The sequence below is a fragment of the Lemur catta genome, chromosome 9 (assembly GCF_020740605.2).
Source record: "Lemur catta isolate mLemCat1 chromosome 9, mLemCat1.pri, whole genome shotgun sequence".
NCBI classification, from domain to species: Eukaryota; Metazoa; Chordata; class Mammalia; order Primates; family Lemuridae; genus Lemur; species Lemur catta.
This window is the reverse complement of record NC_059136.1, coordinates 72,790,478-72,852,125: the sequence shown is the minus strand read 5'-3', so window position 1 is coordinate 72,852,125 and position 61,648 is coordinate 72,790,478. Positions and strand designations below refer to the sequence as shown.

The window sequence follows — 61,648 nt, the reverse complement described above, 5'->3', positions numbered from 1 at the left end:
CCTAATACTATGGGTAAGAGAGTGAATAACCCTGATAGGCTCCATACACAGTTATGAGATTGGTATATCAGGGTTGAAAGTTAAAACTCTGATAAAATAACAATATCAGCTAACACTGTGTGCTTACTATGTGTCAGATATTCTTCTAAGCACGTTACATGTATGATTTCCTATATTCCTAGGACGGTCTGATGGAGGTGACACCATTATCTCTATTTCTGAAATGAATAAACTGGACTGTAAGGAGATTAAAGAATTTGCCTATAAGTATGAAGCTAGTAAACAGAAGAAGGAAAATTTTTTAGAGTTATAGTTCCTATTCTTGATGCCTACATTTTCTTTGTAGAAGAGTGTAGATTGGAACCATATACTAAAAATTTCCATTGAAAATTCAAAAGTGGTATAAAAAATACATACTATTCATTTGGGCCCTAGTCTGTGCTTCAACCCTGTATTTGAATAAACACATAGAAAACATTGTGCTAGACATGATGGAAAGTATCAGAACAAATAAACATAATTTTTATGCTCAAGGATTTATAGCAACATTGGAATTATACAACAGGAACAAAAACAGCTATAAGAGAGGCCAAGTTGTCTGGCATGAACAAGGGCCATCATGACCCCCACGTATACCAAGCTGTTTATTCTTTGTTTGATTGTAGCAAAGACTGTGTGTAAAGAAGAGAAAGAGGAGATAAAACTGGGAAGGTAGATTAAGGTCAGAGAGTAGAGTGTAATAAATGCCTCACTAGGGAATACAAACCTTATTTGAAAGGCCAAAGGGCTTCATTGCAGGGAAATTACATGGTCAAAGTTAGATTTCAGGAAGATTAGTCTGGCAGTGACTAGAGGGTTGACAGAGAGGCCAGAAGCCAGTTTAGAAAGATTTAGGGAAGAAGTGATATATTGCAGAACAAAACAAATAGCAGGGAATGGAGAGGAGACTGATTAAAAGATACCATATGGCATTTTCCACTGGAAATAGGTCGACTATAAAAAAAAATTGACAGAAGAAAGAAGAAGAGGGAGAGGAGCTGACCTGTGTTTCAGGGTAAAGGGTAATGCCTTTGGTGGGAGATGTGGAAGGTGGGAGAAAGTGCAGCTCTGAAAACAGAGATGTGACATATACTCTAAGACAGATTTTGATGAGCCAGTGAGAGAACTCATAGGAATTTATATATTCATTGACTAAGTGATCATTTACCAAATGTCTACTATGTGTATATCCCTTCCTTAAATATTTAGGATATATCATAATCACTACAGGAGGAATTTTCTAGTGCTTTTCTCATTTAACAGACAGGAATAAAGTATCATATAACACTCTATAAAACACTCCCAAACCAACACAATTGAAAAATTATCTGCTTCCTCAATAGTCCTGTGTAGTATTTTACTGTCTGTGCCACTCGTTAGGTAATTAGCACATATGATTATATATTCTTTCCTCCCTGCCCCGAGTTTCAAATTTTAACCAGATCACAAGTGGCTTATGAGCAGGTATTATTTTAGATATTCTTTGAATCTCCCACAGTGCCTCTCCCAGAGTAAGAATTCAGTCATGCTTTATTAGAGTAGGAAATTGTTTTTTCTTTTATCTTCTGCAATAAATCTCTTAGCCTTGTAGACCAGAAGGATCAGCAACATTTCACATCCAGAACACATGGCTACTGTAAAAGGAGCCACAGAGGCTAACTCTGCCTTGGACTGTGAAAAAGAGAGCTGAATGATGGCGAGGGCTAAGAAACTATTTAATATCCCACTTTCAATAGCAACCGTTTTACAAACAGGAAGAGGCAGCATACAAACTTTAGCAAAAGAGTACCCAAACAACAAACCCATAGCAGGAACTAAGAGACCCAACAGAAGCACCCCTGGGTTAACTGTTCGTAGAAACATTAATCCCACTCTGAAAGTCAAATAAATCCCTATAAACATTAAAATAAAACTCAGAGGTCTAGTTATTCTCTCTAAGAAGATTGCGTTTTCAGGTGTTCTACGCTTGATGACTATTCCAACTGATATTGGTATAAGTATGAAAAGGAGGGTGGACACAATTTTAGAAACAGGAATATGAAATGTACCCGATAACCCTAACATCTTACTGTATATGTAAGAATTGACAGGCATCATTATCAGAGCCAGTAATGTTGATGTGCAAGTCATCAAAATGGCCAAAGTGACATCTCCTTCTAGAAGCAGAGCAAAGAGATAGCCCCCACCCCCTCCTGGGCATGTGCAGGTCATTACAAATCCAAAAGCTTGTGCCTCAGGCAATGCCAAAATCTGAGACAAAAGAAATCCACAAAATGGCATAAGAAAAAACTGTGTAGCTGCTACAAGAATTATTGGCAAAGGTCTCTTCCATACTGTTGGAAATATCTGTAATTCAATCTTGCAACCAAATGCACATTTATTTAACAATATCACTGGTAAAATAAGCATTAGGATATTTCTATCAATATCCACTGATGCCTGGAAAAGACTGTCTTTTGTTTGTTTGAGCACTTTGACTCTGACATTCTTTATTTCTTCAATGAGTCTTTCTTGCCTACCTTCAGAATCCCAGAGCTGAATGGTCAAATTCGTTTCTCCTTCTTCATCTGTCACTAGCTTTATGCTAAAGTTTGTAACATCTGATGAGGTCTTGGTCACATTCACCACCTGTAGCATTTTAGGATCTTCTAATTGCACGATGAGGTAGCTGGAATTAGGCCGTTTATCTTTGTAGCTTGACCTTACAGTGAGAATTTCTTCAGTCTTTGTGAAAAATAGTATTTCATTTTTCTCTATATTCAGAAAACTTTGTAATGACTTCCTTGCTTCTCCGAGAGACACAAACAACAAAAGTAGGACAATAAAAAGTTTTCTAACCATTTTGAAAGCTTACATAAATCATATGTGCTAACCGATTTTTAAAAACTGAAGAACATTCTTCACACAGTTGTTCCTGTGATGGTCTGAGGCTGAGTTAAGTAACAGCTATTTTTGCTGGATCAAAGTCCAGTAGGAGGGACTGCTGTACTTTTCAAACAAATAAAAAGCTGTCTAGTGAGTTACACAACCTGTTTAACTTGCAGGTAAGAAAATTTAAAAGCCATGGCATTTATCAGATTCAATTTATTACAACAGAAACCTAATCCCTTTCCTCCTGACTGCCTCATTTCCTCTAATGAAAAAATCAGCCTCTTATTTACGGTAATTTAAAGCCTTGGTGCCATTTTTTAGTTCTCTTTCTTGCTATGAAAAATTTACACTAAAAGCAGTCAGGATCCAAAAATCCATAAGATATTGGGGAGGACTGGAGGTCAGTGTTACTATTTTGTTCATTCAAGTTAAAATCAAATATGAATAGATATTCATTAAACATCTATTTGCCTGAGGCACTGCGCTGGTGGCTGGCTATACCATAGTGCTTAAGCCAGATGCAGTCTCTGCTCTCCTGGAGCTTCGTCTGGTGGCCTGTTATCAATAGTTAGAAAACTGCAGAGCCCATAAGCTAGCCTTGGCAGAATCCTTAGGTTGCTAATAATTTTTCTACAACTCTAAAGGGTGAACATATCTGTCAGGCAAAAAATGAAACTGTTTTTGGTGTTCTTAAGCAGGAAAATAATTTCCTGAATTGTTACCAGATAACTTGTGAAAATAGAGAAAGTAGGTGGTTATTACCATGATCAAAGTTACACCCTGGTTAAGAGGCCACTGCTACTGGACACTCAAACCCTGACACAATGGGGTCATCGAAAGACACTGCATTAATTCTAACCTCTTATTCTTTCTTTGTAACACTACTTCCTATTCACAGTGATGGGCAAGAACATTCAATTGACTCAACTTAGGTCATATCCCTTGGTTGGCAGGGATAAGGAAAAGCATTAGGCTTTTTGGACTTCAACCCACTGACTCACCCAATTGTGTATTTCCAAACAAGGAGAGGGTGTTCTGATGCTAAGCAGAAAACAGACAAATATACAAAAAAAAATAAACACAGCTATCTACTATTAGGCAGCTCATGCCTATAATCCTAGCCCTTTGGGAGACCGAGGTGAGAGGATTGCTTGAGGTCAGGAGTTCCAGATTAGCTTGAGCAAGACCCCGTTTCTACAAAAAATAGAAAAAGTAGCCAGGCATGGTGGCATGGTACTGTAGCCCCAGCTCACCAGCTACTTGGGAGGCTGAGGCAGGAGGATCACTTGAGCCCAGGAGTCTGAGGTTGCAGTAAGCTATGATGACTCCATTGTACTCTAGCCAGTGTGACAGAGTGAGACTGTCTCAAAAACAAAACAAAAAATCACAAACAAAAAAACCCTATATACTATATTCTATTGAGCATACAGATCTAGCATTCTCCGAACACATGACCATTTCAGCAGATTTTCATATAATCACTATGCAACTGGTATTAAATGCAACAACAGTTTCTATTAAGTATTTTAGATCATATTTGCTCCTCAAAAATTGTCAAAGCCATTTTTATCAGACATTTTAACAAATTTTTAAAAATTCTGTTTTTTATGTAGGTTAATTGTTTTAATGCAATATACTTTAGATATTATAAATTTTATTTCCAGGTACCACATTAAGAAAAACAAGACACATTGTACTAATGGTGAGAATAGGGAATAAAACTAAACTGTTCGGTGATTTTTTTTTTTTAGTTAAATTGCCAAAGAACTTCCTTATTTTAAAATCACAAAAAGAAAACAAACATGAAATAAAAACTTCATAAAACCAAAATTACATTTATAATTATGTGATCAAATATCTTGATTCATAACTTTTATTGCCTGAGTCAAAAATATGAAATATGTCACTATTTTACCTTCAAATTCCTCTATCTGTAAACTTTTTTCTTCTTCAGATTCTCCAAACCCTTTCCTTACCTGAAAACTGTAAAGAATAAAACTTGAAAAATCTAGGGAAAAAATCTGATAATCTGTCATTCACATGTACACAGGTTCTCCAAAAATTTCATTGAAAATGCATATTATGAAAAAAATATGCATGGATTTTAAAATTTTTTTCAGCCAAATAAACACATACTAATTTGACATAACATGTCTGTTCTGGATGTAGTTTGAGGCACTAAGAAGGATAAGACATCAGTTTGAAAAGAGACCCTTTATCAGAGCAACATGAATTTGCTAAAATTGAAGCAAGAACAAACATCATATTTATGGTGAAGCTTGGATGAAAAAACAGTGAAATCATTGATGCTTTACAAAAAGTTTATGAAGACAGTGCCCCAAAGAAATCAGCAGTTTACACATGAATAAGTCATTTCAATAAACTTACATAATTCTGACTGAAAAAAATATAGTTGAGCAAGTTTTCCAATTGATGGGTGCCAAAACTGTTGCATCCTGATCAGCTGCAGACAAGAGCAAAGCTTTCAATGGAAATTTTAACAAGTGGGATCAAGATCTCGAAGAATTTCTTCAAAGAATTGTACTAGGAGCTGAAACAAGGCTTTGGCAGTATGATCCTGAAGACAGAGAACAATCAAAGCAATGGCTACCAAGAGGTGGCAGTGGTCCAGACAGAACATAGGTGGACTGGTCAAGAGCAAAGGTCATGGCAACAGTTTTCTGGGATGTTCAAGGTATTTTGTTGTTGACTTTCTACACAGCCAAAGAATGATAGTATCTGCTTATCATGACAGAGTTTTGAGAATGTCAGCCAAAGCTTTCACAGAAAAATTACCAGGCAAACTTCACCAGAGAATTCTTCTTTGTATGACAATATTCCTGTTCATTCCTCTCATCAAAGGCAATTGTGCAAGAGTTTCAGTGGGAAATCATTAGGCATTTACCTTACAGTCCTGATTTGGCTCCTTCTGCCTTGTTTTTATTTCCTAATCTTAAAAATTCTATAAAGGATACCCATTTTTCTTCAGTTAATAATGTCAAAAAGACTGCATTGACATGGTTAAATTCCCAGGATGCTCAGTTGTTTAGGGATGGATTAAATGGCTGGTCTTATCGCTTATAAAAGTGTCTTAAACTTTTTGGAGCTTATGCTGAGAAATAAAGCTTATATTTTCTATTTTGATCTTTTTATTTTTTTAACAAACTTGACATTCCCTTATATTTGCTGCCTGATTATTTAAACTGAAACTCATTTGTATCATAGTTTTATTTTTACTACTTATCTGAATTTTAAACCTTTTATTCCCCCTTTCTGGGTTTTCTACTTAAAATTTTAGTTGTCTGCAAGCAGGTGGTAAGATACTAGAGTAGGGTAGGAACAGTAAGTCCCTAAAATTTCATGAATTATCTTAACTGGAAGCTCCCAAAGAAAGCCTAAGATGTCTGATTTCAGAGTAATATGGAAATAAGGAGCTCAAGGACTGATAATCTCTCTCCTACACCTTGTTTTCTTTAAGAAACTACTCATGTTGGAGCTGCTAGTCCCTAGTACTGAGGATGCTATTACCTGTGTCTCTTCCAGACTAGTTTGCTCCACCACCTGGGACCTGACCCAACTTACCACCAGTAAGCCCATAATATAAGTCCTACCCTCTAGGCTGCTTTGTCTCTTTTCTGTCCAATTATTAATATGACCTCTTCTTTCTCCCTTGGTCTAACTTGATCCCTGCCATCCTTACTTCCCATCTTCTCAATACCCATAGTTTTTTTTCTGGCATAGTTTTAGTTCAAATCATGAGACATGGGTGATCATCTGTGTGCAAATAATTATGACTAATATTAAGGTATTAGTTTGTTTTGGAATTTTCTGGTATCTGGGAATATATATAAGGACATCTACCTCTAATTTTATAGTTTCCAATAAAAGCTATTGAAACACAGCTATACCTACTATCTACTAATTTGGCACTTGCTGCACTTCTTTGTATTACAAGTATAGGCACACTATGTTTTATGGCACTTTATTGAACTTTACAGATACTGCATTTTTAATAAATTGAAGGTTTGTGGTATTGAGCAAGTTAATTGGTGCCATTTTTCCAATGGCACGTGCTTGCCTTGTGTGTCTGTGTCACACTCTGGTGATCTTCTCAATATTTCAACTTTTTCATCATGATATCTGTTATTGTGATCTGTAATTAGTAATCTTTTATGTTACTATTATAATTGTAGATATAGTGGAAATAGCGAAACAACAAGAAATAGAAGTACAGCCTGAAGATGTGACTGAATTGTTGCAATCTCATAACAAAACTTGATGAAGAGTTGCTTCTTATGGAAGAGCAAAGTGGTTTCTTGAGATGGAATTTACTCCTGGTGCAGATGCTATGAACATTGTTGAAATGACAACAGAAGATTTACAATACTCCACAAAATTAATTGATAAAGCAGGGTTTGAGAGGATCAACTCCAATTTTGAAAGACGTTCTACTGGTGATAAAATGCTGTCAAACAGCCTTGCAGGTTCCAGAGCAATCTTCCATGAAATGAAGAGTTAATAGATGAGGAAAACTTCATCATTTGTTGTCTTATTTTAAGAAACTGTCACAGCCAGCCAACCTTCTGCAACCACCACCCTGATCAGTGAGCAGCTATCAATATCGAAGCCAGACTCTCCACAGGAAAGATTGCCACTTGCTGAAGGCTCAGATGATTGGTTGCATTTTTTAGCAATAAAGTTTTTTTTAATTAACATATGTATATTGGTTTTTAGACATAATGATACTGCATGTTTAATAGACTAAAGTATAATGTAAACATACATTCTAATACATTGGGAGACCAAAAAATGTGTTACTCAATTTATTGTGATATTTACTTTGTTATGATGTCTGGAACAGAATCTGCAGTATCTCAAGGTATGTGTGTATGTATACGCCTCTTCACTGTATCCATTATGGCAATTAGAAATAGATCTTTATATTTAGTAGATGCTCAAATAACTATGTTAATGAATGAATGATAAGCAGGTGATAAAAGTCAGAAATTGTTAATATCTCCATTCCTCACATGAAAATAATATGAAGAAAGAATTAGAAAGAAAATAGGCCAAATGAGCATTCCGAGTTTATTCCTTTAATTAAACCTAAAGCTACTACACATGTTCATGACAATTATGATAGAAAAGGGGAAAAGAATAAATAGAAACAATTTATATTCCCTCCATATAGTGGTACTTTGTTGGGTACAGATGGAAGACATCATTTAGGAGCATTCATTTGAATTTGTGGGTAAAAAATTGGCATGTGTTTTTCTTGGTATCTATAGAGAGAGAGTAATGAAGTTGAAATAACCTATTTTTCTTTGTATTTATAATATACTCATACTAACAAAAAAAAAGATGAATCCTACTGGAGGGGGGTCTTTAATCAGAAATATGCCCCAATGCAGTTAAATGACACCTAGAAAATCATTTTCTCTTCCTAGGCCTGACATTCCTCATCTAAAAACTTAGAAGATTGAATGAGATGATCTCTAAATTTCTACAATTCATGAACACACAACAATGGATACATCATAATTTAAGTAGATAGTTAAACCTACACTTTCTGGCTCCATGATGCTAGGCTTAGCCATAAGACTTGCTTAAAGTAAAAATGATGCATGTATTATCTGAGAGAGGGCTGAAATTTCTGTCATCTCTTCTCCCTCTGCTATAAGAATGGCAAAGTGTCCAAAGAAGGGCACTCCTTCAGCTTCAATCCTGGAATAAAGATGACGTGGAACAGTGCTACAGCCAATCAACAGGTGACGTTAACCCACCAGGAGATACAACTTTGTTTTTACTACTACAGCATAACCTAATAAAAGCTAATTAAATATAAGAATTTGCTAATAATTGAGTTTCAGTTCATAGTTAAAGTTTAAAACACAAAAAATCAAATGTAATAGAAAACCGATAATATAAAATATGATAAAATGGAAATAAGCAAAAAGACAACTTTTAAAAATAACAGTATTTATAGTAAAATAAATTGACTTAAAAATATACATAGAAGTTGCCTTGTGATTTCTGGCTTGTATCACTGAATGACTATTCTAAGTAAGAATCAACATTTTTTAAAAATAGTTCTTCATCATTAAGATACTCCAAGATAATATTTCCACCATTATATAAAGGACAATCCTCCTTAGTAATCCAGGTTTCCAAAGTATGATCCAAGGGTAAGGCTTCTCCTGAAGTAATGTGACATAACCTCAATTTCTGTGAAGGGAGAAATAAATCATACTGTAATAAACACACATGCTTGTATAGAACTTCTAGATCCTAAAACTTTTAGGGAAAAATTATTATAACTAAATGTTACCTTAGCTGTTAATTTGTTATTGTCATTTTTAAGACTGGCTAGAGAAGCTGCAAAGTCTATGACCTTCCCAATACTCCATCGGTGGCAAAAGAACATTGCTTTGCTCTTCTCTTTGCTGCCCTTAGGCAAGAAAACCTGAAAGTAAATTCTTTCTGTCTGTAAAATAAAAAGTTAAAATATAGATTATATATATGTAAAATAGACATCTCTGTTTTTAGCTGGTGTCATCCCTTCCTCTCTTCTTCTGGTCAGAGAAGAATTACCCTCTAACAATGCAACTCTTAGTTGGAAACTGATCATAGTAACCCAGCATCCACCTAAATGCATGGGCATACGACCACGACCCTGGCCAGCGTGATCTGTGCAAAGACAGGCATGTGTCCTAAGTTAGGCCATTCAGGGTCTGTTCCTGGGATTTTATGTTCAAAAGCTGAGGGAAGGGAAAGCTCTTTTTTTCCTGAGCTTTTAAAGTCTTACTGAATTAAACCTGGAGTGGCCTGAAGCTAAACCCCTCACCCCACAGCCATCCCAAGTTAGTTTGGAAAAAGTCTCCTTAAATAGGAAAAAATGAGGCCAGTACAGAAAGAGAAAAGACAAGAAAACAGAAGGATTCTTTTAACATAATTTGAGTGCCGGAATTTGGTTGTCTCCTAAGACCAGATCAATCTGTCATTCACCATTATATGAGGAAGAAAAGTTGTTTTGATTGTGCTCGTTGGAATTGAGTTTCTGACATTTGGCATTGAAAGATTCCCAATATATATAACATTTCTTTTTGTGTGAAAGATCTCATTACATACTTGGAGACAGTAGAACTTTGGAGAAAAAAAGAAACTTAGAAATCAAAAACAAAAAACCCTAAACCATATATAAGTACCTTATCAACAAAAGAGAGGAACTTGGAGATGGTTTGTCTAGTATTCTATACATTATCTGCCTCCTCATAGTGTGTTTTCTTGCCTAATTAGCAAATGCAGGAAGGTAAGTATAGGAACAGAGGTGCTTGGCCTCTAATCTTCCTTGCTTCCTAAAAACTACTTTAAAAATGTGCTAGCTTTACAGATCAATTCCTCCTACATCACAAATTTTGGCATAACCGGAGCATATCTAAGTTGCGTGGGAAAGATCATAGTTATTTTAAAAATAATAGATTCTACACAATTCCCATCTCAGCACTAAGGAACTGAGATTTGTTGAAGACCCAGGAGAGTGTCATTATTTCAGATTACAAGCATTAAAGGAGAAAACAAGAAATCATTGGAAATTTAAGCTTTGAGCCAACTCTATAACCAAACCATCCTTGCTCCAAAAACAAAGAAGCAAGAACATAAATATGGAAAGAGAAAATTTAAAAAATATAGCCTCATGTAAAAAAAAAAAAAAGAGAGAGAGAGATTAATGTATCTGAGAATCAAAAATGAAACAGAAATGCACAATGACAGGCGGGCTGAGACACTGGCATTCAGGGCTCCAGAAGAGGAAGAGGTACTTAGGAGTGTAGCTTGTGGGCAAATGGGAAATAAGAGCTCCACAGGGGTATAAAGATAAAGTCCTCTGCTTGGAAGCAGAGGGTAGTGTGGGACCTGTGCTCTAGGAAAGGAGGCTAAAGAAGTTACAGCTGAACATTGACTTAGGATATTGCTTATATAAATCGATAGGGAGGCAGAAAAGCACAGATATAACCTCCTGACAGTGAACAAAGACCAGGTCTTCTAGCTCAGTAAATGCATCTGTCATAACCTGAAAATCTCTGTAGGACAGAAGCACATACTGCCAATCTCAAACTTGGATTTGGAATGGCAGTCCTGGATGGGGGGTCGGGGGGAAGAAAATGCAAAATTGCTAGCTAGGAATTGGCAAGCAAGAGGAGACAGAGATATATAAAGAACCTCCTACTTAAGATGAACATATAGAGTCAGTAAACAAATTTCAAAACAAACTGCAGGTTAACTCACTATGGGCAAATGCAGATAACTGAACTTTAAAAAGACATTAAAATAAGTTATTTTGGGTGCACAATGAGATAAAAAGCAGTAAGCAGTCATGAAACCAAAATAGGTAGAAATGAAAGAAAAAATATGAAGATACAATTTGAAATATAAAAATTAAAACATACAGTTTCTGGAATAAGAAACTTAAACAGGATAAAGTTCTATAATCCTCAATAAAAAGGCTTAATTTGAGGAAGTCACTGAGAATGTAGCAGAAAGACACACAAAGAAAAAGATTATATTACTATATCCCCAAAATATGTCAAGAAGAGTTTCACAAGAGAAGAAACAGTGAAGAAGCAATAATATTCAGAGAAAATATGACTACAATTTTCCAAAAATTAAATATGTACCATCAATGTCAAGCTGAATAATTAAAATAAATCCACACCTAGAAACATTGCATTGCAATTGGAGAATATCAAAAGTAAAAATTTTAAACGCTACCAAAAAAAGATAGATTAACCATAAAGCGACAAAAATAAGACCAACAACAGATGTCTTCACAATGGATGACAGAGTATATTAAAAGAGTTGAGCAAGTCTAACAGACAATCCGGCTAAAGGTGAGGCCATGTTCAAATAAAAAAGACTGATAGAGTTTATGACCAAAGACCCTTATTGAATGAACGACTAAAGAATGTCTTTCAGCAAAAATATAAGTGAGTTTTAAGAAGGGAGAAACTGAAAAAATATGTATACGTATGTTGGTAAATTTAAATAGCTATTAAAAATAATTTTTATGTTTTAACGAAGATGATAGGATAGGAGATATTCAACTGGATAAAACACATCAAGCTCTTTACCTTATGCAGGAGGCAATAATAGCAAGTAACTTTAGACTTTTAGAAAAAAATAATTATATACGTTAAAATTTTAAGTACATACCTATTATCACCATTATTGTAAGACATTGAACATGATAAATAACATATTACAAAAAAAACCCGGTATAATTATTGAAAAACAAAAATTAAAGCTATCCTTACTTGTTAATGGGGTATGACTATATAACTAAGAAACTGAAAACACTAGTAGGAAAAGAAACTTCTATAATTAATAAAGAAGCTGGTGATGTAGCTGAATAAGGTGAATATACAGGACTCAAGATTTTTTTTTTTTAATTTATGAGTGGTAAGTGTCTGAAAATAGAAGTAGAGGCAAATATTCTGTTCACAATGGAAGCAAAAACGATAACATAAATAGCAATGAAAATAAGGAATATGACTTACAAGAAGAAAAATATAAAATATCACAGAAGGCAATAAAACATCTGAATAAACAGAAAGAAATATGAAGGTACTTATAGGAAGACAATGTCATAAAAATGTCATTTCTCCCACAATTCATGTATATCATATAATACAAATCCAATATGAATCCTTCAGGAATAGATATAAGTCAGGCCCAAAACCTGATTTATTTAATAATCAGTGATGGTAAATAAATAAAATGAAGACAATTTAATAATCAGTGATGGTAAAACTAGCTAAACAACTGGAAGAAAATAAAATTAAGCCATTAGTTCTTAAGTTCATATCATATCCAAAAAAAATCCAGATGGATTAAAGACAAAAAAAAGGAAATAAAACAAAAACCCTAAGGAAAACCAAAACAGGAATGAAAAACAGACCTTAGAAAAAATGAAAATATTGATATATCAACAAGAAACATAAGTGAAATCAATATATTTGACAGATTTTGAAAAAACAATTTATAAAGCAGATTATTATTTTTTTTTTTTTGATACAGAGTCTCATTCTGTCACCCTGAGCAGGGTGCAGTGGCATTATAGTAGCTCACTGCAACCTCAAACTCCTGGGCTCAAGCGATCCTCTTGCCTCGGCCTCTGGAGTAGCTGGGACTATAGGCATGCACCACCACGCTCAGCTAATTTTTCTATTTTTAGTAGAGATGGATCTCGCTCTTGCTCAGGCTGGTCTTGAAATCCTGAACTCAAGCAATCCTCCCACCTCAGCCTCCCACAGTGCAAGGATTACAGGTGTGAGCCACAGTGGCCCAGATTGATTGTTTATAAAGGCTAAATACCTATTATAGTCTAAGAGCTTCCATAAGTTGACTAAACAAAATAGAAAGACAACCTATAAGAGAAATAATCAAATGATGTGCGTGGACAATTCAGAGAAGAGCAATTCCAAATGACTAGAAAACATGTGAAAAGATGCTCAGACTGAATAGTAGTCATGGAAATGCAAATTAAAGCAATTATAGGATATCTTTTTATAGCCGTGAGACTGGACTTAAAAATTGAGTGCTAACAGCTACTGGAAACCATGGGAGGAAAAGGGTACTCTCATGTCTGGCCACACGAGGCAGTATATCAAACTGGTTAGGATGGTAGGCTCTTACCACGCGAGTGATCTTAAGCAATACTTAACTCCAGATTATTTATCTGTGAAATGAGAGTAAATATGTCAGAGAAAGAGTGATAAGTACTAAAGTACATACCCTTTGACACAGCAAACACACTCTTGGGAATTTATCCCACAAGAAATAAAAGTATCAGACTGAGGCTACTTAGCACTGTAGCCAAAACTGGAAACAAAATCAATGCTCATCATTAGCAAAATGGCAAAATAAGTCACAGTACACTTACACACAGAATATGATGCAGCTTTTAAAGAAAATAATTTAGAGCCATTTGTTCACTGAGGGAATTTCTACCAGGCATTAACGAGAAAAGGATATATATAGAGAAAGATATATAATCCACTCAAAATCATCTTTATTTTCATTTTTAGCCCTAATCACTATATGACATATTGTATATTTTATACATGTCTCACCCCAGTGGAATATAAATTCCTTAAGGTCAGGGACTCTCTATCATTCACTGCTGTATCCCCAGGGCCTGGTATATAAAAAGTATTCAAAAAAATGTGTGGACTAAATGAATGATGCAATTTTTACAAAATGATGACTGAAAGACACTCCTTATGCCTTTCATACATATATTAATACAAGTAGAATACATATCCATTTATTTAAAGTTATACACATGTACACACACATACACATATACATGGATGTATACATGTATATATGCAGATATATGTGGGTACATGTGTTTATATGTATATTATATATGAAAGTATGTATGAATAAAGACACACACACATCTCTCTATTATATCTACACCTCCAAATACACATACACAAACATTTATGATAAGGGGAAAAACTTAGGTCTAAAAACTTGTGGAGTGCTCTATGATGTATTATTACATGTGTGAAGAACACTGTCTCTGAAGCCTGACTGCCTGGTTTCAATTCACAGTTCTCCACTCAGTAGCTAGTTACTAGCAAGCTACCTTGCTTTTTGGGGTAAGAGTTAAGAGTGCATACCTCATAAGCTAGCTAAGGAATGAAACATGTTAGAAGAGTGCCTGGAACAAAGTAAGTGCCATAGATGTTTTTATTATTATATTTTCAGTAACAAAAAATTACAAAATAATGTGAATAATATTATTGGGTACTTCAGAGCAGGTCTTCTCAACTTTGTCAGTGTTAACATTTTAAACCAGAAAACTCTCTGTTGTGGGCCATGTCCTGTACACCCGTAGGATGTTTAACAGTATCTCTGGCCTCTACCCACTAGATACCAGTAGCACCCCATCCCCAACTGTAACAACCAATAATGTCTCCAGACATTGCCAAATGTCTCCTAAGGGACAAAATCACCTTCAACTGAGAACTAATGTTTTAGGGGGATGGAAATGGATGAAGGACATAGGAGGGTGTCTTGGTTTTTTTCCGATTTATAGCTCTTAATGGTTATACTTGATAAAAGCAGGTACTACCTTTGCTATTTAAAAATGTTCAATAAATAAAATTTGAAACAAGAAAAATATTAAGGATAATCATCAAAATAAAAAACTATCATCAATGGTTTGTAAACCAGCAGAATAAATTCAAGCGATGCAAAAGATGACAGCAAAGAGAAAGAAAGATTCAAAGAATAAGGATGATGAGCAGAAAACATAAGATGGAAGAAATACGTTCAAATGCACCAGTGATCACAATAAATATAAAAGGATTCGACTCACCTATAAAAGAGAGATACTATCAAACTGAATTAAAAAAACAAAGTCCAGCTATATGCTGCTTACAAGAGACACCCTAAAACAAAACATATAGAAAAGTTGAATAAAAGGGATGAAAAAAAAAGATGTAATAATTAAATATTTACCAGAAGAAAGTGATTCTCCTGCCTCAGCCACCTGAGTAGCTGGGACTACAGGTGCACGTCACCACATCTGGTTAATTTTTCTATTTTTTTGTAGAGCTCTTGCTCAGGCTGGTGAGGAATTACTGACCTCAAGTGATCTTCCTGTCTTGTCCTCCCAAAGTGCTAGGATGACAGATGTGAGCCACTGTGCCTGGCCCATAGTGGGAGATTTTAACACATCTGCGAGACTAATACATCAAGTAGACCAAAAATTAGTAAGTACACACACACACAGCACACACACATACATATGTGCACATATATGGACAGAAAGATAATACAAATGATAAAGCAAACAAGGCAAAATGTAAACAATTGGTGCATTTGAGTAAAGGATATGGAAAAGTTCTTTGCACTATGGTTGCAACTTGTGTGTGTTTGAGATAATATAAGAGCAGAAATCAGTGAAAGAACAAAGAAATACAGTTCAATAAAACCAAAACATGGTTCTTTGAAAAGACTAAGAAAAAATAAAGATAAACCTTTAGCTACTCTGTTTAAACAGGAAAGAAAGAAAAGTACAAAGGAAAAATATTAAGAATGAAGTGGTATGACTAAAGACACAACAGAGATTTTGAATCATAAGAGAAAACCTTGAACAACTTTATAACAATAAATCGAAAAATCTACATCAAATAGGAATTTTTTAGAAAAATACTATTTAACAAAATTGACTTCATAAGAAATATATTACCCAAATAAACTAAGATTTAACACATTGCAACAGTATTCAAAATTCTCCCTTCAAAAAAAAGAAAACAGCTCTATCCAGGATAATTGTTTTTTGTGGCTGAGTAGAACTCCATGGTATACATATACCACATTTTATTAATCCACTCATGTATTGATGGGCACTTGGGTTGTTTCCACATCTTTGCAATTGTGAATTACACTGCTATAAACATTCAAGTGCAGATGTCTTTGGAACCCATTCTACTAAGTGAAGTATCCCAAGAATGGAAAAACAAGCACCACATGTACTCACCAGCAAACTGGTATTAACTGATCAACACTTAAGTGCATATATAGTAATAACATTCATCGGGTGTTGGGCAGATGGGAGGGGAGAAGGGAGGACGGGTATATACACATGTAATGGGTGCAATGCGCACCATCTCTGGGATGGACATGCTTCAAGCTCTGACTCAGGTGGGGCAAGGGCAATATACATAACCTAAACATTTGTACCCCCATAATATGCTTGAAATAAAAATAAATAAATAAATAAATTCCTAAGCAATGGAATAAATCACAAAGGAAAATAAAAAAACAAAAAGAAAGAAAACAGATCCAAAGGTCCTAAGAGAGTGTTACCGAAACTTCAATAACAAACAATCCCCACCCTTGACAAATATCTCAAAGAATAAAAAAAAGCCACTCAATTTGAGTATAATCTTGCTAGTAATGTCACTAAAAAACACTAAATAATATATTAGCAAATCAATTTAGCAGTATATTTTAAAAGAATTATATACCAGTCAAGTAGTTTATCCTGGAATATTTGGTGACTTAACAGAAATCAACCAATATAATTTATCACATTGATAAGGAAAAAACAAAAGATCTTACTAGATGTAAGAAAAAAACCTATAGTACAGTTTAATACCCATTCCTGGTATCAATTCCTAGCAAATTAGGAGTAGAAAGGAATACTGCTATCCTGTAAAGGCTACTATCAAAAATCTACTGCAAATATAATACTCGATGAAACTTTAGAAGCATTTCCATTAAAGTCTGAAACATGATGAGTATGCCTGCTATTACCCATGTTATTCAACATTATTCTGAATATCTCAGCAGTAAGACAAATGACAATGAAAAGAAGGAGTAAGAGAAAAGAAAATTGAGGGAGGGACAACTCCACAAAAACTGGCATTTGCTAAAGATATGACAGTACAGAAAATATCCCAGAAAATCTACAAAGTATGGGAACTATTAGGAATTTATTTGCTAGACAGAAGGGCAACATGTACCAACTGGCAATAACCAATTAGGGAAATGTAGTTTTTATTTACAATGACAGCAAAAATTATAAAGAATCTAAGAATAAACCTAAGAAAAGATATATAGATATTTATGATAAGCATTACAGAGTGTTACTTCTATAATTACATATAAAAGAAGACCTAAAGAAAAGTTAGAAAGACAAACCACAGACACTGATGGGAAGAGTCAAAATTCTAAAGACGTCAACTGTGTCTGATATAAAGTTCAGCACAATTCCTATCAAAATCACAATTTCACAGAACAGGATAAAGTGATAGTAAAATTTTTATGAAAGGGTAAATGGCCAAGAATAGATAGCACTGAAAGAGACAAATCAGTACAACCCTGGCAATAATAAGTTGACAATATCTAGTAAAGCTAAAGATGGGCAAATCTCATAACTCAGTTTTTCTATTTCTAGGTATATTCCCTAAAGTAGCATCTTTTAATCTGGTGGTTCTAATCCATCAGGGGTTGGAACATCAACCTGGTAGGTTCTGACCAACATCCTTTAAAACAAAATAAAATAGAATACAAAACATAAAAGTATATAATACACATTAAGGCTGAGTATCACTTAATGAAACTGTGTTAGGGTATGCAAGTATGTACACACATACTGGGCTGTTAGAGAAAATAATTGATATTGTGAAGTTTTAAAGGTACAGTCCTAGGGAAACACTTCTATACATACTCAAGGATGTTCATCGTAGAACAGTTTATAATAGCAAAAAATTGGAAAAATCTGAATTTTGCTTATTAAGAGAATAAACACAGATATATTTACACTATGGAATAATGTAGAGCTGTCAAAATGAATGAACTAGACAGAATGTTTCAGCATGGATAAATGTTAAAATCATGATGCCAAGTGGGAAAAAAAAAAAAAACAAGTTGAAGAAGGGTACATGGGGTTCAGTGTCTTTTTTTTTTTTTTCTGTATAGAGACAGGGTCTCACTATGTTGCGCAGGCTGGTCTTGAACTCCTAGTCTCAAGTAGATCCTTCTGCCTCAGCCTCCCACAGTGCTAGGATTACAGGTGTGAGCCACCGCTCCTGGCCTCTACTGTTTCCATAAAGGGAAAAAAACTCACAAAACTATGTATTATTTTTGCAGACATATACCATATAATTTTAGGAATGATACATATCAGGTTCAGGTTAGTTGTTACTTGATGGGAGGGAGAAAAAAAAGAGGACTTCAATCATATGTGGAATTTTTTTGTTTTTAAAAATCTCTAAGACCAACCTGAGGCAATGACTTATCCCCATCAGCATGCATCTTCAGTTTCATCAACGCAACCTTTGCAGCTGTTTCACTACTTTTGGCTCCTTTCCGTCGTTTACTTGTTGTCTCTCCTGTCTTGGAATCTAAGAGATTAAGTGCAAGCATGTAAGCACATAAGAACTTTTACATCGGATTTTTTGGAGTTTTATTATAAAGCATTTATTAACTATGGCCCTGAAATGTACACAAATTACACACAGTAGAAATATAGAGAGAACATATTCATTGTATAGATATTATATTTATATGATGAATGGAAAATATCATTGAGGTTGACCTAAGCAATCTCCACATCAAAAAATTCACTGTTAACGTGCTTCTTTCCAACTTAAGCCTATTTAAACTAAAGCAGCCACTAATGCTTCTACAGAGAACCTTAAGATTTGGTTATAGAGGATTTCAATAAAGGAACTATCCTTAATACAGGATGAAAATTATGAACTAACATATTGGCTGAGAGATTGATCTAAGTCACAGATACACTCTTTCCTAGTATCTCATACTATCAGTAGGAAAGCTGACTAGAGTTCAATCATTACAGAAAGCAATTGGGTACTTCAGTCTAATGAATACCATTTCTAGCCACAATGGTTAACTAGCTGATCTAAGTGACCCAGCCAAAAAGACCCTGGTGGGGGTACTTCCAAACAATTTCCAAATTTTCATTGGTCAGGCAGACCTTGTGAGAAATAACGTCACAAGAATGTCATCAAAATGCAAGTTATGACCATCAAGGCTGTTAACTGGTAAGAGGACATAAGACGCAGGAGCTCTGGAACTAAGAGTATATAGCAGTAAGGAAAGCAACAAAATAAGCTTTTTAAATACTTACCAATAATGTCTTTAACAAGTTTCTGAGTGGCAGCCATTCGAGGCTTTGGGATTTCCAGTTTTTCACACTCATGATCTGATTGATGACGGTGTCTATGAGCAAGAAAAGAGTGACACTAGCTCATGTATTTGTATGTAACTAAACAGATACACAAAGCATGAATAGTTTAAGTGATCACCTTAGGCAGAAGTTTTTCTCACAATAAGGACATATAACTGCCACAAGTTCTCTTTCAGCACAGTCCTTAAATGAGCATGGGTAAGATTTATGTTTATCTGTCTTCAGTCTTTCATTGATTACAGTCACCTGAAAATATACAAAGGGGGAAATGGCATTATATTTCACATTTAAAGCAAATCAACAAGTCTACGTTAGAAGACAGCATCCACATCATTTTTGTTTAAACTTATTAGAGCAAGTTACATACTCTCACATAAAGATTATAATGAATGCTTATGTGAGAAATGATTACTGTGCTGACTGTTCTACATTTTAATATATTTCCTACTGTGGTATATTTATTGTGTTTAAGTAAATTAAAATGACTATTCAGTTACTCTCTACAATTTTAATCTACTTTGTAACAGTCCCACACAAAGATGCCCCCATAATAATATGCTCAAGTGATCTTCCTGCCTCAGCCTCCCAAGTAGCTGGACTACAGGCACGCACCATCACGCCCAGCTAATTTTTAAATTTTTTTTTTTTAATTTTTAGTTGCCTGGCTAATTTTTTTCTATTTTTAGTAGAGATGGGGTCTCCCTCTTTGCTCCGACTGGTCTCAAACTCCTGACCTCAAGCGATCCTCCTGACTCAGCCTAGCAGAATGCTAGGATTACTGGCGTGACCCACCATGCCCGGCCTATGTCAACCCTCAAATGGAAGTCACATCTACTTTCTATACTGATTTTAGGGGATTAAACATTAACTCAGGGAATAAAACACTTACAAATTATATATCTGTCCATGAGATAAAGAGTTAAAGACAGTTTTCAAAATCACATATCTTTCTCTATGCTCTGTTTCATATTTCATTACCAGCAAATATTCCATCCCAGGAAGAGAAGATTTTATAGGATTAAAAAAAAATTTAGATCAGCCAGCCTATTCTGGGCATTAATTAACTAGTTGAATAAACTTAGAGAAATAATTGCTTGAAAACTCTAACCAAAAGGCATTCCTTTATATAAATGATAGTTACATCTTGTTAGAATTAACTTAAGTATCCTTCCAAATTTGTTGCAATGGCCTAATGGTGTTTCAGTATTTTATTAATGAGACGTAATAATCTAAGAGACATTCATAGAAATCAAATGATACTATAAGAAAAAAGAAAGCACAGGACAGATTTCTAAGCTATAAGAAACATCAGTAAGTTTTACTATACAACTCTGAGTATTTTCTTCTAATTAATCTTGCATAAAACCAACATATTAGGTAATTTTAATTTTCCTCAAATAGATCACATAAACTTCAAAGGGCCAGATTTGGACTGATAACTTACACTTGAAAGGGTTAGATTTCAACTGAAGCTCATGTAACCTTAATTTTCAATAAATGAGAGAACAGATGTGAAAATTCTTGGCAGAGTGCGTGGTAAATGGTGGGCAGGAATAAATATCCACTGAAAAGTTTTAGAAGCAAATCCTTCTTTCCCACTGGAGTGAATTCAGCTTAACTCCCTGCCTCTCTCTGCCCCAGGAGAGGTGGAACAACTTATTTCGTTGCTAAATTTAAGAAAATAACATTAGGCATGGAGTGCTCCACTTTCTTTTTCCTCCTGGAATTGAACTGCTTTCAGGCAGAAAGCCTAACCTGGTCAGTACTGCTGTGACTGGTGGGCAAGTCTACCCAATCCCGAATTTCCTTTGCGGACCCATTTGGCTCCACACTAAGCCTCATCATTCAACTTATTCTTTATCAGTAATAGGGTGATATTTTGGCTTCTATGTGCCAGGCTGTTCTTAATCTATGATTTATTCAGAATTAGGGTGGGAATTTTGTCAGACTACAGGTTTGTTCCTGGTGATCTAAGGATGACTAAACCAGAATGATTTACTACCACAGATCCTATCACCAGGCACCAGTGAAAATGAATTCAACAGTGAACTGGAGGAAGTATATAGTGAGGACATTAACTCCGATGTATATTTATAAATATATAGCCTGCTGCAAATAGGCCACCTAAATAGAAATGTTATAAAAAAATTTAAATACCAAGTAGATAATTTTTTCTTTAAGACAGCGAAAAATAATATAAATGAAGCAAAAGCCTCTTTATATTAACAGTTTAGCATGCCAAACTTTAATCTCTGGTGCCCTGACTGGCTTTCAATCTAATCAAATTCTGTATGAAAGGACATGAATACAACTATGTTTTATCAGATTGAAAAATATTAACATACCTCAGGACAACCATGAGACTCCCTGCTTCTGTGTTCAAGGCTTAAATAATTTAAAAAAATAGCATTCATTTACATGCAATCAAATAACATACTTAAAAATAACTGTAGTATTTTGAGGTATTTTAATGTTTAGTATTCTTAAGATACATTACACTCACAATACATTAATAACTTTGCATAGATGAAAAAACTGAAATGTCAGACAAGGACGGAGCATCTAGTCTCAAAAGTTTTAAAACAAATGTTCAATTTCAATATGAGTAAAAGCAATTCACCATGCTAATTTACCTTTATGAAAATACAAACAAATCTTTGCATTTCTTTTATTTCTAAAAGATCATCAGTAGTAAAATGTGAAAGGAGTGCTTTAATTCTGAATGATTTAGAAATATGCATTACTTTTAATTAAAATAAAGAGCAATAATCATAGCTGGGCTTTGAAAATCATATTCTTTATATTGTGGATATTATCTTCTCCTTGTAATTAAAAATATAACTTTTACATAAATTTACACACATAATCACATTTCTAGAAGCTTAAAGATTAGTCACTTATGTGAATTAAGTTATCAGAGCCTATGGCTAATCGGTTTCTTTTTTGCCCCAAGTAATTGCTATACTGAATACCAAATATCAATGGCTAAAGTAACAACTATTTTAAATTATTTTACTTTTAGAAATAAACCCCGTATTACAAACACCAAAATTACTCCCAAATCCTGTGTAAAACCTTAACTTACCAAAATATTCCTGAACAACCATCACAAATAAATGGAAGAAAATCTAAAATTGAGGAAAAATGTATGTACCAGTCAGTATCTGATTTTGATTTAGTTTTTTTAAGCAAAAATAATCTTAAAGTATTGGACCACAGGAGAACTTCCCTTTTTGACTAATATCCTAGCATAGCAAGTCACTATATAACCACTGTTAAACAAAAGTCACCACCACCTCAATAACGCTGAAAGTAATTAGATCACCAGGACATAGATGTTACTTGTATTTGTATTGCTAACTCAGAAAAAAAGAAGTTCTGGCATTTTTCTGCTCCTTTTTTGTTTTATTTCCCAGATTTATTAGGTGTTGTTTTTGATATCTGTATACTGCAAAAATTCTGCATTTGGAGTTAAAAACCTGGGTTTCAATTCCACTGTTTACTAATCTAGCAATGCTAGGTAAGTTACTTAATAGCAAAGCTTTGGATATATATATTTGATATAGTATATAGTGTATGTCTTTATATATGTATATAAATATACATATATAAAACCAAAACTCTATTATTAGGTAATAAAAACAGAAAGATATAGACAGGTAGATATAGAGATAAATATATACATGCAGAAACTTAGATAGATATAAGCATATGGTTTCTGTGTATATATGTCCAAATGCATGTGTGAATAGACCTATATCTGTATCTATGCTGTATGACACACCTACCTGACAGGGTAACTGTAAAAAACAAGTGATATCTATATCTATATCTATATCTATATATATATATGAGATCAGAATAGTAAGATAGTAACTATAATTAATAAAAATAATACAGCAATTAACTTCTTTTGAGTATGCTCAACTCAGACAAATACTGCAGTGTCGGGGTAGAGATACTTTCAAAGAGATTCCAGAAATTAAATAAATGGATTGATTTTTGAAAATTAATTGCTGAATTTTTTTTTTCCTTGCTGGTGAGGAATACCTGAGTTAGGACCAAGTAACTAAGTAACAACTAAGTTAAGAACTGAACTTTTGAAAAGCACATAAAAGTATCTATTCTTAGATGTGGCAACCCACTATTGCTCACTACATACAATCAATCATTCTCTAAGCTGTTTTCAATACACCTCATTTTAAATTATAGTATACAGCCAAGAGAAGCTGGAAATACCCAATTACACTACTTTTACAAAATGAAAAGCAGAGAGTACTGTTCAGTCCCACTTTAGAGAAATCTACAACTGCCTCAGAAAGATCTCATTTCACAAGTATCTTAATCCAAACAGAGAGAGGAGGTCCTATTGTAACCAAAAGGGACCTCTGGATAATTATGCCTGTGGAATAAGAGGGCAAGAACAGTTCCTTCATCATCTGAAAAGTTGCTTGATGAACTGTCACTGCTATTACCAAAGCATGATACTATGAGCTTCTTTCATACCAAGAAATTATGGATAGAGTTGTTACCAAGTGAAAAGAAACTGAAGCATACAATACTGTATTCTGCAAAATTTTTGTCATTTTTTAATATGGAAAAAATGTACATCTTTGCTGTTTTGAGACTTTTGGTAACCAAGTAAGTACTGTATGCAAACCAGGAGGACCCAGGGGGAAGAGTTAAGATCAAGATAATTTCCTGGCACCTGATACCATCCTTCTATCTGTCCAGAAGGTAGATGAAATTTAAGATACCCACTTAACATACTATAAATCTTAACTCCTTCCCACTATTCTGAAAGAGATAGGCCTTTGCCTCATCTCAGTTACTGACACTAAAGGTACGTTAAGTTGGAAAGGATGATGAACTATGTCACAGAGAGTATATGTGTACTGGATTCACTAGGGAGAATCCGGCACACCAGACACACATAACTTACAGTCAAAACCCAGATAACTAAGCTTTCACATGAAAAGGCTGCACACTAACAGGTTCTTACCTGCTGAGCGGCTGGTGATCACAGCCAGTGGTGAAAGACACATATACAGAGTGCTACAAGTAACAAGGACCTAGCAAGGATTGTTGCCTGTCCTTGCCCACAGCAGACATCACTAATCAACATGGCACTCCACTGAAACTGAGTTAAACCTCAGAGTTCTTATCAACGCAGTGATTCAGGCACTTACTACTAATGACTGAAGCTGCAGTGGAAGATGAAATCTGTTTGCCACCTTATGTAGTATGTGCCAAATGTGACGGCACATATTTGGCATGAAACCCAGGTACCAAAGACTGAGCAGTCTGTGTGGCTCTAATGCTTCAAAAACTTGCCTGTTCTAGGTGTATGTCATCCGGAAGCCTGTGCCACATTACAACATTACTTCAGGCTATGTTTATTTCAAGGTCTCTCAGTTTAATGGAAAGAGACCATCACCTATTATTATTGATGCTCTCTAAAATGCAGCTCACTAGTCTGAAAGGTCTTCTGTGTAAAACACTGTAGTTTATACCTTTATGTGGGTCCAGCACCAAAATCAATGATATGTAAATGTTTATTCAAACAATGATAATCAGAATCACAGAATGACCGAGCTGGGAGAGCATAACGATCACCTAATGGAACAGACTGAGGATCAGGATCCCTTTGAGAATCTGACCACGGCTAAAGGGCCTTCTCATAGACGCTCATCTACTGAGAAGCCCGTGAACACCAGGTTAAAAATGGATCTCGCCCAACTCCTTCGTCTCACAGATAAGAAGCAAACAGGTAAACAAAAAGTCTGGGTTAGTGGCTTTCCCAAGGTAGCAGTGGCAAAGCCACGAGGGAACTCTCCCAGACCTAAGCGTCCTCCTTCCCTGTGCCCATCAGAAAGGAGTGGGCTCCGTGCACTGCCACCGCGCCACGCGCTCCAAAATCAAAGTGAACATCTTCACAAGTCTCTTCAAAGACTCGGGGGCAACAGAAAAAGCACCAACCATCTCACTGCAGACCCAAAAGAAATGCACCCGCCACGCTCCTCAGACCCCTCACCCGCCGCCACCATCCGCTGAGTCAAAGCGGGGCCCGAGTCTCCCGCGGCCGGGCGTGGGGACTCCCCGATCACCTCGCTGCCGACAGTGCTCCACCTGGCAGTGCTGCCCAACGTCCAACTCCGCCATCTCTCCGGCGCCGCAAGGGGCGGGACCGAAGCTTGGGGGGCGGGGCAATGGCGCGCGCGCAGAGCCTGCTGGGAGCGTGGCGGACCCAGGGGCGGAACCTGCAGGTGGGGACGGAGACCGGAAGCTGGGTGTGCGCGGAGTCCTGAACGCCGGAGAAGCGATGTGGGAGCCGGCTTCCCGGCCCAAAGAAAGGCCTCTCGCCGCATCCTTAAAGAAATACCCAACTGCCTTTCTGGAAGATTGGATGCCGCGGTCCGTGCGTGCAGCCACGAAAGTTGGCAATGGCCTCACAAGGATTGTTTTTTTGTTTTTTGTTTTTTAACTAATATAACCCCAGGAATCATCACAGTGCCTGGCACAAAGTATTGCAAGAATCAAATGAAAGAGACAAACATTGGTTATTCAAGTCCTGATGCATCCCAAACCAGTGTTACTTGATTATATAGTTTAAAGTAAATGCCTGTTGCAAGGGAATCATTAGGCTTTTTAAAAAGTAAAGGTTTCGTTTTCTTCTTCTTGTCTTTTTCTTTTTTGTTAGGAAAAAAGAAATCTGATTCTTGAGGTCTCCACCGTGTGCTGAACCACATAGGGTTCTCCAGCTAGAGAGCCCAGACTCATTTAACACATCTACCTGGAGAAAGCTTGTGGGGATTGCACTGGGATGTAAAGGAGTATCACGTGCTTGGTGAGCCACTTCGAAGGTGCTGAAGGAGAGGCTTTTCTAGGTGGAGTACAGATGGATGCCATTCCACTGATGTGAAGCCAGACACCAGTCGGAGTGGATGAGTAACAATCGGCTGTACTCAGGACAGGAACAGGAAAAATATATAACTTTAGAGATTCTTAAATCAGTATTTATTGAAGAAAGGGGAAGGGTGGGACTGGGAAGCAGGAATTATTACTTCAGGATTTTCTCTTGAGTAAATCTATTTAAGATTTCCATCTCAGAATTGCATGGTTCTCTGGAGAAACTTAAGATTTTGAACTGGAAGCAACCTAAGTAAGATGTCATCTAGGTATTCTACCCTGCTTAGCTTTTATTTTTTTAAGATGAGAACTTACATCTTTTTTTAAGACAGAATTTAAATGATTACCCCAGATGAAGAGCCAGGACAAAAATCTATGTACCAAAGACTTCTGGTATTCTTGAATGTAAGGATCAATGGCCTATCTGGATTTTGTGTTTATTTTAGCTGAGCAGATCAATCAATAGCAGTTTTTCTAGAATTTTACTAGGTGCTCTGTTAATACATAGGTGGCAAATATATATTTTATCAGTTTAATCATCATGGAATTGTTTTTATTTTTTCAGTTCTTGGAGACCTCATGGAACATCAGATGATTAGAGTAGCCAAGATTACTATTGCTATAGCTTCCCCATCTCTATTTAGTATCCTTTGCTGATTTCTCCTCTACGTGCTACTTAAACGCATCCATTTCCCATCAGTTTACATCCTCATACAAGTAAAATTCCTATGGCTTCAACATCAAAGCCTCCTATACCCATATTCTTAGCCCTGAGGACATTCTCCCAAATATGAGGTCTCTATTTCAAACTATCTGATAGATGTATCCAAATGGTGTCATTTGTCATGTGAAACTTAAGTGCAAAAGGAAATGCGTTCTTACCATATCACCCCCCACCAACCTCCCAGGACGGGCAGTCTGCCACAGACTTGCTTCATTCAGCTAATCAACCTTGGATTTATTCTCTACTTCTTGTCTCATGGAAGTAGCCATTAAGCGATCAGTTCTACCTCAGAAATTGTACTCTTCAATTTCTCTGGTTATCTTTCCCCCAAAAAACTCACTTTCTGACCTAAGTGTTTTCCCCATTTTTCACAAGATTCCTTAGCTTGCTCAATAAAGCTTTTCACAATTGGGCCTCAATCCCTCTCTCTAGCCTCAGCAATAACCACTTTCCCACAAACTCCCTACTCTCCAACCATTTCCGGACTATATCTTCTGGTTCTTTAACGTGTCCGTACCTTTGCACATGTCTTTCCTTTTCCATAGGATGTTTTCTATACCAGAGTTTCTCAAATGTTCTTGAAAGTAAGAACCAGGTGGATTGCTTGTTAGTGAATACAGCTGCCCATACTATTCCCCCAGTCTGATTTAGAGGATCTGGGATGATCCTGGGAAGCTATATTTTTAACAAAGACCCTCACATTCACTCTTATCATCAAATATGTTTTAAGAAATACTTTTCTCTCTTACTGTACCTTCAGAATGTAATTTTTTTACCCTCTTCATCTGGGAAGGCTTTCTGAATGCACAGGCAAAATTCAGTCCTCCAGGACATCACACATCTGCTCTAGAAGCACTTGCTACACTTCTTACTAACTAGGTCATATTTTAATTTACCTGACACCCCGCCCAAAGTTTTCAGTGACTTCTGTTAGCTACAAAATAAAATCTGCACTCAAGTCAATTCAGCAAATTTTTTGAGCATCTACTACACATCAGATACTATGCTATGTCCTCTACAGAGTTGAAGAAGACATGATACCTAACCTCAAGGAGTTCACATAGTCTAGGAAGGAATGTCTCTACATTTAAGGTCTTTCAAATCTTGACCCAACGTACCTTTCTCTTACTCACTATCTCGTAAAAGCCTTTTTACACTCTGTGTTCCTTACATTGAATAATGAATGAAAAAACAATTCTTAATTTTCTTAGGTACTGGACAACTTGAATTATTAAATTATAGTATATTAACTTAATATTATTATATACATGTCCCTGGCTGCCTTACCTCTATCTTTTTGCTAATCTCTCTGCCATGGAATGCCCTTTTAGCCATCTATACAAATCAAATTCCTACCCATCCTTGAGAGCAAACTTCAAATTGATGTCCTCTCCAAGGCTTTCCTTCATTCCTCCCACTATAAAGGAGTCATTCCCTCTTTTGGACTCCTGTTGTATTTTATATGTACCTTTCTACTGAACTTAGTTATTTCCAAATTTTATTATAATTATTCTTATGAATATTTCTCCCTTACTAGGCTATAACCACTTTGATGGTTGGATTGATGTTGTATTCATCACTATAATCCCTTCAACCTGCTATAATACCATTAGGCTTCATAATAAACATTTGATATAAATCTGTGAAATAAGTGAAATTTAGATTTTTGCTTCATATTTGATGGAGACAGAGTAATTTTTCCCAAGTTTTAGAATGGAAAAGCGATCACAAGCTAACCACCTGAAAGAGTAAAGTTGCTATATACTAGAAGACATATGAAAATAGGAGAGCTATACCAGAACGCTCAGAGCAGCATTATTTGTTATGGCCCAAACTAAAAATAAACTGAATGCTTACTAATAGTAAAAGGTAAACAAAACATGGTATAGTCAACCAATGTCGTATTTTACTGTAATGAAAATGAATTAACTAAAACTGTACACAAGAACATTGATGAAACTTAAAAATATAATAGTGTGTGGAAAAACAAAATCTAAAAGAATGCATACTATGTTATTCTATTTATATAAATTTCAAAAGAAGTATTACTAAATTATATTGTTTAGGGATTGATCCATAGTGGTGTATCTGTAAAGAAAAACCAAGAAAGCAGTTACCGTGAAATACAGAAGTGTGAGTACCTGTGGCAGTGATGAAGGAGGCTTTGATCAGGAAGCGATCCATGGGACAGTAGTAGGTGCCCTATTTTGTGACCTAGGTTGTGGTTATATAGATGTTCATGCTATAACTTTGTTATTCTGCCTCTATATGCTTTTACACTTTTCTACATATTTGTTGTGTTTCGCAATAAAAATGTTGTTTTAAAGGTAATATTCTAGACAATGGGAAACTATTCTAATTAAAGGTTTCACACTTAGGCAAAGTAGTAGGGAATTATATGTGACTCCACTTAATGTTATAAGGATGTTAAAAGATCACTTATGACATATGCTTGGAGTAACAATGTTTTATTTTTTATTTGATTATAATAGAAATGAACTCTGGTGTGATTTTTCTGGCAATACCAAAAGATATGATTAAGTACATAAATGTAGTACCTGTAATTATCCTCAGTAATCTTTAAAAAAGAAATTGTGATTGATTAAAAAAAACTTTTTAATTTTTAAATTGAGTGAAAAATGCCTAATCTATTGTCATACATTTGAAAAGAATACAAAGACATTTATTTTTGTCATCCCATATTATATAGAGATTATTTACTATGTATTGTTATTATTAATATATGTAGATTTTAAATCCCTCATATTCAAAATTTCTGCTAAATACAATATTAATAAACATGGATAAAATAGAACATATCAGTTGTTAATTGAGGTTATTATTCCTTAACTGAAAATTTTCAATTTGTTACGAACTAGCAGGTGTGACAGTTTGAATTATTGTTCAGAAGATATTCAGTCCCCTTTCCTCCCATTGAGGACTTTATTATCTCATTGATGTTGCGCATGGCCATGCAACTTGACTTGGCCTCTAGAACATTGGCAGATTTGACCTTACATGTGCTTCTGCAGTTTGGCTTAGTCCTTGTGCTCTAGTGCTCTATCATAAGAAGAACATGAGCAAGGTAGCTACTGCTCTTTAATCTGGGCCCCCAAATGTATACATGTGGAAGAGCCCTGAACCGAATCCACAACCTAGAGGCAAGTTCAGTCAACCCAGAGCCTGAAGAAGAGCTACCCAGCTAAGCCTTTTCTAGCCCAGCTAAATCTCAATAGACCTTCAGGACTGTGGGAGTGAGTATAAATGCTTATTGTTGTATCCTGAAGTTTTGAGGTATTTTCTTATACAGCATCATCATGGCAATAGCTGACTAATATATAGGCAATAAATAAAACAAAAAGTGAGATATTACATAATTCACATGACAAAATCATTTATCCTCTCTGAATATAAGTTTATTTTGCATACCACGTTCAAGATCAAATCTTGAATAGTCTAAATTCAAACTTTAATAATAACAGTTGAAATTCTTTGGTTACTTACTATGTACCAGGCAGTTAAATGAATTAATTCATTTAGTCTTTACAAAAACACTTGTAGATACCTTTATTATCTTCATTTTATAGAATGGTGTATAGAAATGACTCAACTCCTGTCCCCATCTCTCTAGCATTTAAAACTACTCTCCTCCTTCATGTCCACACTGACCTCTTAATTATTTGTACTTACCAGTTATCCTCCTACCCAACCTCATGGACTAGTCCCTTAGTCTGGAATGCTGCTTCTTCCTTTTCCCAAATTTTCCTGGTTATCTCCTCATCATCTTTCAGCTCTCAGAAGAGGCTTCTAGAACATGCCCCGGATTGGATCTGGTCCTTTGTTCCACGTACTGGTTTCCTATCGTTGCTTTAACAAATTAGTACCAATCTAGTGGCTTAAAACAACACAAATTTATTATCTTACAGTTCTAGAGGTCAGAAATCCTAAAATCAATGTATTGCCAGGGCTACATTTCTTCTGAAAGCTCTGGGAGAGGACCCAATACCTTGTGTTTTCCAGCTGCTAAAGGTTGCCTCCACTGCTTAGCTCATGGCCACTTCCTCCATCTTCAAGGCCAGGAAAGTGGCATCCTCAAATCTCTTTCTCTTCTACAAACACCTCCTATCTCTCCTGCCACATCTCCTTTTCTGGCTCTTCTGCAGTCCTCTTTTAAGGACCTTTGTGATTGTATTGGGCTCACCTGGATATTTCAAGCTAATCTCCTCATCTCCTGATCCTTAGTTTAATCACCCCTGCAAAGTCCTTTGTGCCACATAAGGTAATATAGTCACAGGTTTCAGGGATTAGGATGTGGACAACTTTGAGGGCCATTGTTTTAACTACCCCAATATAAATTCTCAAACTTCTTACAATATTTTCATATGTTGTTTCATAACATTTATCACAGTTTCCAAGTTTATATTTGCACGATTATTGATTAATATATCTCCCCTTTGTCACTTGAGGACAAAGACTGTGTCTTGTTCATTATATCTCCAGCTTATTGCTCAATGCTTAGCAAATGGTAAGACCTCAGAAAAAATATCTGTTCACTTAATCAATGAATGAACAAGTCAACATTGACACACAGCTTCCTTGAAAGCTTCTATACTCTTAAGAAGTATTAATAAAAATATGTAATCTTCAGAACAAGGAACATGAACATGGTAGTTTGTTTTACACTCATTGGCTGGCCACAGGGTAAAACACCTGGAATATTTTTCTTGGTTCTGAGTACCACACTTCAAGCATTAACGAGCAAACTGGGGCATGTTTAAAGAGGGCAACATATAGTGAAGGAACCAAAAATTTAGGTAAAACTCAGAGAATTTATAATGTTTAGGGCTTAATCAGTGGAGATGAGGAAGGGTGTGAAGAAAAGAAAAACCCATCATCAAAATTACCATCACCAATAAATATCATCACAGCAGTTTTGTATGTGTTTGTGTGTGTGCATGTGCACACTGCACATGTATTTTGAAAAGCATCATTTTTAGTAGTAGTTTGCCCCAGAAGGTAATTTTATAATATTTTCTCAGGTAATTATTCTTATTATTTAAATTATTTTTTATTCATTTATTTTATTTCAGAGTATTATGGGGGTACAAACGATTTGGTTACATAAATTGCTTTTGTACTATGCCCATCCCTCAGATAGTGTGCATTGTACCCGTTAGGTGTGATTTTACCCATTCCCTACTCCCTCACCACCTGCTTGATTTCTGATGAATGTTATTTCCATATGTGCACATAGGTATGTTGATCAATTAGTTCCAAGTTAATGGTGAGTACATGTGGAGTTTGTTCTTCCATTCTTGTGATACTTCACTTAGAAGAATGGTCTCCAGCTCCATCCAGGTTAATACAAAAGGTATTAGTTCACCATTGTTTTTTATGGCTGAGTAGTACTCCATGGTATACATATACCACATTTTATTAATCCACTCATGGATTGATGAGCACTTGGGTTGTTTCCACATCTTTGCAATTGTGTATTGTGCTGCTATAAACATTAGAGTGCAGATGTCTTTTTTACAGAATGTCCTTATTTCAGATATTATTCTTTAGAGAGAGAATTTCTGTAGTCCTGATAAGTATACATAAAATTATTTTAAAATGATGGCTAAAATTGCATTTTGGCATAAAGTAAATATTCAAGTAAAATTAATCCAACTAGCCATAGGAAAAATTTTTGATGGTGCAATAAAAGCTACTATTAACTTTACTCCTTGAAATTCTCACCAATGAAAAGAAAACAAACATTTAAAATATGAATTTGTTTCTACCAGGTATATTTTTAATAGAAAGTGATTACCTCCTTCTCTAATGCTAGGTGCTATATCTGTTCAAAGTTTTTTACTTTGCCCAAATTAAGACAGGCCAGACATTTTGTGGAAACCCTTATATACTGGTCTCAGAGATTTGATGCTAAGAACTATAGGTGTCTCTTCTGTATCATCAGAATGATTATACAGATTCTTGGATTCAGGAAATACATTTCCAAATAGTCTTATACACTGTACCATCATTTGGGTATTCTATAATCTATGTTACATGTTTTTATTCATTCCTTTGTTCAACAAATATTGATAGAGTGCCTACAATGTGCCAGGCTCCATTCTAGGACCTTGGAATACACTGGTGAAAACAAACCAAACAAAGATCCCTGCTCTCGTGGGGAGCATTCTGGGGGGTGAGGAGGAGATGAAAAAAAAAAAAAAAAAAAGTAGCATATGACAGATGGTAGTAAGTACTACTGAGAAAAATAAAGATGAACAAGAGGATAGGGGTTCTTTGAGGGCAAGGGGGTGAGAGGAAGGGGTTGCAATTTTAAATATGGTAGGATAAGAAGGTGATAAAGACCTTCAGAAGGTGAAAGAGTGAACAAAATGGACGTCTGGAACACGTTTCTAGGCAGCGGAGCAGCCATGCTAAGGTTCTGCAGGGAGACCGTGTGTGGTGTATTCCAGGCAAAGTGAGGAGGCCGGTGTGGCTAGAGCAGAGTGGGCTGGGCGGATTATAGGAGGTTTGGACAGGGAGGTCCTGGTGAAATAGGATGAGGGTCAGTATTATTTCATGTAGGGGCTTGAGGACATTTGTGAAGAACTTGGCTTTTAATTGGAGTGACCCAGTCTCACTCTGGGTGCTGTGTAGGAAGACTGTAGCAAGGTCAAGGTGTTTATAGGGAGGTCAGTTGAAAGTCTACTGAGATAACCTAGGTGAGAGATAACTGTGGTTCAAAGCATGGTATTAGCTGTTGGTGGTGGCAAGTGGGCAATTTCTATCATAGAGCTTATGAGATTTGCTGATGGATTGGATGTGGGTCAAGGATAACTCCAAGGTTTTTGGCCTGAGCAAATGGAAGCCTAGGGTTATCATTAACTGAGAGGAAAAGGAGCAGGATTGGTGTGTGCTCCTCAAGTTTCTCAAGTAGGTGCAAATTAGGTGCAAATCTCATGTGATTGTACTTAGGTAGAACGAAATTCTGGAGGTAAAGGAAGGTGTTAAAAATAACTTTGAAAAGGTAATACAATAAGGGTGACATTGAGGTTGGCGGCTATATCTCGTTTTTTATACATTAAATGGTTGGTGTAGAAAACATTTTGTAGTGAAGTCTGATGAACCTTAGGTGCTTTAACTTCTTTCTGATCAAGAATGCACAAAGGTATAAGAGACATGGATAAAGAGCTGTTCAGGCAAGCCCCAGTCACAGGAACCATCTGTCTTCATTATGAATTAGGGCAATCAAACGTTTATTTTTGCAAAATTACTATTTTTTCATGATGACTACTTTTGTATTCATTACTGTGATTGAGTAATGTACATTATGAATATTTGGTTCTAAGAAACAGACAGAACTGCTGATAAAAAGAATGTGTAAATGCTTGTTGAGCTGCTTAATAAATAACTATTTGATGATGATTCTGTAGTATGTTTAAAGGGCAATTCTTCTTCTGTTGCTTTAGAGAGTTCATTTGGCATTCCAAAAACGGATGTAATTTCAAACGGTGGCCAAAATGTATCAATTAGCCTGACAGCTAGGTCTTTTTAACAGATCTATAAATTTCCAATTTCCTTTGCCCTCTTAACCACGGTAAATCATCCTGAACAAGATCATTCTTTTGAACAACAGCCTTCTTATTAGCTGAGATCAACTGAGATTAGAAAATGAAAAATACACTAGATGCTGAGAAGTCTTTATGAAGCCACATTTGTAGGATGAGTATTGAATGAAGATTAATGTGTTATTTTCAGCTTCTAAATCATTGATTTAAAAATTTATTTTCTACATCCCACTGCTGGATTAAACACTAATATATATATGGGTAGTTTACTTGGTTGCAAGTATTATCTTTCCACCATTGGGTTTATGTATTAATGGAAGGGAATGATTTTTAATTCAAATATATCTTGCTTTGCATACCACATGTGTTTCTGAAAGTGCCGCACATTAAATTGGGTAAATTGATTATGTTTATCATTGAATTATAAATTAATGACTAGATTCTTTGTGTTAATGTCTGATCAATTTTCATTTGCTCTTTGGATAAAATACAGGATCCTTAGCACATCATGTGGACTCTATGTGATCTGGACTCTGCCTACTCGTTAAAGGCAATCTCAGCACACTCTCCCAGTCTCCTCTTCTATCTCTAAGCCACAGCAAGACTGGTTTTCTTCAAACACTAATACTTCAGACTCAGGATTTTTGCACATATTGTTTAAAATTTTAATTCTCCAACATTTTCTGATTTTTAAAAATATAGTACATATAGTAATTACTTTCTTAATTAATTAATTGTCTGTCTTCCCTTATCTAGAAAGTAGGCTCCAAAAATGCATGGATTTTTGTCTTTCTAGTCACTGCTGAATCTCCACAACTAGAACTGATGAATAAATAAATGAATCTATGAATAAATGAATGAGGGATTTCTTATTCCAGAATACAGATTTCCCTTTTTGAAACCCAGGTAACTTAATAATAATCAAGTAGGGATTATTTCTTATTCAAATTCTAATTTAAAGTTCATTCTTTGAGAACACTCTTCTTTGATTTCAGGATAAGATTATGTTCTTCTGTTATGTGTTCTCACAGTTTCTGTACTTCTCCATAGAGTTTACTAGAACTTTAATTTATAAAGCCCATTATTTATGAGATAATTGGTTTAAATTCTGTCTTCTCCCCTAAGCTGTAAGCTCTGTTAGGACAGAAAATGTTTCTGTATTATTCTTAATTGTATCCCCAACACTAGCACAATGCCTGGGACACAAAGGTCCTCAATAAATATCTTTTGAATGAAGCTGTGGATGGGTGATAGTTAGTCAACTCCTCATTGTAATTTTCAGTCCTTCTGTTCCACTTGTCCAATGTTCTAACAGAAAGAGTAATTAATAAACCACAAAAGAATGTTTCAGTATACTGGATAAGTTCCTATTTAAATGCACACACCCCTCCATGAATTCAGTAATGTTGTAGGATCCCTTAGAGTTAATGCCTCATAATAACAACCTCTCGCTCCACATTATTTAATTAAACAAATACTTGGTGAGTTTCTCCTCTGCTCCAACTCATGCCAAGGGAAAGAAAGTCATGTAAATATTGAAAAGACCATGAGTTAAGGCTATGGACTGCTGAAAAGACCATGGGTTTTAAAACAGAAAACATTTCCTACCTGGAAATGATAGGAGGTAGCTGGTTGTAGTTACTGGGAAATGATAAGTTCACATGTTTGTGTGTGTAAGATGTATACTGGTAAACCTGTAAAAATTTTCCATTTCTTTCTCAAAATTTGATGCTGGCTACACCAATGTTGGATAAAATGGATTAACTTAATGCTTTGTGTTGTATGATGGCAAACAAAATTGGATTATTGATCTTGAATATCACGGTGAATTTGTCATAGTAATGGATACTTTTTTCCCCCCTCTAACAGTGGTTGGCTAATGGTCACAAATAGGTACAAATAGGTTCTGACGATGTTGAGTAATGATGCTCAGATAGAGTTGAATGATGCAGAGTCCATAGTAGTCCTTGAAAACTAGAACATAGACTCAATTCCATATTCCACTTCTTTGTAGCATGCTCAGCACAGGTTTTCAGTTGTGTCACATCATCCGTAATCATTACATATTGCTGTCCTTTCATCTTACTCTTTGCTTGCAGCTCTAATAGATGGGACTGAGATAATAAGCATGAACAAAAGAATGTTTCTTCCTCTAGGGTATTCACTACTTTTTCTTACTTAAGGTATCTACGTAATGACATTTGACATAGATCCAAACACAAGGGCAGCCCTATTAAAGGTTTCTGATACACTGATAATCACACTGAAAGCCCAGTCAGCACCGCTGCTTCTAGCTTGCCCACACACCTGCATCATAGGGACAAATGTTCTGGAAGCCTCTGCCTCCACACAATCATACCTACAGGACATACACCTAGAGGAGAAGATCTGAATGTTCTTCTTCACAAAAACAGAGACCTGAATACAGGAACACTATGTATGTACACACACACACACACACACACACCCGACGCATGGGATAAAGCACTGTGCATACCCAGCTAGGGAAAGCGCACTTAAACACACATGCTTTCGGTCCCTACACGAGACTCCTGGAACATTGGTTTGCTTTTCTCTGAGCCATTCACAAACTAGTTCTTCACCCCTGGGTCTGTCCCTAGTGTGGATAAAGCAGCAATTTTGCTGCAGTCTTTCCCGTCTTTTCAACTTTTCTTTGCTCTCCCTCGACTCCCAGAGGGCCGGGTGTGGCCGGCCGGCCGACTCGGTGCCCTCCCCGCTCGGCGGCCGCGCCGAGGGGCGGGGCGGAGCAGAAGGCCAGGAAATACCCAGGAGTGTGTGTCACCTGCCCCCGACAACTTGTTGATTCCCAGGAGCACCGCCTTTTTTGGTCTGGGCCCCGGAGAGGACCGTCTGGCTCACCTGTCCCCCAGGCGCGGCCCCGGGGAGCCCCTGAGACGCCCCTGGGACCGCTCGCCCTTCAGCGCCACAGCCATGAGCAAGTTGGGCAAGTTCTTCAAAGGGGGTGGCCCTTCGAAGAGCCGAGCCGCTCCCAGTCCCCAGGAGGCCCTGGCCCGACTTCGGGAGACTGAGGAGATGCTGGGCAAGAAACAGGAGTACCTGGAAAATCGAATCCAGAGGGAACTCGCCCTGGCCAAGAAGCACGGCACGCAGAATAAGCGAGGTAGGCTCGGGGTCTGGACTCTCACCCCCCCCCCCAGCCCTTCCCCTGGGGACAGCCCGGCCCACGGCACTCCAGTCCCCCCGGCGGCCGGTTTGTTCCTACAGCCTTTCTAGGAGCTAGTATTGACCCCCAGGGCCATGGCCAGGATGATCTGAGCAAGACACTCGCTTGGATGGCAAAATGTAAGGGGGCTCCAAGAATCTCAGTAACCAAGATGGACAATATTTTTAGGCAATATTTAAAGGACTCAAAACTAATGCAAAAAAAAAAAATCCATACTGAACAAAACACCAACGTGTTAAAATAAAGACAGGATCAGTATTACTGATTTTTTTTCTTTTGCCTCCAGCTCTTATATTGTTCTGTATGGCTCTTTTTTATTTAAATATCTTTTTTAAAAATGTGATATTTTGTTCATCATGGATTTTTTTTTGGTATTAATTTTGAGATTTAAAAATAATGCATTCGAATATTATTTATGGTGATAACTGAGTTTTCTGGCACTTCTTTAAATTTTGCCCCTGGCTCCGCTCTGCCTAGTCCAGCCCTGATGACTCCAACACTAAACATCAAGTTTTCTGCCGTATGTTCATGCATTTTAACTTGCATGTAAATCTGTAGTAAAACATACTCTAGAATGTTCTGTTTTACCTTGCTCCTCAGCTGTTGAAACTTTAGTTGAATGTTCTGCTGAAATCTTAAAAAAAAAAGGTCGTGGAATTAAATATTAAATTTTCTATCACTGACTTTTGGCACACACAAGGGACTTTGAGTCATTAATGATTCTTGGTGCTCCTGTTGCACCTTGAACCCTTTGTTTTTTGCCAGCATTTATTGGTTTCTTCAGTATACAGCTCTCTCTATAGGATGAGATCTAAATGGCACCTGTGACACATACAAAAACCCAGTGAGAAGTTGAAGTGATTTGCTTTTGTAACACTAGGTCGATGGCAGATCCAGAATAGAAGTGGTAATACAGGACTCTTTACCACCAAACCCCAAATATTTGCATCTTCAAGTTAGGCTTCTTTAGTCATAATGAAGCCTTGGGAAGATTTAGCTCACTCTAAATGAGGCTGCCATTGTTTAACACAAGAAAGGAATGATGTCTCAAGGAGTTGACCTTGAAAATCCCGCCTCTTCCCATAAAAGTGTGCCAGATACCTTTATGCTCACTTGTTACTGACAATAAAAGGGTAGTTTCATTTTTCTCTGCCATTGCATAAAACTTTTGTTCATATTATAGCCTGTTTTAGAGCTAAGTACTGGTTTCTATTTTTATTTTATGTCTGAAAATATTTTGGCAAGTTATTAAATGGCAATTTCTAAAGAAAGACCATGTCATTATGGCTTGCTAAAGTCATTGGCCATTCTGTTATTTGTCCCTTCTCATGCAGTTTGATATGCACTCTGACATTTTTTTAGTGTCTGTGAAGAGTTTTTTTCCCTTTGTCATCCATTTGGATCACTACGTAGCTGTTTCTACAGTGGTTTCTCAGTAAATATTGGTTTAGAAACTCTGAAAAATTGAACATCTGCTTCTTGGAAGTGCTAAAAATATAGATTTGCTTTCAGAGACAAAAGCATAAAACAATGTGCATTTTGTTTATTTTTTCATAAATGTTCTTTAATTGGCAATGCACTGAAGTATATCAAAAGTCAACTTTATAAATAAAGACAAAAATTTAAAGATGATGTTAATTAACGCCACCAATCTAACTTCCTTAAATCAGGGAAGTTACTGCGTGCCAATAACCAATTGGTGTTAGAAAAGCCATTAACTCTTTGTCCTTGGAAGCTTTGCTGGTGTCTACTCAGGCCTGGTTCTATAGTGGTGCTGGGAGTAAGAAGATGCTGTTAGCATGAGGGCATCTGTAATCTAAACCATGGAAAGAATTCAATCTCAGGCCCGTGCATTGGAAATGCTGTCAACATCAGCATCTTCCAAATAAACCAGATAACTTCTTTTATGAGGTCTCTTTTATAATATCACTTATTACTTATAACATCTGTTGATGGTTATAGGGATTTTGCCTAAATATAATGTCCCAATTGAGCTTTTACACATTTGACAGAAGGTAACTTGGTGTTGTAGTTAAGAGCCTGGGCTTCAAAGCAGACAGCTCTGGTTTGGTTCTCAGCCCTGCCCTTCCATTTAGCAGCTCTGTGACCTTAGACCAGTGACTTGACCTATTTCATTTTCAGTTTTCTCATCTGTATACTGGCAATGATAACATAGATCCTTGGAGTTGTGAGGATGAATGACACACTTGTATAAAGCATTTGGTAAATTTGGCTCTATAAATATTAGCCCTTGTATATAATAATTGTGTATTTTAAAAGCTGAAATTGGCCCACTTATTGGCCCAAATTTTGTCTTTTGGAATAACATTGAATAAATCTACTCTATCTGTCCCAAGAAACCTTCCACATATTTGAGAACAGCAATCAATTCTCCAAGTCTCCTGTTCCTCAGCCTCCCCTTTTCACCTCCTCAGTGACCCTTTACTGTGCTGAGGTTTGCTCACCAGGGCTGGGTCTAGAATGAGGCAGGTGAGATGTCTAGGACATACCATGTGACCCTGAGAGAGAGTGCCCCATTACATTTTGTGCCCCATGTGCTTCTTTTTCCCATGCTCCTTAGTCCTGGTCCTGTTGCTTGCCTTGTTTGGGGCTAAACTACAACTCCAAATATGTAATTATGTGAAAATGGGTAGATACAGTGGGGTTATCAGTAGGCCTCAGGCTGTGGGGCACTTGGACTTAGAGGAAGAAAGGTTGAGACAGAGAGGAAGCAAATCTGGCCAAAACCTCTACTTAGTATCATTATACATGATTCCAGTGAAAATTGGGTGCTGAGGCCATTGCACCTCTTCATCTGGTATCTGTGTGGTGAAATGATTCTTCAAGGCAGAGAGTGCTCCATGGAATAAGGTGTCTCACTGTGAAGCCTGGGCTGGGTATTGGCAAGGGAGAATTTGCTTTCAGAATCATGACCCAGACTTGGTCTTCCTTGCAGTGGGGGAATGTGCACAGTCCCACTCTTAGCCCAGTGGGAGGAACCTCCTCAGGCTCTTGATTTTGCTTTTTATTATACTTGTGACAGAGCTTATTCTGCAACCCTCGAACACTGGGGACCAGAAGGACATCTGTGTAAACAGAACCACAACAGAGTCAGCTAGATGAATGCCAAACTTGTGAGGGCAAAAGCAAGGCTTAGGTAAAATGAGACAGCCATAGACTGCAGGACCCTCATGGAAGTTCCCCTGGGAGCTATAACTTACCTGGTGACCTTCTTTCTTAAAAGAGTTTCTCAGAATGTGGTTCTAAATCTCCTGCATCAGAATTTCTTCTGGATGTTTATTAAAATGTACACACACAAGTACCCACTAAAGATTCTCATTTAGTAGGTTGAGTGTAGGGTCCAGAAATTTGAGCCTTGAACAAGTAACTCAATGACTCTGAGCCCCACTATGCTTTGAGAACTTACAATGTATTATTCAGCGAGCTGTTAGACTGGAAGGGATTACTCTCTGTTTTCCTCTCTTACCATTCCTCTTGTTTCTCCCTTCCTCCTTCGTCACTCAGGTACCTGGATGAGACATATCTATCCACCTTCCCCTCTGCTTACTCCTAAAGCAGCATTTGGGGAGCTTCCTGCAGGTTCTCACTAGCCACCTGAATTAGGTTTCTTTAGGAAAGTTCAGATAGTTCATATGGTACTATAACTCACACTGGGTATGAAGGGTCTCAGTCTTATCTAGAATTCAAATTAGAACCAGGTATCCTAACACATTGTTCTGTTTGCCTTTGCTTATTTAATTATTGTGTACCATACTCAATATTCTAGGGCTGGAGGAAAAAAGCTGCGTTTTATCCCTGGGGCATTAACAACCAATACCAGCAATCAACAGGCCAGGCCTTACTCCCCAATCAATTACCACTCTCTCTTTTGGAAAAAATAAATCAATGGAAATGTGATTATTCCCTCAACCTCCACCTCATGTTTCCTCCCCTGTCTCAGAAGCTCCCCTTGGGCTTTCACCCTGCAAGGGGGAACCTAAAACATCTGCGTTAGCCCTGGGAGCCCTATTCACTTAAGCTGTTGTTTTAAAACTTCTGGCTTTCCCACTCCCTCCTTCTCTCCTCTGATCCCTGGCAAGGATCCTATGTAGACTCCTGTTAATACAGTTTCAGTTTGCATATGCTTTTCCAGATGACCGTTTCACTTGCCTTTCCTCCATTGCATTTGGAAAGAGTTAAAACTCCCAGCCAGATTTACCCCCCTTATTTAAATCAATAAGTTAAGCTACATTTAGTATTTTAGATTTATTTATTCTCCAACTTCATCTTATTTTAAATGATCTTAGAATAAAGATTTTTTTATTCTAATTTTATTGCCTTTTATATGAGCTATTTCTTTTAGTTAAATTAGCCACAAATTTGATCTATAGCCCTTATTGTTGTTGTAGAAGTCTTTATTAAAATATTGAATAAGACAGAACCAAGGGCTGAGCTGTGGCATGCCACTGGAGACTTCATTCCAGGATGGCTTCTACACGACAGCAACAATGTTTCATCTAAGATTCAGCTGAGGCGTGATTACCAGTTTGACAGATCAGCACTCAATGAGTTCAGTTATTCATCTAGCTATGAATACACCTGATCCACATTCCTAGCCCATATGATTTTATTTCTCCAACTTTTCCTTCTTTCTTCAACAGTACCCCAATATACCTTGTGAATTATATTCCTGATACTGAACTATATTCACATACGCGGGGTTTACAAACACTGGTTTATGAACTGACAGAGTGTTAGCTTCATCAGATTCACTGGAGAGCTTTTTAAAATGCCACACCAGGAGATTCTGTCTCAAGAGACCTGGGATAAGGTTCAGAATCCTGGTACTCAAAGCTTTCTGGGTGATCTTGATGTGTGTGATGTTGGGAGGCTGGTGGGTGGTCTTTGTTTTTTCCTTGAGTCAGCATTTGGTAACCCAAAGAAGCCTATGAGATTAGTTTGGTATTTTTCATCTCTGTGTACTCACACTGGCTTCTGGTAATTATCATTGTCTTTTGTAACTCCCCAGAAACTAGAGTGTAGGGTATTTCTGTTCTAGGATCATTATTTTCAAGCATGTGTGGCACAGATTTTGACAGTTTGCTAATGTGTTGTGGCTACTTCTAGAAGAGCAGTTGGTATTGTTTCTTATGTTACGTAACATTACATCCAGTTTGTTTTTTGCTTTGAGAATTTGGAGCAGTATTATAAATACTGGAACACTTACTATTATTATTCTTCATTTAAATTCCACAAGGGTAGAAGACACCCTATTTTGAGAAATTAAGTATAGAATATAATTTCCTGGACTTACACTATTTTTCAGTTTATTGAATCAGGCAAAAGAAGGCAGAATAAGGTAGAAAATTTGTTGCTAACACCATGATTATGCCAAAGTCATAGGATTTATACAGTTCAAGAAACTATAACAGGAGAGTACTGTGAGCTTACCCACAGATGTGCTTAGTATTGTTAGTGTATTCTCAGTATTTAGGATTACTTATTTCAGATGATTTTCAAGATAACAGAAAAAAAAAGGCACAATACTCTAACCAATGATATATAAGGCAAGGGATCTAATACTCTGTTTTTTAGTTTATTAGGCTCTACTAACTTTGGAATGGACAAGCATGACTTACTTTGTTGCTCATTTTTTGTACTATACTTAAGTATATGTGAATCTATTTGTACTTAAATATAAAGATAATATTGAGAATTTTCTTTAAAAATCATACTCCTAAATCTTCTGTTGTAGTAAACTTAACTAGTTTAGTACTTTCTGTGTATCTGGTAATTTTAGTGTCTCCTACCTTTTTTTTTTTTTTTTAAAGTAGAATCAGTGAACAATCCCCTACTTTTTCTAACTATCATTTGATAGAAATTCTAACAAACACAAAATTGGCTTAAAGTTTTCAGAAGGAGAAGGACAAACAAACAAAAAAAAACAGGAGTCTGGAGTAAATATAAAGCATATAGTAAGTCATATCCTGAATAATTAACTTTCCTGTACCAGAGATTTTAATTCTTTGCTTCAAACAACTGGTGTTAATAGAGGATTGCTTGTTGGAAATATTTAGAACCCTGTCCAAAGCTTCCATGGTCATGTTTTAAAGCAGTCAGAGCTCCTAAATCTGGACCAATGGCTCTTTCAGCCACTGCTAAGCCCCTCCTGTAGGTATTTTTAACTTGTATTTCCAGTGAGAGGATGGGGTATAGCTAGAAGCCCTCACTTTCATCACTCTCCGTCATCTCTTCCTCAATCCAGCAATCTAGTGACTTAAAATACCAGCGCTATAATCACTACCTGTAAAATGAAACAAACTCAAAAAAGCAAGCAAATAAGAATAGTGATTTTAAAATTACAAGAAAGGAAAAGTAGGTTACTCTCTAAAAGCTGCGAATCCTTGCATTATAAGTTTAATTTTTATTTAAAAATTAAAATTCAATGTCAACCATCTGGCTTAAATGCAATAAAGTTTACATATTTCTATATGGCTTAAATGGAAATTTAGAGGAATAAAATTATGCAACCAGATATTTGACAGACACTTTACACATTTTATTTTCTATTTAAATATGAATTCCTAGTCAATCTTTTTGGCTCTTTCACATAGTTCTGTATGCTGCATAGTTATACTAGGTGTGTCTTATTTGCTAGAGCAGTAACATTGTCCAACAGCCCTTGCTTAGTGAACAGTCCTATTTACATTACCATTTTTTTCCACATATTTCATACATATAAAATGAAAGTAAATATAACCTTGGAGTTTCAACAATGGTATTATCCTAGCTCAAAACTTCTACTGTATTAACTGCAGCAAAAAAAAAATATATATATATATATATAATTATGTTAAACTAATTTGTATGTATTTCAAAGATCATTTACATAAGTGCCCATGTTTTATCATTTTGTGAGCAGTTTGAAAACTTTTATTTATGAAAACTATCTTGATTTGGTGATGTTACTTATATTTGAAAAAAAAGAATCATATAGTTCATCATCAATTTCAAGGTAAATCTATTCTTAAAGAATTTCAAATACTAATAGTCACCTTGAGGAGCTGTATATTTTTCAAGACTTTTTGACCATCGGGTCTCAAAGGAATAGTCATAGAATCATAAACAGTGAAAACTTGAAAGGGGTTATGGGGATATAGTTCGTTGGTTCTCAAACTTCAGGTGGTAGAACACTTGCAAGCCACAGACACAGTACTACAAAATACTGCTGCATCATACAAACAAGGAATACTTTTTTATAAGTAGAAAAGAGGACCATACTAAATATATAATATATGACATTTAACATGTATGTATAGTAAATTGCTTCTATAAGAATACATGTCTGCCCTGTCAAATTAAGCATAATCAGCTATTTCTGAGTTTTTCTGCTAATATTTGCTGGTTTCATATTCATACTGTTTTTTCTATATTCTGGGTGATAGCAGGCCTGCAAAGGTTACCAGTTTGTGAGGTTATGAATAATATTAGTAGCAAATAAAAAACTCATTCATTCAATTAGTTACGTATTTTGCCTGGTGTCAAACAATTAATTGGGTTTTTACCAAGAATATTAAGTAGGTTTTAATTAATGTATTGGTATGTTGGTCCAATAACAGGTTAATTCCACTTGCCTGGCAATTGACCTCTGAAGCAATTAATTTTAAGAAAAGAGAATTTCAGTGGGCATTTAAAATAAATCTTTTATACAAGCATTTTTTTTTTTCTTTTTTTGACAACTCAAGGCTGATAGCACTTTTAGATCATGAACTTGCCCTCTCAGGTTTACATCCTCTAATATTCTCTTGCATAATATTCTAGCATTAAGAACTGCCTCTTCTTCAAAAACAACCTCAAACTCTTTAGAATGAGGAGAGGATCATCATCTCCATTGGAAAATAATTTCTTTTGTCCATTTGCTATCTCTCTGGAGAAGGGAGAGGGTACTGCTCAGCCAGCCTGTCTTTTTTGTCTTTTACACTTTATAATATGAATCAGTCACCATTTTTTTAAACACAAAATATATTCCAAAGTCACTGGCTTGCTTACAGCAGTATTATGCTTCCAAATGCCCTCTCCTCAGAATATCTCTTCTTTACTTTCTCCAAAATCTCATTCCTTTTTATTGTTTTCTCAGGCATCTGTTTTGCAATTATATAATCCTATATATCACTGTTGTGCTCTAGTCTTCTTTTAGCTGTCTTGTTTACTCTCCTTATGACATTTAATACTGCTGAGACCTCTGAAAATATGGAGGTTACATATAAGATCCAGCTGGTGTGGCAAGCTGGTGTGATTTGCTCTATTTTTAAGGCTTATAGTTCCTGGTTTCTAATATATCTCAGCCAGAAACTTTGCATTGGTATGAGATTTGCAGTATGGAGAGGGTCAGGGGTTGGAAGGAGCCTTTTGTGTATTATCTTTCATCATTCATGTTCCTTATTGGTCAGTGTATTGAATATATGTGTAGACAGTTCACCCAGACTTTTTCTACCTTGCGTCCTCTGTAAAGCCTTCCCTTACCCTCTGGAGAGAGCTTATAAATTCCTCTGTGTACCCACTGTACCTTGTGCATGTCTCTCATTCATCTCCTCTACATTTCCTCTACTACTTGAGGTGAAGAACATAACTTAACACATGTCAGTATCCACAGTGCCTCTAACATAGTAGGTGCTTAATAAATGCCAGCTGAATGATGAATAGATAATTGAATGCTCATTTCATATTTTGCCTCTCTGAGAGTACAGCCTTATTTCTTTGTCCCTCCAATGCCTAATGTAGTACCAGGCGTGTGGCAGATCTTCAGTACATAGTTGTTAAGTGACTGAAGAGAATGTATAAAGAATATTTTTTAAAAGTGAAGAAATCTAGTGAAATTCATAATGGGATGCCCTTGGCCAAATGAGTGTTAAAATTGTCTGATATTTCCCCAGTTGTTTCCAATCTAAGCTGTGATGTTGAACAGAACTATTTTGTTTTTATTTCATTTATGAAATGCTTATGATGATGCTTATTCAGATTTTGCTTCTTGAGAGCTAAAACAATGTGCTATAAATAGAAGGTACCGTGTAATTATGAAGTGATTTGTATATGAGTAAGAACAAGGCTTACATTAAAGTTCCTCAACTAAAACATGATCATGAGACTTCCCAGTTAAAAGCAAAAGATGACATAAGCAATTACGTGTGACAATGTCTCTTAAGCACTCTCTTCAGAGCCTCATCTTTTAGTCCTTCTCTAGAGATCGTCCATTCCTGGGTCATAGAAGAGCTATCATAATGCAGCTGCATATTTCGCCAACAGGTTTGTCTGTGTTCACTGGATATGATGGTTCCTAAAAGGTTCTTCCTGTTTGCCAAGAGGAAGAGAATGTATAAAGAATAATGGATTAACAATGCACACATTTAGACATCCTGAATGACTAAAGAACTCATTCTTTAATAATAGATTAACAATGCACACATTTAGACATCCTGAGTGAATAAAAGATTGACTTTTAAAACCAAGACGCCCTATACATTATATGAGCAATGAAACTGCAACTCTTTTCTTCTATTTTAAGTCATTTGGTATAAACGACTAAAAGCCTTCCTTTTTTGGCAGAGTAGTAGAGTAGAGTTGCATAAGGCTAGTTTAATTTTGGTTCAAGTGGGTAATTCTTACATTTCAGTGTCAGTCCCCAATGGGCAGCAGTAAAGACTCACGTATCCTGTTAGCAGGAGTATATAAATTGTTCTGCAACTCCATTGCTGAAGAAACATCACTGTTATGCAAGGAGACAAAAGCCCTGGCTGTTTCTTCACAACAAAGGAATATAGTAGCTTCCTTTGTTTTAGAAAGAATGTTGTCCTGGTCTCGCCAGCTGCTTAAAAGCACATGAAGGAGTAAGGAAGATTGAATTGCACCTTCTACAGAGGTTAAATTTCATGCCTCTCAAAATGTCCTTCTTTGCCAAATCAGGACCAATGCTTGATTTGCAGCATGTGTTGCATGCCTTCGAAAAAATACAGCTGCTTCTTTCCCAGATTGTGTACTGTGAAACAAAGTTAAGCCCTGCTCAAATCATGGTGTACCAGTGGCATCATCATTTCATGTAAGAAACAGCTTATGGAGAGACTCATATACACTTCTTGGCAGTTTGGAACAGAAGCCTCTTATCTTACTGTTTGGGAGAATCTTAATGTGCCAGGCAGAAATCACAGTGAATGTCAGGTGTCCTGGGCCAGATCCAGCCCTGCAAAAGTCATTGGTTTCTCCTACACAAGGTTTTTAGAAAAATGTAACTCAGCATTTAAAAACTGGGGGACTTTGCATGCCAATGCAGATTTCTCGCTTTTTTTGAACATGTGGTAGGCTGGGACTACAGGTCTTCATGGCAGCCGTGGACTGAATCCAAGCAGCCAAGCAGTGTTGCTTCTGTTAGATCAGGTTTATGCTCCCAGGTCACTGGGGTCCCCACTTCCTCCTTTTGACTGCCTGATACTGAGGCCAGTGCCCACTGCCATTTATTGTCACCTTTGCACTATTTTTTATTTCTATAGTAGAGAAACATTTCTCTCTATAGAAGGGCCTTTTCCCTGATCCTGTCTCTGCTTCACTTGCTATCTTGCCTGCCTGGCTCCCTCTGAGTTTGGGAGTCTGATGTGGGCCAATCTGTACTTTATGGTATGGGAATTATAGTGTATATGGAGATTCCAAATCTCGGTGAATTTCTGAATTTTTCCCAAATATTTTGAAAGGCAGAAACCATATGTTAACATAGGTATTTGACATTGTGTCCAAGGCAGAACTTATTATTATTAATAACTAACATTTGCAAGGTTGGGTGATGTACCATGGGATTCCCACCACGTGGTTCTAACAACCTATGAAGAAAATGGTAATGATGATGATGATGAAGATCCTTAACATTTAGTAGTCACTTACTATGTTCCAGGCACTGCACTAAACACTTTGTATATATTTTGTCATTACATTCTCAACAATCAAATGAGTTATATTGCCATTTTCCAGTAAGCAACTTATGTAAAGCCACATAGGTGTGGATAGAGGGAGTTCAGATTTGAAAGCAGACAACTCCGGGGCATAGTTTTTTGTTGTTATCTTCTATGTATTGTTTTGCAAATGAGGGACTATCACTTACGATGAGTTCAGGTCATGCATCAAGATTATTGTACACAGTTATTAAGTGGTAGAGGTAGGATTAAAATACAGGTCTAGAGACTACAAAGCTTCATCCTTTATACCAAATTGCAGTTTTTGATTTTTAGAAAGTGATCTAAAATTAATTTGTACTAGGAAACATGACAGTTTTTAAAGGAGACCTTCAAAAAATTTCTCAAAAAAAAAAAAAAAAAAAGAGAAAGAAAAATGCTTTGTGTCAAGGGGTACCAGCTAGGTTGTAAATAAGTATAGACACCAAACCAGATGGACAAGATAGGGAGGAGACACACTCTGAACTTTCCACTTCCTGTATGTTGGGTGGAGATGTACATTTGAAGTTTAGGTTCTTAGAATACTCTGCTGAATAACATTGTTTGCTGTAATTATTGAAATGTGAAGTTGTTTTGTAATATTATGTTACTGCTATGATGAATTATGGTAAAAAAATGGATAATTTGCTGCTCAGTGGTCTCAGGTAAGAAATATAGTCTCATTAATTAAGAATGTTATATAAATTGCTGTTATTAATTTAGTTGTTACATCCCTACCAATCACAGGGACTGTAAGAGGTGTTTGGCATAAATTATCACTAATTCTTACAATCATTCAGTCAGATATGATCCCTGTTTCTAGAACAGCAAACTAAAGCCTAAAAGAGGGAAATGACTTGCCCAAGAACACACATCTATTAAGTCACGAAGAGGGATTCACACTCTGAAAGGCCATACTCTTTCCATTATACTATGCTGTCCTTATACTATGTGTGCAAAATTATGAAATTTATTCATTTACTATTCATTCATCTCATCTTCTGTAAAATGCCCAATAATATTACCTCCTCTTGAATTTGTTGTGAAGTTAAATGACATAAATCACATAATGCACATAAAACACTTATCACTAGTTTAACATATAGCAAATGCTCAATAAATGTTAGTTTTTGTTATGTATTTTTTTGGCCGTGTGTCACGTACTGGACCCCGTGCTGGGGAAAGAGGTCAATAGGATGTTCTGTTGGTCAATAGGGCTTGTAATTAGGCACAGGAGAGGTGGGGTAGAGTAGATTTTATAAATAATTACAATATAGTGTGATAAATGCAACAGTAACTGTGGATCCACAGGCAGAGTGACAGCATGGGACCATTCTCCCTGCGGGGTGGGAAAACCCTCACCCCCATTAATGTGGCAAGCCTGTCTTGAGTATGATATTATAAAAAGGACTTTAAACCATTTCACTTAAAAAAATTGTTTAGTTCTTTTCTTAAGGATAAGTTAGACAAAATCTTTTCTATAAATAAAGTGTAAATGCTATTCAGCAAGGGCTTAAATTGTGATCTTGCACCTGGATTGGGAAATAGGGCAGAGTGTGATGTATCGCTGGCACTCACAAAGGAAATACAAATGTTCCACACCCACAGGAAAGCCTTTCTTTGGCAATTGTAGGAATCCCTAGCTTGTGTTCTTGCTCCCTACCCCAAGCCCGCCTGCTGGTATGCCCCACCCACTTCTTACACAGAGCTGTGGGAAGCCTTCCCTTTCAGGGGGGATTCCTCTGGGGAAACACTCTCACATAAGGACAAGACACACAGCTACTTACATTAACCATTCTAGTCTTTCATTTACATAAATCTACAATAGAGGATCAGAAGAATTTTGAGGAAAAGCCATTGTATGAAAGAGAAGGATCAAGATACGCAAAGCAAACAACAGAACCCAAGAGAAGAAAAATTATGTCAGAAATGAAAGATGTTAAAAATAAAACTTGTGTTACTATCTTCAGAGAGATTCAAGAGGCTATTGCATCTATAGAACAAGAATAGGCTGCCATAAAAATGAGCAACTAGAGAATAAGAAGAAGTTTTTCGAAATTAAAAACATAATTTTAAAAAAGGGGTAAAAAGTAGGATGAATATAGCTGGAGATTAAATTAGTGAGCTGGAAATAAAGTCAAAGAATTCTCTGAGGAATTCTCTGAGGACATACATCAAAAAGACAGAGATAAATTAATAGATTAGAGGATAGAGCCAAAGAATACAATGTCCATCTTATAGGGATTTCAAAAGAGAGAAAAGAGAGAGAGTGTTTTGAGGGTATGTGTGTGTAATAGTATGTATAATTAAATAAAAATAAATAGGGATTTCAGAAGGAAGTGGAAGGAAATAATGGAGGAGAAAGAAGTAATAAAAGAAATAAGAATACATTTTCCCAAGCTATAGGAAGACTTGATTCTTTAGAATAAAAATACTCACCAAATACATAGTTAGAAAAAGCAAAAAATAAAAGCCACATTCTTAGACTTGTACAAGTGAAATCTTATAACTCCAAGGTGAAAAAGAAAATCTTAAACATTTCCAGAGAGGAAATAAGAAAATAGATTATTTACAAAGGGATGAGAATAATTTTATTATCAAACTTTTGAAATGTTGGCTACTCAGAGATGATGGAATAATGGCCTGAAATTTTTGAAATATTCTGAACCTGGCATTCTGTAAAAGTCCAAAACTACCATTCAAGTTTGAAACAAAATAAAGACATTTTCAGACTCATAGGCATTTAGAAAATTTATACCTATGCACCTTTCCTGAAAAAAAAATGCTTTAAGATTCATTTCAGTAAAATAAAAAAGCAATCCAAGACAGAGTATAATGTAGGCTATGAGAAGCAATGGTAAGAAAATAAGCCAGTAAACACTACAGTTTAGTGTAATGACTGTTGAAATCTGTGTCCATGAAGCTTAAGGCAATCGTTAAGAAAGAATTCCTTAAAAATTGAACGTATAACAAAAAAAAAGTCCTGGTAATCATATGGAACTAATAAAAATGCAAATTATTTCAATCAAACATTGCAGGATTTGGGGTGGGAAAGGAGTCTTTGGGAATAGTAAATGATAGATACTGATTAATTTTCAACATGGATAGAAAACTTGTTTAATTATATGGGTATATTTTAACTACAAGGGTGTCCATTAGGAGAGTAAATGTAGTATATACAACTGTCCAAAAACATGGACAAAGAAAATTTCATCAATTTTCATAAAGACAAGAAAGCAGAAAGAGAACAAAAAGCATAAAAACACAGGAAAGTTGACAGTAAAAAGACCATATTAGATAGCATATCAGTTATCACAATGAATGAGACTGAGTGAAAATCTCACATTAAATAATAGAGATTATCTGAATGGGTTAAAAACAATCATACAAGCTAAACATCCAAGCGTATTCTATTTGTAATAGGCATACCAAATAAAAGGAAATGAAAAACAATTTTAAAATAAAGGTCCATGTAAAAATTATTACGTGGACCAGAATTGTGGTCATTGTAACAGAAAGAAAGCTAAATATTAACTTAATATAAAACAAAATGGAATGTAAGGCAAAAAGGATCAAATGGTACAGAGAGTAGTATTTTATGGTGATTAACAATAGCATCCACCGAAAAGTATAATGGCTATGAGTCTTTGTACACAAAAGGAAAAGCAAAGTCAAAAAAAAAAAAAAACTGTTGGAATTACAAGAAGAAATAGGTTAACACAGAGTTAGAAGAGATACTTCTCTTAGAAATCTTGGTTGTGATAACTTATTTCACTACTACTTCACTCAAAAACCATGTAAGTTCTTTTGCTAATTCCATTTAATTCTCACTTATCTTTATGTTAACATTTTTCTGCAGCCCTTTTCCTGAACTCTCCTTAAATGCCTTATCAAAATGGACATTTGGGGGCCTTTCCTTGGTTGCATTCTGAGGTGCCACAGTCAAAAGGACTGTATTAGTTCTGTGGTTTCAGAGTGAAGAAAGTAAGGTTATCTTGCTAAAATGTTATTGGGAGAATTATTTGGATATCATTTCTCTGAAGGTGATGCTCTTTTCTCTCATCAGTATACCATCTAGTCCTTGAGTACAACTCTGGCAATATTGAGTTCCTGGACATTCATGGTTAGACGTAACTTTAATGGCCATCTCACAATCATCTCAGACCAAGACATGAGCTCGGCACTCCATGATTCTGGTTCCAGCTGCCACTAGCTGTCTACTTTTAAGCAAGTCACTTAACTTCTCTGAATCTCAGAGAACTTGGCTTTAAGGAAATGGATCTAGAATTAACAGTTCGTTAAGGTTCTTCCCTTGTCTAAAGGTATATTTTTCTATTGCATGATTTTTACCTATATTTCTATCTTTTTTTAAAATCCAATATTGACAGAAACATTTCTGTGGCATATTTCATGGAATATAAAAACTCACTTTCCATCCTCTTACACTTGCCAGACTTTGGAAGAAAAGAATAACAAAATGTTTGCGGTCTCCAGGCCACATGTGGCCCTCAGGATGCCCAAGTGCGGCCCCTCGACCAAATCTAAACTTCACAGAACAAATCCCTTTATTAAAAGGATTTGTTCTATAACATTTGGATTCAGTCAAAAGGCTGCACTCAAGGATCCCGAAGGCCACATGTGACCCCAAGGCCATGGGTTTTCCACCCCTGGAGGCTGACTCAGAGGATAAACATTACCCTTATGTTTTCAGCTATTAGCAATTCTAAGTCCGTGCTTGATGCTGAGCAAATGTCTCTTGAGTAAGTGTCCTTGTCTCCTTCCTTATACATGTGACTTCTCCCTTATGTAGCTGCATTACAGGCACTGAAGAGAAAGAAGAGGTTTGAGAAGCAACTCACTCAGATCGATGGCACACTTTCCACCATCGAATTCCAGAGAGAAGCCCTGGAAAACTCACACACCAACACTGAGGTGTTAAGGAACATGGGCTTTGCAGCAAAAGCGATGAAAACAGTTCATGAAAACATGTGAGTGACTTTGGTCTCCCTGTGAATCATCGATTCCCTCAGTGTTGGAAAGAGCCTTTGGAACTATATTGTAATTCTGGCAGGAATGGGCTTACTCTCTGAGGCTCTCTGATAGGGAATGAAATAGTCTCGGAGAAAGATTAGAGGTTCTAGTGGCAAAAATAAAAAAAAGACCATGTAAAAAGGAAGGCTGTGCATTTAAGGCTTCCCACCTCCTTCATCATGGTCAAAACTCTACCTGTTAATAATTTAATTCTGTAATTTTAAAAAGAATTCAATGTCAACATCAGTGAGGGTGTTAGAACCATGGAATGGTGGTTGTCAAATTTTGGAGGGGATCGGTATCACCTAGAGCGTTAATAAAGAGAATGCAGATGCCCAGGCTCCTTGAACTAGGATAGGGTATGGGCTTTTTTTTTTTTTTTCATAACTGAGTTCTCCATGATTCTGAGACTAACCAATGTTTGAGAACCACTGACATAGAATAAAAGTTATGAGCATAGGTTTGGGGGGTCAAATTTTCTGGGTTCTAATCCCAGTGCTACTGCTGACTATTCCTTGGACAAATTACTTTGCCTCTCCCTTATTCAGTTGCTTTATATGTAAATGAAGAAATAACTAAAGAATGTAAATATTTACATATTTATTTACACCAAATTTGTAAATAAGATATCTCGTGTAGTTACTGTGAGATTCAATGAGATACTAGAAACAATACACTTGGCATAGTTCCTGGCACACAGTAAATGCTTAATAATTAATATTCGTAGTGGTAGCAGGGCTGGTGGCGAATTTGCTTTACATTCACCCCGGGAAATAAATGCCTGGGACCTGATCCTTTCCTGCTACTGGACATAATAGTGGAACCTGGGCCAAGGGTGCACAAGAGCAATGAGTGCCTGAGGGGTGTAGACACATTTCCATAGGAAAGTGTGGGCAAATAGGGAAAAGTGGAGGCTGGGGGCAGTGAAGACAACCTTGCTAACATCTTGTCTTCATAATTCATTAACAGTCAGCCACACTTTTGACAGCTTTGGAGAGATCATCGGATTCATTATCAAAATCAAAACCCTCTATTGTTGCTGTAAACTGAGTGCCAAATGTATTACCAAATCAGCCTTTCTCTCCAGGTAGTTTAGCTGCATCATACCATTGTGTTCCTTTTGAGAAAAATTCACTCCCAGGCCCAACTTTTAGCCATACATTTCTCATATTCCTTTTTATAAATGTATTCATTGTATACTTGTTATAAATAGAATAATAAAGATTAGAGAGAAAGGTTGATGGGAGGGTGGTAAAAGTATTCTTTCTGATTACTACAAGAAACTTTTAATATGCCAAAATACTCAGTTTTTACAGTACATAGAGTCAGAGAAACTCAGAAAAGATGAATTCCACTGGGAATCAAACTTTTGGTGTGTGGTTACATAATAATGAGGGACGTTGTTACTTTTCTTGTATCCAGTTGGGCCTAGTTTCAGAGGTGGGGGAATGATTCAGAGACAGGGTACTATAGAGAGAGTTCAGACTCTGGCATCTAGGCACTGACAGCTTAGGCAGGTGCTTAGGGGCCAGTGGAGCTCAGGTGCTACAAACTGTCTCTGAAGCAGCTGTCCATCCTGAGCCTGTGGCTGCCTAGACTCCTTTGCCACAGTTGCTGAATCTTCTTAGGGCTTCATAGACTTAATCCTGCTCTCTTTAGTAACCTCCCAGGGTATCGCCAATATGTGAAAGCCTTTAGGGAGTCAGGATCTCCGAGCTACTAGGTACCATGAAACATAGATCTCTAGTCCCAGAGTTTAGCTTCTCCAAAGGGATGCTGCCAAATAGTGGCTACTGAGAGCTGCCATAGCTCATCTAGTCCTGCTGGTCCTCGGTGGTCCATGGCACCCTTTCCTGCAGAGTTGATGCACAACAGTATATATTTAAATTTTACATGTGTCATACCAGACAAAACTTCAAAAAGGGTCTGCAAATATTGATAATTGTAAAATAATTTGATTCCTAGTGAGTTCCAAATGTAATAGCTATTTATTTTTAAAATATATGTACACATAGAGGATTAAGGTTTCTTTGAAATGCAGATTATTTTTAAAGTTGATAAATATCATCAGGAATTTTTATTATCCTGCTAACATAGCTAAGAGTTTATATTAAATTGGCTCAGTTTTTCATATGGGATTATTTCTAAATTCACAATTATAGGTTAAAATTCTAAAGTAGTTCAACAAAATATTGTTTCCCAGGGATTTGAACAAAATAGATGATTTGATGCAAGATATCACAGAGCAACAGGATATTGCCCAAGAAATCTCAGAAGCATTTTCTCAACGGATTGGTCTTGGTGATGACTTTGATGAGGTAGGTAATACAATATGAAAAATGTAGGATTGTAGCTGCTGTCAGGGGTCCCTTCCCTTCATATGGTAGGCAGTTTCCTTTACTACTTAAAGAATAAGTGATATTTGTTAGACACTTCTCTTAAGAGAAAAATGAAGTGCTGCTGGCTCCGCTTTAAAGGAAAGAGTAATATATTTTGGCAAACAGCCTCCTAATTAAGTTTTTAGCTATTAAGGAAAAAACAGCCTGTGATTATGTAAAGTTAGTGACTTTTAATGGTTGAAGCCAAATAGCCCCTCTGCGAGGAATCGAGCGCTCACACATCTGGGCAAAACAAAACAGACTATGTCACTCTGCAAGGAACAGACCTATCATGCTCTGTAGCTGTTAAATTAGAGGTTAGGCTGTTCATTACTCAGGCTATGAAACAAAACAAATATGGAGTGGCATTATTAACGCACACATTCCATTTAGATTAATCAGTCCAATAAAACAGACAGACTATAATTATAATGGTGGTGTCTGTACTGTGAATTTCAATTGTTCTATCAAAGCACATACGAGTAGGACTAGTACACATTTAGAAACATTTCCAAATCTTAGATTGGCATGGCAAAGAATCCAACTTCCTACATCGATGTGATATCAAAAATGGTAAATCTAACAAGACATGGTTTCATGAAATCCTAAAAGATGAGAATGAGGAATTAACACTCTTTAAAAATGGTATATACCAAGGGTCAGCAAAATGTAGCTTGCAGGATCCTTCCCATGGCCTGTTTTTGTTTAGCCTGTGAGCCAAGGATGGTTTTCACAATTTTAAAGTGTTGTAGAGAATAACAACAAGAAAGAAACCTATGTGACAGACGAAGATATGTGGCCTGCAAAACCTGCAATGTTACTATTTGGCCCTTTACAGGAGAAGTTCACCAACCCTTGGTGTAGACTAACAAGCATCTGAGGAATGCATTATGATATGGTGGAAAGGGCTCTGGGCTTATGCAGACATGTGGGTTCTACCATTTATTAAAACTTTGTATAAGTCCCCTTTACTTTTCTGACTCTTAGTTTTCTAGTCTATAAAATGAAGATTATTATATCACCGGATTATCTCTAAAATATCTTAAATTCTAAAATTCTTTTCTTCTTTTTTTTTTTTGAGACAGAGTCTCACTTTGTTGCCCTGGGTAGAGTACAGTAGTGTCATTGTAGCTCACAGCAACCTCAAACTCCTGGGTTCAAGGGATCCTTCTCCTACCTCAGCCTCCTGAGTAGTTGGGACTGCAGGTACACACCATGATGCCCAGCTAATTTTTCTATTTTTAGTAGAGACAGAATCTCACTCTTCCTCAGGCTGGTCTTGAACTCCTGAGCTCAAGCAATCCTCCCAACTCAGCCTCCCAGAGTGCTAGGATTACAGGTGTGAGCCACCACACCCATCCTAAAATTCTTTTCTTAATGATCAAATAAATATTTGGCACCTTAAGACTGAAAATAGTGGTGGAGATGATTACTCTCTTGTCATCATATTTGCCAAAGAAAACATCAGTATCTTTCTGGTGCTGTTGATGACTATCAAGCACTATTGGCAATTCTGGGCACGCATTTGGCATAGGATAGCTTGTTCTGCCATTACTATATTTACTGTATTTGTTTCTAATTGTTTTGTGAGCAGAAATAGGACATTGGAGTATTCGTTCTGATGAATTTTATTCCTATAGCCTGTATAGAAGCATAAAGCACAAAACTTCACTGACTATGCTATTTCATATGGCCAGAAGCTATATACCTTCGTATTTTATTTCCTTTTCATAAGGTAGATTTAACAGAGGTCAGACAATCTTTCAACTTGCTACAAATCTGATACTCACTGACTTGATCAAATGTTGTGATTGTCTTAACTATCTCCTCTCTTGTCCCATAGTGTTATTACTCTCACTTTAATATAGCATGATTATTTGTTTCTGCGCCTTTTCCCAACATTTGAGCATAAAGACTCCTTTGAATGTAGGAATTATTGATTTAACTTTGCATCCTCAGCACTGAGCTTAAAACCTGTCCAGGAGTGATCCCTCACTAAATTTGATGAATAGTAGTAATAAATAATAGTGCATGAGTAAATGAAAAATCTACTTGGTTGAATGTTAGTGTCCCAGGTTATTTCTAATAGGGACAACCTCAGCATTCCATTGATGACAAATTTAGTTGTGACTCCCAACCTCTCCTTGAGAGGGGTTGGACTCCACCTGAGGACTTATGGAACCAGTGAAATCTGAACTATCTCAGGTCATCTCAGACCTGACATAAAGTGACTTAACATCCTTAAAGTCCCAAACAAGTCTTGCCTCTCTAAGGTTTTAGGGACAGAAAGTAGTCTAAGATTAAACCAGACTCTCTGAGATTATTGCTAAAAAAAAAATAAAGAAAGAAAGAAGTATGGTATATCTATCTTGAATTGAAATTTTCTTAACCCAAATGCATAGCATGATTTATATTGACTTTGGTGATTTGATAACAGAACCATAGTATCTTTGATTCTTTTTACTTTCTGTGCATTATGGTTTTGCTATACATGTTGTTTTATTTTCAATAACATTAGCCCAAAGAAAAATATTTATTTTCTCCAGTTAAAGTTTCATAGATTCTAAATAGAAGAAAAGAAAAGAACATATTGGAATAATGACAGGCAAGGTGTAAATTTCCTAGAAACTGTGACGAGGTTATATATTCAGCTAGCACAAATTACTTGAATGGATGTTTACTGAAGTATTATAAGATTAACTACAACAAATTTGCACAACCCAAAATATTCAATTTTTAATCATTGCTCAGTGTTGCAAAAAAGACTTAGTTTTAAAATAAATATTCCATTTCACTGGGTTCTCACATATCAATTGGGTAGCAGATGTTCTTGTTATTGTGTTTGAGGAAACCCACGTCTTGAAACGTTAACTCCATAATTCTCCCTTTCTCCTACGTTCAGGATGAGTTGATGGCAGAACTTGAAGAATTGGAGCAGGAGGAATTAAATAAGAAGATGACAAATATGCGGCTTCCAAATGTGCCTCCTTCTTCTCTCCCAGCACAGCCAGATAGAAAGCGGAGCATGCCTGCCACCACTGCTCGCCGGTCCATGCCTTCCCCTGCGCGTGGATCTGTGCCTTCCCCTGCGCGTGGATCCGTGCCTTCCCCTGCGCGTGGATCCGTGCCTTCCCCTGCGCGTGGATCCGTGCCTTCCCCTGCGCGTGGATCCGTGCCTTCCCCTGCTCGTGGATCCGTGCCTTCCGCTGCGCGTCGGTCCCGGGCAGGTCTGTTACCCAGCTCAACTACCTGTGGTTGGATAATCGCCTAAAGTAATAGCCAGACCCATCCCTTTTAGCACGCATTTTTATTTCATAAATAAACACATTTTTTATTTGTAACTCACACCGGTTTTCTGTGCTGAAAGTGTGAATGTCACCGGTTACTAATTTTTATCCATTTTATGTTCCAGTGTCATCCAGGAGGGCAGAAGAAGAGGATGATGGTTTCAAACAATTGGCAGCTTGGGCTACTTAAACTAAAACGGAATTTTTTTGACACCTTAAATTAATGGGCTATACGTAAGACATAACAAATGTTTTTTTTGCCAAGTTCAGAAGTTAATGAAGACTGTGTTTTATATTTATACTGGATGAATAATTGTCTTTTAAGCCTCATAAGTAAAAGTTAAAAAAAGGAGTTGTGGATAGACATAGAATCAGTGATGGAAAAGGGCTGTCTAGCAGTGTCTTGATCCCTCCATACAGATGGGATGGGGGCATGTCTGTCTATCTTGTTTACTACTGTATTTCCAGTCCTGATACATAGGTGTTGATCTCTGTATATATGTTGAAAGAAAACTGAATTCTACTGGCATATAACACATATAACAGTTTAAAAGCCATTTAAGAGTGATACGTTTGTTTAGGATAGCTGGTGAAAATAACATTCTTTCCTATGTGAATACAGGTTCGCTGTATCCATGTGGCTCATGGCAAATGTAAATATACTGTGTTTCTTTTGGGAGAGACTTCTTATAGAGGCATCCTGTATAAGTCTATACATAAGTAGTTTCACTTGAGTTTTGCAGTTTAAAATCTTAAAGGAGCTTTAATTGACATTTATTATACCAATTAAGCTTGGAATGGGGCAATGGATGCGTTTCCCAAAACGTCTGAAAGCACTAACAGCTTACACTGCTGAGTGAGAATCTCCTGAGTGTCATTTATCCACTTAGGGAACTGCGTTAACAGTCCCAGGCCATTACGATGCTGTTATGGTTTCGGTGTACTAAATGTGTGAGTGTTCTTCCTTCTCTGTTTTGTGCTCTCTTGTACATTTATTTACACTTTACAGCATATTCTTTGTAAATACATAAAAATATTGGCAATTAAAAGTATATCTTGAATACACTCTTGGTCGTAATTATTTTTAAATGAAAATAAATTACAAAATCACATATTGCCCATAACATATCACAGACCAGAAAATGGCAAATATCATATATAAAATGTTCCAGTATTCTCTGCATTTGCTCACCAACACAATGGAATGGGAAGGGCACTAGACCTGAATGTGGGAGTCCTGGGTTTCAGTCCCCACTCTGCCAATGGCACATGCCATAGACGCTCTGAGCCTTCGTTTCTGCACTGGGAAATCTAAGGGTCAAACGTGGTGATCTCTAATGATTCCGTCCTGCCACAAGCCTTTTGCATATGCTGTTTTTTGGGCAGTCTTCCTAACCTACACAACACAAAGACCAAACCTTACTTATTCCTTAAATCTGTTACAATGTCCCTTGTTTTGGGGAACTTTTCTTGTTCACCCAGACTAAATCAGGTCTCCCCGTTATATGCTTTCACAGTGCTCTGCTTTCTCTCATATCACTTATCTTGGTTTATGTTCTGTATGTACTTGAATGATCCCTTAATTATTGCTAATCTTCCCTGCTGGGCTGTGGTAACCATGAGGGCAGGAACTGAATTTCTTTTGGTTCAATAGTTGATCCCCAGTGCTCTGCAGTTTCTCACACATAGTAGGCATTCAATCAATATTTACTAAATGAATGGCAGTTTTTTATATATTTTGGGCCATGGTAGAATAACAGGACCTGGCTTTACCTTTTACCCTTAAACAATTAGAAAACTGGACAAAATATAGAAAACGGTTTTCAGACATTGGACAACAGGTAGTCCTGGACAGTGATTCCTGAGAGAAGGGAAACCACGACGTGAGCACTTCCAGTGTCCTGGCCCTCTGCCTTCACCCAAGCAGAGCCTGG

At 36.5% G+C, this 61,648-nt stretch overlaps 3 protein-coding genes across 5 annotated transcripts; 1 reads left to right on the top strand and 2 right to left on the bottom strand.

Moving 5' to 3' along the window:
- Positions 1 to 1,513: 1,513 nt before the first annotated feature.
- On the bottom strand, positions 1,514 to 2,965 carry SLC10A5 (solute carrier family 10 member 5). Its single transcript, XM_045561798.1, has one exon. It carries the CDS (start codon positions 2,878 to 2,880, stop codon positions 1,573 to 1,575), a length of 1,308 nt encoding a protein of 435 aa, XP_045417754.1. The 5' UTR covers positions 2,881 to 2,965; the 3' UTR covers positions 1,514 to 1,572.
- Positions 2,966 to 7,984: 5,019 nt separating this feature from the next.
- Positions 7,985 to 25,823, bottom strand: ZFAND1 (zinc finger AN1-type containing 1). 2 transcript variants are annotated; one of them, XM_045561796.1, is made up of 8 exons: positions 25,750 to 25,823; positions 22,728 to 22,770; positions 21,988 to 22,027; positions 19,761 to 19,888; positions 19,583 to 19,674; positions 18,712 to 18,833; positions 9,239 to 9,394; positions 7,985 to 9,135 (listed from the first exon to the last, which is right to left on the bottom strand). In XM_045561796.1, exons 1-8 carry the CDS (start codon positions 25,802 to 25,804, stop codon positions 8,965 to 8,967), a joined length of 807 nt encoding a protein of 268 aa, XP_045417752.1. In that variant the 5' UTR covers positions 25,805 to 25,823; the 3' UTR covers positions 7,985 to 8,964. The 2 variants fall into 2 exon arrangements, with proteins under 2 accessions (XP_045417752.1, XP_045417753.1); XM_045561797.1 differs by lacking the exon at positions 25,750 to 25,823 and adding an exon at positions 25,677 to 25,739.
- Positions 25,824 to 37,605: 11,782 nt separating this feature from the next.
- CHMP4C (charged multivesicular body protein 4C) lies at positions 37,606 to 60,779 on the top strand. Of its 2 annotated transcripts, none has more exons than XM_045561794.1 (5): positions 37,606 to 37,982; positions 53,829 to 54,006; positions 56,253 to 56,367; positions 59,330 to 59,654; positions 59,840 to 60,779. In XM_045561794.1, the coding sequence occupies exons 1-5, from the start codon at positions 37,793 to 37,795 to the stop codon at positions 59,902 to 59,904; spliced, it is 873 nt and encodes a 290-aa protein (XP_045417750.1). In that variant the 5' UTR covers positions 37,606 to 37,792; the 3' UTR covers positions 59,905 to 60,779. The 2 variants fall into 2 exon arrangements, with proteins under 2 accessions (XP_045417750.1, XP_045417751.1); XM_045561795.1 differs by having other exon boundaries at positions 37,633 to 37,982; positions 59,430 to 59,654.
- Positions 60,780 to 61,648: the final 869 nt, after the last annotated feature.

What these genes read in the sequence shown, in the direction of transcription:
- SLC10A5 (XM_045561798.1), bottom strand. Translation starts at nt 2,880, where the DNA reads ATGGTTAGAAAACTTTTTATTGTCCTACTTTTGTTGTTTGTGTCTCTC.
- ZFAND1 (XM_045561796.1), bottom strand. Translation starts at nt 25,804, where the DNA reads ATGGCGGAGTTGGACGTTGGGCAGCACTGCCAGGTGGAGCACTGTCGG. An exon ending in AGTCTCATGGTTGTCCTGAG is followed by an intron (nt 19,889 to 21,987) that starts GTATGTTAATAT and finishes GTATATTTTCAG; the next exon opens with GTGACTGTAATCAATGAAAG. An exon ending in ATAACAAATTAACAGCTAAG is followed by an intron (nt 9,136 to 9,238) that starts GTAACATTTAGT and finishes CTCCCTTCACAG; the next exon opens with AAATTGAGGTTATGTCACAT.
- CHMP4C (XM_045561794.1), top strand. Translation starts at nt 37,793, where the DNA reads ATGAGCAAGTTGGGCAAGTTCTTCAAAGGGGGTGGCCCTTCGAAGAGC. An exon ending in CGGCACGCAGAATAAGCGAG is followed by an intron (nt 37,983 to 53,828) that starts GTAGGCTCGGGG and finishes TCCCTTATGTAG; the next exon opens with CTGCATTACAGGCACTGAAG. An exon ending in TTGGTGATGACTTTGATGAG is followed by an intron (nt 56,368 to 59,329) that starts GTAGGTAATACA and finishes TCCTACGTTCAG; the next exon opens with GATGAGTTGATGGCAGAACT.